At 48.9% G+C, this 72089-nt stretch overlaps 1 protein-coding gene across 1 annotated transcript; it reads right to left on the reverse strand.

The window, feature by feature from the left end:
- Positions 1–25991: 25991 nt before the first annotated feature.
- On the reverse strand, positions 25992–57692 carry ncbp3 (nuclear cap binding subunit 3). Its single transcript, XM_060848271.1, has 13 exons — positions 57420–57692; positions 52570–52635; positions 50849–50954; positions 45401–45526; positions 44323–44451; positions 38149–38276; positions 37371–37479; positions 36990–37089; positions 33065–33171; positions 32178–32442; positions 31092–31270; positions 29177–29329; positions 25992–26442 (listed from the first exon to the last, which is right to left on the reverse strand). Exons 1-13 carry the CDS (start codon positions 57624–57626, stop codon positions 26168–26170), a joined length of 1950 nt encoding a protein of 649 aa, XP_060704254.1. The 5' UTR covers positions 57627–57692; the 3' UTR covers positions 25992–26167.
- Positions 57693–72089: the final 14397 nt, after the last annotated feature.

Raw genomic sequence — 72089 nt, forward strand, 5'->3', positions numbered from 1 at the left:
AATAGCACTGTGCTATCCCAATGGGAAGTCTGCTAACCAAGGCATGAGGGGACAGAATTAAACCAGCAGGTGGTCAGTCTCTTGCAGTGTTTCCTGATCATGCTGGTTACTTACAGAGGCTTGATAGCTGGCTATTTCCATGATGATGTTGGTTAGCCCATTCTCCTTTGGTGCTGGTCGATGTTGTGACTTCAATTCCTGCAGTGCAGCCTTGAAAGGGAACAACATGGCAAGGAAACCATGAGAGTCTTTTCCAGTTATTACAGCATCTACCCCTTGGGTAGTGCCCAGCCAGTACATGAACAGGAGCTGAACTGTTTGTTCATAGTTGTAAACATTTTAGGGAGTTTTCAGAAGATTTATAGCTCAGTTTGAGGTTCTGAATGGAGATTTGCACGCTTAGCTGGAAGGTTCATTTCCAGATGTTTAGTCACCCTACTAGGTAATATCTTCAGTGAGCCTCCAGGCGAAGCACTGCTGATGATTCCTGCTTTCTGAAGATGTTACCGCGTAAGGTGACAAAACATCTGATAATGAACCTTCTGGCTCAGTGAGCAAACCTATATCCAGTTATAAATATTGTTCAGTTGAATACCATATTCCCATCTCCAGCAAAATCCATCGCCTATGACTCACCCTCCTTGGAGGTATACAGATGAAGAAGCAAATAACCAAGACACTGGGGCACAGTGCTAATGCCCCTACCTCGCAGCCAGGAGGCCTGGGGCCATAGAAGAAAAAACATTCCCAAACAGGGGGATAGGAAAATCAACTCCACCGACCCCAAACACATTGCAGCCCCCAATACTGACACAAACCCCACAACACTCTCACCTCCCCCACACTGACAGACCACCCCCACACTGACAACTCCCCACAATGACACACCCCTCACTGACACACTCCCCCACACTGACACACCCCTCACACTTACACACCACCCCCACACTGACACACACCCCCCACACTGACACACACCCCCCACACTGACACACACCCCACACTGACACACCCCCACACTGACACACACCCCACACTGACACACAATCCCACACTGACACACAACCGCCAGTGACACACACCCCCCCACACTGACACACTCCCCCACACTGACACAAACCCCCCACACTGACACAACCCCCACACTGACACCCACCCCACACTGACACCCCCCCACTGATACACACCCCTCACACAAACACCCCCCACACAGACACCACCACAGACACCACCCCACATAGACACCCCTCACACAGACACCCCCCACACTGACATCCCCACCCCACACTGACACCCTCCCACACTCTCACCCCCACACTGACACTCGTCCACACTGACACTCCCCCACACTGACACACACACCCCCACACTGACACACACCCCACACTGACACACACCCCACACTGACACACACACCCCCACACTGACACACGCCCCCCCACACTGACACACCCCCCCACACTGACACACACACCCCCACACTGACACACACACCCCCACACTGACACACCCCCCCACACTGACACACACCCCCACACTGACACACACACCCCCACACTGACACACGCCCCCCCACACTGACACACACCCCCCACACTGACACACACCCCCACACTGACACACACCCCACAGTGACACACACACACCCCCACACTGACACACGCCCCACAGTGACACCCCCACCCCAGACACCCCCCTCACACTGACACCCCCCACACTGACACACTCCCCCCACACTGACACCCCCCACACTGACACCCCCCACACTGACACACTCCCCCTACACTGACCCACACCCCACACTGACACCCCCCCACACTGACACCCCCCCACACTGACACCCCCCACACTGACACACTCACCCCCACACTGACACACACACACCCCACACTGACACCCCCCACACTGACACCCACCCCACACTGACATACGCCACAAAGTGACACACACCCCCCACACTGACACCCCCACCCCACACAAACACCCCCCACACAGACACCCCCCACACAGACACCCCCACCCCACACTGACACACAACCCCCACACTGACACACCCACCACACTGACACCCTCCACACTCACACCCCCACACTGACACTCCCCCACACTGACACCCCCACCCCACACAGACACCCCCCCACACTGACACCCTCCCACACTGACACACCCCCCACACTGACACACCCTCCCACACTGACACACCCCCCGCACTGACACACACCCCACACTGACACACACCCCACACTGACACACACCCCCCCCACACTGACACACACACCCCCCGCACTGACACACACCCCACACTGACATACACCCCACACTGACACACACACCCCCCACACTGACACACACTCCCCCCACACTGACACACCCCCACCCCCACACTGACACACCCCCACCCCCATACTGACACACCCCCACCCCCACACTGACACCCCCCCACCCCCATACTGACACCCCCCTACATTGATGCACCCCAATTGATCACTCCCCTCACTATTACAATGCTCAACGTTTTCACACAGAGGGTGGTGTGTGTATGGAATGAGCTGCCAGAGGATGTGGTGGAGGCCGGTACAATGACAGCATTTAAAAGGCACCTGGATGGGTATATGAATGGGGAGGGTTTGGAGGGATATGGGCCGGGTGCTGGTAAATGAAAGCTGTGCAGCCTGGTTGAGTGAGACGGTCTGTTTCTGTGCTGGATGACTATGACTCCTGGTGTTACCTTCCTGGGGGGTGTTAGTTGCACGGACTTTCGTTACTGGACACAACCTTGTTCCTAGTGATCATTGTCAACCCATAAATTGTGTGTCCTATCATCCTGCCCCACTGTCTGCCTGATGAAGGAACAGCGCTCCAAAAGCTTGTACTTCCTGTTGGACTATTCCCTGGTGCTGCGTGATGTTTACACTTTGTCAGTGAAGACCAATGATGGTGTTAAATCTGTACCTCTGGGTCATACAGGAGCAGGCTGTCACTGGGAGGCTTGACATCTGTTCTGGATTTTGATTTCCTCTTCATGGTCTTTGTTTTACCTTTCCCTGATTTCGGGGCTTCCTTCGCCTGGCTTTGAGGAAACACACGAGTCATTAATTACTCCAACATTTTTGGAGTTGTTGCCTGACATTGCTGGGTGGAAGATGCTGAGTTAAGGGATTAGGATTCAAAACTACTGATTCTGAATTATCTCCATCTAATGGTGGAAATTCTCATTTACATCTTTGTCACATTTAAAATTTACTGATCCAGTGACCAGTCTCCTACACTCCCCTAAAATGAGTTAATGTTTCAGGCCAATTAAATTATTTCCATGTCAGACTGCTGTTGCCTGTAACCTAACACCATGCACTCTGTCCTGTTTGCCTGGCTCTCCCTCCACAGATGCTTCCAGACCTACTGAGTTTTTCCAGCAATTTCTGTGTTTTTTGCAAGCTATTATTATTGTATATCTAGGTGTATACAAGTCTTGTACATATGTTTGTGCTTGACAAGAACTGACAAGCGGGAAGACAAGGTTTGACTGGATGTGTGTGTGTGTGTACTCCTTTTGGGTGGTATATTAAGTGGTAGAATGATATTGCAGGCTAATTAACCTATCAGGCCTGTGCTGGCTCTGTGAAAGTGTCCAATTTGTCCCACTCTCCTGCTCTTGTCCCACCGTCTTGAAAATATCCAATCCTTTGTATTTACATGTTTGCTCGAGCCCTGATCTTGGTACCAAGGTATAAATGACCACAAATGAATGTTTCTCATCCACCTGTGGTAAGGAAGCTGTCAACAAAATTAGTTAGAAATCCCTTCTTTGGTACATTTAACATGTCTCACCTCTTGCTTCCTGCTTGAGCTATCCATTTCTTGGCTGTTTTATGACCCATTGGAGTTCCTCTTTGTGAAGAGCCTGTCTCTGGTGGATCTCTCCTTCTTGACTGCCCCCTCTTTATGAGCTGCCTGTAGTCCGTACCCTCCCCCTGGGCAGTAACTGCCTGGTTGCTACGCACAGGGCTGTTACTGACTGTAAGAATAAACAGAGGGCAGGGAGTGGCTCTGGAGAACAGAAGGCAACAAGAACTTTAGCTTTTCCTCAAGAGACTCTCTTACCACTGACCTCAATGCTGCTACTTTAGCCACGGCTTCCACCAATTTCTCCTCACGGGAGATTGGAATTTATATGGAACTGTATATGTGTGCATATACTTTCATCTGTTTGTATGTATACACACGCGTGTGGATCCATGTATATCAATGCTGTGTGTGTGGTTGTTAGTGTGCACCTATGTCTCTGTATGTGACAGTTTGTATCTGTGTCCATGTATATATGACAGTATCTACCCGTGTGTGTGTGTGATAGTGTGAGAGAGATAGAGTATAAGACCATAAGATATAGGATCAGAATTAGGCTATTCAGTCTATCAAATGTGCTCTACCATTCACATGGTGATATGTTTCTCAATCCCATTCTCTCCTAACCCTTGATCCCCTTAACTAATCAAGCTCCTATCTATCTCTGTCTTAAGGACACTCAATGACTGAGCCTCTCCAGCCATCTATGCTTATGAGTTCCATAGATACAACACTATCTGAAGAAATTCCTCCTCATCTCACTTCACTCTGAGGCTGTGCCCTCAGGTCCTAGTCTCTCCTACTTGGGGAAACATCTTCATTATGTCTGCACTATCTAGACTTCTCAATATCCTTTAAAATTCAATCAGATTCTCCCCCTCACCTTTCTAACCTCTGAGTACACACTAACAGTTCTCAACCACTCTTCATATGACAAGCCCTTCATCTTGTAAGCCTCTTCTCAAGGCCAGCCCTTCAGCTCTGTTGGAGTCATCGACACTGGAGACGTTAGCTTGCTCTCCCCACGGACACTGTCTGACCCGGTGTGATCTCCAGCATTTGTCATTTTCAGTACAGGTTCCAGCATCTGCAGCACATCCTCCCTGAGATATGGAACCTAAAACTGCTCACAATGTCCCGAATGTGGTTTGACCAGAGCTTTATACAGCCTCAGCGGTACATCCCTGCTTTTGTAATAAAGTCCTTTCTAAATGAAAGCTAACATTGCATTTGCCTTCCCAAATGCCAACTAAACCTGCACATTAACCTTAAGAGAATCTTGAACCAGGACTCCTTTGTACACAAGATTTCTGAAGCCTTTCTCCATTTAGAGAATAATCTAAATGCATAACATCACACATTGCCACATTGTATTTCATTTGCCCATTCTCCTAGCATGTCCAATCCGTGTGCAACCTCCCTGCTTCCTCAACACTAGCCCGTCTCTCCCTCTATGTTTGTGTGATCTGCAACTTAGCAACAAAGCCCTCAGTTCCTTTATCTAGATTATTAATGTGTAACGTGTTGTAGTCACAACACACAGCCTTGTAGATTATCCATTAGTCACTGCTTAGTGAAAAAGAGCCGTTTATCCCCACTCTCTGCCTTCTGCCAGTCAGCTAATCCTCTCTCTATACCAGCACCTTCCCATAACATCATGGGCTCTTATCTTATTCCGCAGTCTCCTGTGGGGCACATCCACTTGGCTCTCCTTTGTCTAACTTGCTTGTTACCTCCTCAAAACAGTCAAACAGATTTGTCAGGCATGACCTCCCCTTAAGAAAGCTGTGTGTATTTCCAAGTACTCTGAAATCTCATCCTTAATAATCAATTCTAAAATCCACAGGCAGCAAGGATCTCAAACCCATTAGGCAAACTCAAGGGCTGAAACTCCTTCAGCACTACCTCCTGGATCCCTCTCCCTGCCTTGCTCACAGTCACTGTCCCTGACATGGAAGTGCCAGTGGGATGGACAAGGTCAGGAGTCACATGACACCAGGTTATAGCCCAACAGGATTATTTGAAATCACAAGGTTCCACAGCGGTTCCAAAATCGTGTGATTTCAAATACACCTGTTGGGCTATAACCCAGTGTCATGTGACTTCTGACTTTGCCCTCCTGTCCCTGACCACTGACCCAATCTGAGAGGTGTGACTGCCACCTGAAACAGCATCCAGGTCACTCAGCCCCTCCTTAATGTGTCGCAGTATTTGATGCTCAGATTCCAGCTCAGCAACTCCGAGCCAGAGTTCTTCCAGCAACCAATACTTGCTTCTGATGTGATCACTATGAACCACAATGAAGTCCCCCAGCTCCCACATCATACAGCAGCATAACAACTAAAAGCAGGAGTAGTCCGTCCGACTCTTCGAGCCTGCTCCACCACTTAATAAGATCATAAGAAATAGAAGTGGAAGTAAGGCCATTCGACCCATCAGGTCCACCCTGCCATTTAATCATGGCTGATGGGCATTTCAACTCCCCTTACCCGCGCTCTCCCCCATTTCCCTTAATTCCTTGTGAGATTAGGAATTTATTGGTCCCGGCCTTGAGGATGTCTAACCTCCCAGCCTCCACTGTGCTCCGTGGCAATGAGTTCCCCAGGCCCCCCACTCTCTGGCTGAAGAAATGTCTCCTCATTTCCATTCTGAATTGACCCCCTCTAATTCTCAGGCTGTGCCCACAGGTCTAGTCTCCCCACCTAACGGAAACAATTTCCCAGCATCCACCCTTTCTAACCCATGCATTATCTTGTAAGTTTCTATTAATATCCCCTCAATCTTCTAAACTCTAATGAATGCAATCCCAAGATCCTCAGCCATTCATCGTATGTTAGGCCTACCATTCCAGAGATCAACAGCTTTTTACAATATATATTAATGATATAGAAGATGGTATTAATAGTAACATTAGCAAATTTGCTGATGATACCAAGCTGGGTGGCAGGGTGAAATGTGAGGAGGATGTTAGGAGATTACATGGTGACCTGGACAAGTTAGGCGAGTGGACAGATGCAGTTTAATGTGGATAAATGTATGGTTATCCACTTTGGTAAGCATGCAGGTACAGCAGGTAGTGAAGAAGGCTAATAGCATGCTGGCCTTCATAACAAGAGGGATTGAGTAGAGAAGCAAAGAGGTTCTTCTGCAGCTGTACAGGGCCCTGGTGAAACCACACCTGGAGTGCTGTGTGCAGTCCTGGTCTCCAAATTTGGGGAAAGACATTCTGGCTATTGAGGGAGTGCAGCGTAGGTTCACGAGGTCAATTCCTGGATTGGAGGGATTACCTTACACTGAAAGACTGGAACGACCGGGCTTGTATACCCTTGAGTTTAGAAGACTAAGAGGGGCTCTGATTGAGACATATAAGATTATTAAAGGATTGGACACTCTGGCAGCAGGAAACATGTTTCCGCTGATGGGTGAGTGCAGAACCAGAGGACACAGCTTAAAAATACGGGGTAGACCATTTAGGACAGAGATGAGGAGAAACTTCTTCACCCAGAGAGTGGTGGCTGTGTGGAATGCTCTGCCCCAGAGGGCAGTGGAGGCCCAGTCTCTGGATTCATTTCAGAAAGAGTTGGATAGAGCTCTCAAGGATTGTGGAATCAAGGGTTATGGAGATAAGGCAGGAACAGGATACTGATTAAGGATGATCAGCCATGATCATGATGAATGGTGGTGCAGGCTCGAAGGGTTGAATGGCCTACTCCTGCACCTATTGTCTATTGTCTATTATCATCCGTGTGAATCTTTGCTGGACACGCTCCGGTGCCACTAAGTCCTTCCTGAGGTGTGGGGCCTAAACCTGGACATAGTGTTCAAAATGGGGCCCAACACGAGCTTTATAAAGACTCAGTAGCACATCGCTGCTTTTACAGTCCAACCCTCCTGAGCTAAATGACATCATTACATTCACTTTCTTAACCACGGACTCAACCTGCGAGTTAACCTTTAGAGAATCCTGGACTCGCACTCCCAGATCCTTTTGTACTTTGGCTTTATGAATTTTCTCACTGTTTAGAAAGTAGTCCATGCTGTATTCTTTTTTCCAAAGTGCAAGACCTCGCATTTACTCACATTGAATTCCATCAGCCCTTTCCTGATCCACTCTCCCAACCTGTCTAGATCCTTCTGTAGCCTCCCCACTTCCTCAGTACTACCTGCCTGTCCACCTAACTTCGTATCATTGGCGAACTTTGCCAGAATGCCCCCAGTCTCCTCATCCAGATCATTAATATATAATGTGAGCAGCTGCTGCCCTAACACTGAACCCTGCGGGATACCGCTTGTCACCAGCTGCCATTCCCAAAAATAATCTTTTATCCCAACTCTCTGCCTTCTGTCAGACAGCCAATCCTCAATCCATGCCAGTAGCTCACCTCGAACACCATGGGCCCTCACCTTACTCAGCAGCCTCTCATGAGGCATCTTGTCAAAGGTCTTTTGGAAGTCCAGATAGATAACATCCTCTGGGTTTCCCTGGTCTAATCTACTTGTTATCTCTTCAAAGAATTCGAACAGGTTTGTCAGGCATGACCTCCCCTTACTAAATCCATGATGGCTTGTTCTAATCTGACCCTGCACTTCCAAGAATTTAGAAATTTCATCCTTAACGATGGATTCTAGAATTTTACCAACAACTGAGGTTAGGCTAACCAACCTATAATTTTCCATCTTTTGTCTTGATCCTTTCTTGAACAAGGGGGTTACAACAGCGATTTTCCAATCATCCGGGACTGTCCCTGACTCCAGTGACCTTTGAAAGATTACTACCAATGCCTCCATTATTTCCTCAGCCACCTTCCTCAGAACTCTAGGATGTAGCCTATTGGGGCCAGGAGATTTATCAATTTTTAGACCTTTTAGCTTTTCTGGCACTTTCTCTTTGTAATGACTACCATATTCAACTCTGCCCCCTGACTCTCCTCAATTGTTGGGATATTACTCATGTCTTTCACTGTGAAGACTGACAGAAAGTATTTATTAAGTCCTGCAGCTATTTCCTTATCTCCCATTACTAGGCTTCCAGCATCAGTTTGAAGGGCGCAATGTCTACTTTTGCCTGTCATTTGTTTCTTATGTATTGAAAGAAACTTTTACTAACATTTCTAATATTACTGGCTAGCCTACCTCCATATTTGATCCTCTCCTTCTTTATTTGTCTCTTTGTTATCCTCTGTTTTTGTAGCCTTCCCAATCTTCTGATTTCCCACTGCTCTTGGCCACTTTATACGCTCTCTCATTTTCTGTGATACATTTCCTGACTTCCTTTGTCAGCCATGGCTGTCTAATCCACCCACCCTCCGGATAATCTTTCTTTTCTTTGGGATGAACCTCTGTTCTGTGTCCTCAATTACACCCAGAAACTCCTGCTGTTGTTGATCTACTGTCTTTCCCGCTAGGCTCTGCCTCCAGTCGATATTTGTCAGTTCCTCTCTCATGCCCTGTAATTACCTTTATTTAACTGTAACACCATTACATCCGATTTTGCCTTCTCTCTTTCAAACTGCAGACTGAACTCTACCATATTATGATCGCTGCTTCCTAAGTGCTCCCTTACTTTAAGATCTTTTATAAAGTCTGGCTCATTACATAGCACTAGGTCCAGAATAGCCTGCTCCCTTGTGGGCTCCAAGACAAGCTGTTCCAAAAAGCCATCCTGTAAGCATTCCTTGAATTCCCTTCCTTTGGATCCACTGGCAACATTATTTACCCAATCCACCTGCATATTGAAGTCTCCCATGATCACCGTGACCTTGCCTTTCTGACATGCCTTCTCAATTTCCCGGTACATGTTGCGTCCCTGGTCCTGACCACTGTTAGGAGGTCTGTACATAACTCCCATTATGGTTTTTTTGCCTTTGTGGTTCCTCAATCCCACCCACACAGACTCCACATCATCCGACGCTATGTCATTCAGTGCCATAGATTTAATTTTGTTCTTAACTAACAAGCCCCCCCCCCCGTCCACCTCCCTGTCTTTTCGATAAGTTGTAAATCCTTGGACGTTTAACTGCCAGCCCTGACCCCCCTGTAACCACATCTCCGTGATGTCTACCACATCATAATCATTCACGATGATCTGTACTGTTAATTCATCTACTTTGTTATGAATACTATGAGCATTCAGGTAAAGCACCTTAATGCTAATTTTCTTATCCTTATGATTTCCAATATCTCTAGTGAGAGGTCCTAAATTATCCTTCCTTTTTGCTTCATTCCTAGCCCGCCTTGAACTGAATCCCTGCACACAGGCTAACCTGCTGGTTCTCTTTCTACTTGATCCCATACACCCTGTCGCTTTCCCTTTCCCTTCCCCCCACCGACTCACAAATTTAAAGTCCTAGTGACCACCCTATTTATCCTTTTCGCGAGAACGCTGGTTCCAGATCAGTTCAGGCAGAGACCACCCCATCGATATAGATCCCCCTGGTTCCAAACCTGATGCCAATGTCCCTTAAATGGACTCCCTCTTTCCCACACCAATCCCCTAGCCGTATGTTTACTTCCCTATTTTTCTTATCCCTATGCCAGTTAACACATGGCTCGGGCAGTAATCCAGAGATTATGACCCTCGAGGATCTGTTCTTCAATTTCCTTCCTCATGCTTGATACTCCCCAAACAGGTCCTCCTCCCTGGCCTTGCCTACATTGTTAGTCCTAACGTGGACCACAACTGGATCCTCTCCCTCCCACCCCAATCTCCTTTCAAGCCAGTCAGAGATGTCCTGCACCCTGGCACTGGGCAGGCAACACACCACGCGGGACTCCCAATCCAGTTCGTTATCTGTCCCCCTAATTATAGAATCCCCTATAACAACGACTTGTCATTTTGATCCCCCCTCTAGAATGGCCTTCTGCTCCACGATGCCGTCGTCAGCTGGCTCATGGCTGGTCTTCTCATGGACTCAGCACCACTCACCCACCCTCTCACCATAACCATTCATTCCTTCACTGTTCAAATATCTATCTTTGCCTTAAAAACATTCGACAAGGTAGTGTCAGCTGCTTCACTGGGCAGAGAATTCCACAGAATCACAACCCTCTGGGTGAAGAGGTTCCTCCCCAGATTAGTCCGAAATCTGCTCCCCCCACCCCCCGCCTTATTGTGAGCATATCCTCCCTAGTTCTAGTTTCACTTGCCAGTGGAGACAATGTCCCTAAACAGCACATCGCCTGGTCCTGCATTTCTCTTTTAATGACTTAGTTCTTAACTTTAAGAATTTCTACTGGTGTTTTTTGTTTATAATAAATATTTCTCTTATTACCTTCAATCAAAGTAACGGCTGAGCGTTTCCAGCGTTCCCTGTTTTTGGTTTCAGATACCCAGTTCTTTGTTTGATTTATGTGTTTAATTCATTGCCATTTCTCTTCCAAGTTACAAATCACACAACACCAGGTTCTAGTCCAACAGGTTTAATTGGAAGCACTAGCTTTCGGAGTGACGCTCCTTCATCAGGTGATAGCGGAGGGCTCGATTGTAACACAGAATTTACAGTAAAAATTTGCAGTGTGATGTAACTGAAATGATACATTGAAAAATTCCTTGATTGTCTGTTACGCCTTTCATCTGTTCGAATACAGTGATAATTTCACTTCTTTCATGTGTAAATCACAAAACCCTTTTTTAAAAAAAGTTGCATTCTCAGGTTGGCTGTTAACAATTGTCTCGCTATCACCCATTGTTAACAGCTAACCCGAGAATGCAACTTTTAAAAATAAAAGGTTTTGTGATTTACACATGAAAGAAGTGAAATTATCACTGTATTCGAACAGATAATCAAGGTATTTTTCAGTGTATCATTTCAGTTACATCACACTGTAAATTTTTGCTATAAATTCTGTGTGTTAGGATTGAGCCCTCCACTATCACCTGATGAAGGAGCATCCTCCAAAAGCTAGTGTGCTTCCAATTAAACCTGTTGGACTATAACCTGGTGTTCCACCAACAGCCTCCGCCTCAGACTCACCCCCATGTGGATTCCAACTGAAGGTTCATCTTTTGTGTTTGGAATCCAACCAGGATCGCAGGTATCTCCACGGCGTACATCACTCCTCATGTCACCACTGTTGCTGCATTCTGAGATCCACACTTAGTGCCATGTGTCGCCATACCACACACCTAACCACTCTCCCCATCAATACCGCCTCACGCTGGCTCAGAGCTGCCAGTTCCACTTCATCCTCTGGCTCATGCAGCATTCTGACAAGAAACTTTTTCTATTCCTTTCAGGTATTGAGGAATGCAAGATGCAACAACTTATAGATACCTACACCCCTTCAGGGCCTTCACCCCAATCCCCTTCCCTCTGACTCCATCCCCTTTCACAACCCCCACTCCTGTCACATATTTATGATCCTTTCTGACCTTCCACTCTCTGATGCCTCATGTTCTGTATTCAGCAAAGGTCTCTGTTTTAACCACCCTCTGTCCCACTATAATGAATTTCAGGTACAATGTAATGTTGAACTTTTCACCTCCGCGCTCATTTCCCAGTCCCACACTCCCCTTTGCCCACCTCCAATACTCGTCCTTCATCTTGACCCCTCCATCTTGCCTTTTTCCTGAACTTGACCTTTACATTGAGGACTGTCAGAGGTCTGGAGCAAGGGAAAGGCCTTTCAGCCCATTGAATCTGCGCCAGTCAAAACCAACCACCTGACTATTCAAACCAACAGGACCCATTGGTCACCTTAATTTCAGCGACACCCCCTCTCTCTGCCTCACCCATTCGAGAACTCATCTCCCTCTGACTGATTGCATTCCAACCCAGACTTTATAATGAAGCCAACCAATGGGGTGGGGGTGGGGGTGGGGGTGGGAAAGGCTGGTTGCTGTTGTCTGACAGACTGACCTTTACAGTGTGGAGACTCACTGCCAACTCTCAGGCACATCCTCCCATTTCCCCCGGACCATGAACCCGCCACCAAACATCAAACTATTGTGTGTACAACTGTCACTAATTTCATCTCATCTGGAACTACCCCCACCCACAACCTTCCAGCTCATAATCCCCAAATTCCTCCAGTCCACTACTACCTTCTTCCCAAAATCCACACTCAGCAGGGCCCAGGCTGACCCTTGGTTCTAACTGTCCTTGCCCCATGGAACTTACTTCATCCAACATTGACCTGTTTTTTTATTTCTCCCCCATCCAGTCTGTTCCCAATTATATTCATGATTCTTATGATGCTTTCCATCGCTTTCAGAATTTCCAGTTCCCGAGCTCCAGCTGCCTCCTCTTCACCATGGATGTGCAGTCCCTTTACACCTCCATCCCCATCAGGATTGGCTCAGGGCTCTCTGCTTTCTCCTGGAGAAACATGGCTGATCCACCCCCACCCACCAGCGCCCTCCTCTGTCTGGCTGAGTTCATCCTCACGTTGAACAACTCCTTTCACTGCTCTCATTTTCTTCAGATTGAAAGAATGGCCATGAGTACCCGTGTGGGCCGCAGTTTCGCTGTCTCTCTGTGGGGCACATGGAACATCCCTTGTTTTAATCCTACTTGGGTCTCTCCCAAGAACTCTTTCTCCATTAAATCAATGATATCCTTAGTGCTGCTTCCATTTCTTGTCTGGAATTGGAAAATATTATCAATTTCGCTTCCAATTTCTACTCCACTCTCACCTCCTCCCTTCCCTTCCTTGACATCTCTGTTTCCATTCCTGGGGATAGGCTAGCCATTGAATCCCATTACAATCCCACTGACTCCCATAATTACCTGGACTATTCATCCTGCTTCCTGTATACACTCCATTCCATTCTCCCAGTTTCACCTTCTTTGTCACACCTGTTCTGATGATGCTACAATAGGCCTCAGAATGGCCTAAGAGTAACAAGAAGATGGGGTACTGGGCTAATGGTCGATACTTGGTAGTGTGGATGAGCAGAGGGATCTTGGTGTCCATGTACACAGATCTCTGAAAGTTGCCACCCAGGTAAATAGTGCTGTGAGGAAAGCATATGGTGTACTGGGCTTTATTGGTAGAGGAATTGAGTTCCGGAGTCCTGAGGTCAGGTTGCAGTTGTATAAGACTCTGGTGCGGCCGCATCTGGAGTATTGTGTGCAGTTTTGGTCGCCATACTATAGGAAGGATGTGGAGGCACTGGAACGGGTGCAGAGGTGGTTTACCAGGATGTTGCCTGGCATGGTAGGAAGATCGTATGAGGAAAGGCTGAGGCACTTGGGGCTGTTTTCATTGGAGAAAAGAAGGTTTAGGGGTGACTTGATAGAGGTGTACAAGATGATTAGGGGTTTAGATAGGGTTGACAATGAGAACCTTTTTCCACATATGGAGTCAGCTATTACGAGGGGACATAGCTTTAAATTAAGGGGTGGTAGGTATAGGACAGATGTTAGGGGTAGATTCTTTACTCAGCGAGTTGTGAGTTCATGGAATGCCCTGCCAGTAACAGTGGTGGACTCTCCCTCTTTATGGGCATTTAAACGGGCATTGGATAGGCATATGGAGGATAGTGGGCTGGTGTAGGTTAGGTGGGCTTGGATCGGTGCAACATCGAGGGTCGAAGGGCCTGTACTGCGCTGTATTTTTCTATGTTCTATGTTCTAATGTCAATCTTTTTCCTCAACCACGGATTCCCCTCTACTCTGGTTGTCAGAGTTCTCAGCCATGTCCCACCCATTTCCTGTACTTGTGCCTTCAGCCTTTCCCTTCCCTCCCACAACAACAATAGGGTCTCCCTTGTCCTCACTTCTCACCCCACGAGCATCCGCATCCAAGGGATCGTAAGCTTCCATTACCCCACCTTCAGCAGGAAATGACCACCCGACACAAGTCTCTCCTCTTCCTTGTCAGCATTCAGCAGGGACTGGTCCCTCCAGAACACCGCAGTCCACTCCCAGCACCTCCTCACACTCCCACGGGACCTTCCCAGCAGTTGCTGAAGCTACAACACCCGCCCATATCTCTCCTCTCTCCTCACTATCCCATGTCCCAGGCTCACTCCCCAGGTCCCAGGCTCACTCCCCAGGTCCCAGGCTCACTCCCCAGGTCCCGGGCTCACTCCCCAGGTCCCGGGCTCACTCCCCAGGTCCCGGGCTCACTCCCCAGGTCCTGGGCTCACTCCCCATGCCCCAGGCTCACTCCCCAAGTCCCGGGCTCACTCCCCAGGTCCCGGGCTCACTCCCCATGCCCCAGGCTCACTCCCCAAGTCCCAGGCTCACTCCCCAGGTCCCGGGCTCACTCCCCATGCCCCAGGCTCACTCCCCAAGTCCCAGGCTCACTCCCCAGGTCCCGGGCTCACTCCCCAGGTCCCAGGCTCACTCCCCATGCCCCAGGCTCACTCCCCAGGTCCCGGGCTCACTCCCCAGGTCCCGGGCTCACTCCCCATGCCCCAGGCTCACTCCCCAGGTCCCGGGCTCACTCCCCAGGTCCCGGGCTCACTCCCCAGGCCCCGGGCTCACTTCCCAGGTCCCGGGCTCACTCCCCAGATCCCAGGCTCACTCCCCAGGTCCCGGGCTCACTCCCCATGCCCCAGGCTCACTCCCCAGGTCCCGGGCTCACTCCCCATGCCCCAGGCTCACTCCCCAGGTCCCAGGCTCACTCCCCAGGTCCCGGGCTCACTCCCCAGGCCCCGGGCTCACTCACCAGATCCCGGGCTCACTCCCCAGGCCCCGGGCTCACTCCCCAGGTCCCGGGCTCACTCACCAGATCCCGGGCTCACTCCCCAGGCCCCGGGCTCACTCCCCAGGTCCCGGGCTCACTCCCCAGGTCCCGGGCTCACTCCCCAGGCCCCAGGCTCACTCCCCTGAAGAAGCAGCAATTGACCTGCATGACGACTGTATTCACTGCTCACGTTGTGGTCTTCTCTGCTGGGAAGACAAAATGTAGATTGAGTGATCGCTTTGCCAAAGATGAAAGCTCTATCGGTAATAATGACCCTGAGCTCCCAGCTACCTGCCACTTCGACACCCCACCATGTTGCCATGGCAATACTTGTGTCTCAGGCCTGCTACTGTGCCACCAGGATACATGAACACCAGCTAGCCACAAAAAGACATGACCGCCCCCCCCCTCCCTCGTTGCCCTACACACGGATGAAAAAAACACCATTTCGACTGGGACAACACATCTATCCTGGGACAGGATAAGCAAAGACATGCCAGAGAATTCCTAGAGGCCTGGCACTCCAACCACAACGCCATAAACAAAAACACAGACCTAGATACCATTTATCAACCCCTCAGAAAATGAACAGGAAATGACATCACCACAAACCCCAGGAACCCCATCCAGGACAACGATATAAATAGAAAGCAGGAGACACCAGCTTCGCTTCACTTGGAGGTCGCCACAGATGATGTTACCGAGCCAGGTAATGAAACGTCTGGATATCAAACCTACAGCTCAGCGAGCAAACCTACACCCTGCTACAGTGCTCCAGAGACCCTCAAGGAACAGCACCTCATCTTCCATGTCTGTACCGCAATGTGTTCATGACCCACCACTAAATTTAACAATTTCAGAGTGGGGCCACCTCCCTCTATGTTATCACCCACCCTCACACCATCAGGTTCTGTTCCCTCTAGGTCCCCATTTTCAACTGGTCACACCTGCTGTTGACACACTCCTGACCTTTCTCTCTCAGGGCTCATCATCAGCAATCTCTTGTTTGCTTATATCTCTTCACTATCTCTCTCTGTGTGGGATTGATCTCCAATCCCCAGCCCATCAACTGCATCAGTACCATCCTTCCCCAGCTGTTGTCAATTCTGACAAAGGGTAACCAGACTGTAATGTTAACTTTGTTTCTCTCTCCACAGATGCTGCCAGACCTGCTGAGTTTCTCCAACGTTCTCTATTTCAATCAGTCTAGTGGCGGACCGATACTACAGTTTGTCTGGGGGCAAATGCTTGGATGGTAGTCTGTCGACACTGATCCTCTCGCTGAAGGTTTGAGCTGCCCATCAGTTGAGGCAGACTTCCACAGACAGGGTGTTGTGGATATTTGAACCAACCAGTTCTGGGATGTTGAGTTACAACTGTGGAGCAGGTGAGGCTTGAACCTGGGCTCTGGCTCAGATACGTCTGCCTTCTGTAGCTCTTTGATGCAAATTTACACATGTGCATTTGGTTAAATGGACAATAAAGTCAATAATATTAACAGCCTCAAGAATCCTCTCCTCCATCTTCCCTGCCTCTGAGGATCCTGGGATTGTATTCATTAGAGTTTAGAAGGTTGAGGGGAGATCTAATAGAAACTTACAAGATAATGCATGGGTTAGAAAGGGTGGATGCTGGGAAGTTGTTTCCATTAGGTGGGGAGACTAGGACCCGTGGGCACAACCTTAGAATTAGAGGGGGTCAATTCAGAATCAATGAGGCAGAAAATTCGAAAAGGGATCATGCTGTAAGGTTGAGTGGAATAGGGGTTGATGGGAAGGGTGAGAGCAGTAACAAATTAAAAATACTGTATATGAACGCACGAAGCATTAGAAATAAGATGGATGAGCTTGAGGCTCTTTTGGAAATTGGCAGATACGATATTGTGGGGATAACTGAGACGTGGCTTCAAGTGGACAGGGCCTGGGAAATGAATATTCAAGGCTACACGTACTATCGTAAGGACAGACTGACGGGCAGAGGGGGTGAGGTGGCCTTGTTGGTAAGGGAGGATATTCAGTCCCTTGTGCGGGGGGGCCTAGAGTCAGGGGATGTAGAGTCAGTGTGGATAGAGTTGCAAAATACTAAGGGTAAAAAGACCCTCTTGGGAGTCATCTACAGGCCCCCAAACAGTAGTCTGGATGTCGGATGTAAGTTGAATCAGGAGCTGAAATTAGCCTGTGGTGAAGATATTACTACAGTTGTTATGGGGGATTTCAACATGCAGGTAGACTGGGAGAATCAGGATGGTATTGGACCTCAAGAAAGAGACTTTGTGGAGTGCCTCAGAGATGGATTCTTAGAGCAGCTGGTGCTGGAGCCGACCAGGGAGAAGGCAATTCTGGATCTGGTATTGTGTAATGAACCAGAATTGGTCAGAGACCTCGAAGTGAAGGAGCCATTGGGAAGAAGTGACCATAGTACAATAAGCTTCAATCTGCAATTTGAGAGGGAGAGGGTACAGTCGGAAGTGACAGTACTTCTGTTGAATAAAGGGAACTATGGAGCTATGAGGGAGGAGCTGGCCAAAGTTCAATGGTGCAATACCTTAGCAGGGATGACTGTGGAGGAACAAAGACAGGTATTTCTGGGTATAATGCAGAAGTTGCAGGATCAGTTCATTCCTAAAAGGAAGAAAGATCCCAGGAGGAAGCATGGGCAGCCGTGGCTGACGAGGGAAGTTAAGAAACATATAAAGTTCAAAGGGAAAAAGTATAACATAGCAAGGATAAGTGGGAAAACAGAGGACTGGGAAGCTTTTAAAGAACAACAGAGGATTACTAAGAAGGAAATACACAGAGGAAAAATGAGGTACGAAGGTAAACTGGCCAATAATATAAAGGAGGATAGTAAAAGCTTTTTTAAGTATGTGCAAGGCAAAAAAATGGTTAGGACTAAAATTGGGCCCTTGAAGACAGAAACAGGGGAAAATATTACAGGGAACAAAGAAATGGCAGAAGAATTAAATGGGTACTTCAGATCCGTGTTCACTGGGGAAGGCACAAGCAATCTCCCTGAGGTAACAGTGGCTGAAGGACCTGAACTTAAGGGAATCTATATTTGCCAGGAATTGGCGTTGGAGAGACTGTTAGGTCTGAAGGTTGATAAGTCCCCGGGGCCTGATGGTCTACATCCCAGGGTACTGAAGGAGGTGGCTCGGGAAATCGTGGATGTGTTGGTGATTATTTTCCAGAATTCGATAGATTCGGGATCGGTACCTGAGGATTGGAGGGTGGCTGATGTTATATCACTTTTTAAGAAAGGTGGGAGAGAGAAAGCAGGAAATTATAGACCAGTTAGTCTGACCCCAGTGGTGGGAAAGATGCTAGAGTCTACTATAAAGGATGAGATTATGGCACATCTGGATAGTAGTAACAGGATAGGACAGAGTCAGCATGGATTTATGAAGGGGAAATCGTGCTTGGCTAATCTTCTGGAGTTTTTGAGGATGTAACTCTGAAGATGGACAAGGGAGATCCAGTAGATGTAGTGTACCTGGACTTTCAGAAAGTTTTTGATAAAGTCCCACATAGGAGGTTATGAGTAAACTTAGTATGGTATTGGGGGCAATGTACTAACTTGGATTGAAAATTGGTTGGCTGATAGGAAACAAAGGGTAGTGATAAACGGCTCCATTTTGGAATGGCAGGCAGTGACCAGTGGGGTACCGCAGGGATCCGTGCTGGGACCGCAGCTTTTTACAGTATATGTTAATGATTTAGAAGATGGTATCAGTAATAACATTAGCAAATTTGCTGATGATACAAAGCTGGGTGGCAGGGTGAAATGTGAGGAGGATGTTAGGAGATTACAGGGTGACCTGGACAAGTTAGGTGAGTGGGCAGATGCATGGCAGATGCAGTTTAATGTGGATAAATGTATGGTTATCCACTTTGGTGGCAAGAACAGGAAGGCAGATTACTACCTCAATGGAATTAATTTAGGTAAAGGGGCAGTACAGAGAGATCTGGGTGTTCTTGTACACCAGTCAATGAAGGTAAACATGCAGGTACAGCAGGTAGTGAAGAAGGCTAATAGCATGCTGGCCTTCATAACAAGAGAGATTGAGTAGAGAAGCAAAGAGGTGCTTCTGCAGCTGTACAGGGCCCTGGTGAGACCACACCTGGAGTACTGTGTGCAGTTCTGGTCTCCAAATTTGAGGAAAGACATTCTGGCTATTGAGGGAGTGCAGCGTAGGTTCACGAGGTCAATTCCTGGAATGGTGGGATTACCTTACACTGAAAGACTGAAGTGACTGGGCTTGTATACCCTTGAGTTTAGAAGACTGAGAGGGGATCTGATTGAGACATATAAGATTATGAAAGGATTGGACACTCTGGCAGCTGGAAACATGTTTCCGCTGATGGGTGAGTGCAGAACCAGAGGACACAGCTTAAAAATACGGGGTAGACCATTTAGGACAGAGATGAGGAGAAACTTCTTCACCCAGAGAGTGGTAGCTGTGTGGAATGCTCTGCCCCAGAGGACAGTGGAGGCCCAGTCTCTGGATCCATTTAAGAAAGAGTTAGATAGAGCTCTCAAAGATAGTGGAATCAAGGGTTTTGGAGATAAGGCAGGAACAGGATACTGATTAGGAATGATCAGCCATGATCATATTGAATGGTGGTGCAGGCTCGAAGGGCTGAATGGCCTACTCCTGCACCAATTGTCTATTGTCTAGAATGGAAATGGGGAGACATTTCTTCAGCCAGAGAGTGGTGGGCCTGGGGAATTCATTTCCACGGAGCGCAGTGGAGGCTGGGACATTAAATGTCTTCAAGACAGAGACTGATAAATTCTTGATCTCGCAAGGAATTAAGGGCTACGGGGAGAGTGCGGGTAAGGGGAGTTGAAATGCCCATCAGCCATCATTGAATAGTGGAGTGGACTCAATGGGCTGAATGGTCTTCTTCTTCTGGTCCCTGCTTCAAGATGTTTCTGGGACCCTCAAAAGCACCTTTCCCTACCAATCTGTGGCTCAATACCGTATTACTTTTAATGATCAGGGTGTGGGACTAAACAGAGAAACAGACATTGAAAGTGGATGCAGCAGTAGGCCATTCTGCCCATTGAGCCTACTCCGCCAATCAATATGATCATGGCTCAAGTCATATGTCAAAAGCATTTCCACTTGCAGCTTCTCTAAAGCCTCTTTACAACGATTGAGTTACAAATCCCCCAACACCAGGTTAGACCAACAGGTTTAATTGGAAGCACTAACTTTCAGAGCGCCACTCCATCAGGTGGTTGTGGAGAATAAGATCATAGGACTCAGAGTTTATAGCACAAGTTTACAGTGTGATGTAACTGAAATTATACATTGAAAAGCACCTTGATTATTTGTTAAGTTTCTCATCTGTTAGAATGACCATGATAGTTTCACTTCTTTCAATTGTAAATCACAAAACTTTCTTTTAAACGTTACATTCTCAGGTTAACTTTAACAATTGGTGTTAGCCCCCTGCGTGCTGCTGTCTGTGCCATAACTTTTAGACCAATTGTCCAGTAATTCCCAGGAGCCGAAAAACTCATTATCAATGAGGATGAGCACCTCACCAAGACCTTGCCCACTTCTTAAAAATGTTTTGTGACTTACATATAAAAGAAGTGAAACTATCATGGTCATTCGATGAGAGACTTAACAAACAATCGAGGTATTTTTCAATGTATAATTTCAGTTACATCACACTGTAAACTTGTGCTATAAACTCTGAGTTCTATGATCTTATTCTCCACAACCACCTGATGAAGGAGCGTTGGACTATAACCTGGTGTTGTGCGATTTTTAACTTTGTCCACCCCAGTCCAACACCGGCATCTCCATATCAAAATTACAACTAGTGAAACTGTTCAGAAGTGCTGTCACTGTTTAAAGGTAGGAGACCGTGAGGAATTCACTATCAGAGGTGACATCTTTTGGACCTTCTCAGGTGGTTCAGAAAGATCCCAAGCAGCTAAGATTCAAAGATCAACGGAATTCTCTCCTCGTGTTCTGGGGAACACTCACCCAAGTATCATTCTAACAGGTGATCTGACCATTCTCAGCTTTCTATCTCGGTGACTGTCAGGTCTTCTATATTGCAACAGGCGAAAAACTACTGTAGGAATGAAAATCCTTCTGTAAACATTAAGACTAAGCTACAGAAAAGCAAGATTCATCACTGATCACAACACTGTTGCAGTTTATCAGGAAAAGGGATAACTCAGGCTTACTTATGACGAGTTCCACATTTGAGGAGCTTGTTACTGTGTGTGCAGAGTGCATTGATGTGAGCAGAGAGAGTTCTGAGCGGTGAGTTCATTAGAATTGAGGCTTCCTCCTGAATGCCCCCGATAGTTTAATGAAACATCGGAACCGAACACACTCCTCAAACGATACTTCAGGCACAGTATCAGAATACAGCTCCATATCAAGTATGATCAATTCCCAGTACACACACACAATGTTCAAGGGAAACAGGGATAATCCAGGAAAATATAGACCGGTGAGTCTCACATTGGTGGTTGGGAAGCTATCGGAGAGAATTCTTAGAAATAGGATTTAAACCCATTTGGAAAAGCATGGCCTAATTAGGGAGCGTCAGCATGGTATTGTGGCAGGGCAGGTCATGTCTTACTGACTTGATGGAATTTTTCAAGGAGGTGACGAAGATGATCAATGAGGGTCAAGTAGTGCAAGTTGTTTACATGGATTTTTGTAAGTATTTCGACAAGCTCCCTCATCATAGGCTCATCCAGAAGATTAAGATGTGTGGGATCAACAGTGACTTGGCTGCATGGATTCAGGATTGGCTTGCAGACGGCAATGGTGGAAGGGTGTTTTTCAGGTTAGAATTCCATGACAAGTGATGTTTCCCAGGGATCTGTACTGGGACCTCTGCTGTTAGTGATGTATATATGATTTAGATGAAAATGTAGATGGGTGGGTTAGTGAGTTTACAGATAATACAAAGATCAGTTTGAGTTGTGGATAGTGTAGAAGGTTGTCAAAGGACGCAATGGGATATACATCAGTTGTCCATACGGGCAGAGAAAATGGGCAGATGGAGTTTAATCAGGGTAAGTGTGAGGTAAGTGTGCACCTTAAGGAGTCATAAAGATGTACAGCACAGAAACTGACTTTTTGTTCCAAACAGTCCACGCCGACCAGATATCCCAACCTAATCTAGTCCCACCTGCCAGCACCCGGCCCATATCCCTCCAAACCCTTCCTATTCATATACCCATCCAGATACCTTTTAAATGTTGTAATTGTACCAGCCTCCACCATTTCCTCTGGCAGCTCATTCCATACACGCACCACCCTCTGTGTGAAAATGTTACCCCTTAGGTCCCTTTTAAATCTTTCCTCTCTCACCCTAAACCTATGCCCTCTAGTTCTGGACTCCCTCACGACAGGGAAAAGACCTGGTCTATTTACCCTATCCATGCTCCTAATGATTTTATAAACCTCTATAAGGTCACCCCTCAGCCTCTGACGCTCCAGGGAAAACAGCCCCAGCCTGTTCAGCCTCTCCCTGTAGCTCAAATCCTCCAACCCTGGTAACATCCTTGTAAATCTTTTCTGAACCCTTTCAGGTTTCACAACATCTTTCCGATAGGAAGGAGACCAGAATTGCACGCAATATTCCAACAGTGGCCTAACCAATGCCCTGTACAGCCGCAACATGACCTCCCAACTCCTGTACTCAATACTCTGACCAATAAAGGAAAGCATACCAAACACCTTCTTCACTATCCTATCTACCTGTGACTCCACTTTCAAGGAGCTATGAACCTGCACTCCAAGGTCTCTTTGTTCAGCAACACTCTCCAGGACCTTACCATTAAGTGTATAAGTCCTGCTAAGATTTGCTTTCCCAAAATGCAGCATCTCACATTTATCTGAATTAAACTCCATCTGCCACTCCTCAGCCCATTGGCCCATCTGGTCCAGATCCTGTTGTAATCTGAGGTAACCTTCTTCGCTGTCCACTACACCTCCAATTTTGCTGCCACCTGCAAACTTACTAACTGTACCTCCTATATTCACATCCAAATCATTTATATAAATGAAAAGTAGAGGGCCCAGCACCGATCCTTGTGGCACTCCACTGGTCACAGGACTCCAGTCTGAAAAACAACCTCCACCACCACCCTCTGTCTTCTACCTTTGAGCCAGTTCTGTATCCAAATGGCTAGTTCTCCCTATATTCCATGTGACCTAACCTTGCTAACCAGAAGTCCATAGAGGTCACATCCATCACTCTCATCAATCCTGTGTTTCTTGAAGTAACAATCAAGTTTGTGAGACATGATTTCCCACACACAAAGCCATGTTGACTATCCCTAATCAGTCCTTGCCTTTCCAAATACACGTACATCCTGTCCCTCAGGGTTCCCTCCAACAACTTGCCCACCACTGAAGTCAGGATCACCGGTCTACAGTTCCCTGACTTGTCCTTACCGCCCTTCTTAAACAGTGGCACCACGTTTGCCAACCTCCAGTCTTCCGGCACCTCACCTGTGACTATGGCTGATACAAATATCTCAGCAAGAGGCCCAGCAATCACTTCCCTAGTTCCCACAGAAATGTTAAGGAAAAGGGTACAGTTAATGGCAAGACTCTGAACAGCATTGATGTACAGAAGGATCTTGGGTTTCAAGTCCATAGCTCCCTGAAAATGGTCACACAGGTAGGCAGGGTGGTAAAGGTGGTGTATGGCCTGGAGTGGTTGGAGAAGTGATGACAAGAGTCAGGATGTCATGTTGCAGCTTTATAAGACTTTGGTTAGGCTACACTTAGATTATTGCGTTTAGTTCTGGTTGCCACATTACAGGAAGGATGCAGTGGCTTTGGAGAGGGAGCAGAAGAGGTTTGAGTCAAGAGTAGTGCTGGAAAAGCACAGCAGGTCAGACGGGATCTGAGGAGCAGGAGGGTCGACGTTTCAGGCAGAAGCCCTTCACCAAACATCGATTCTCCTGCCCCTCGGATGCTGCCTGACCTGCTGTGCTTTTCCAGCACCACACTCTCGCCTCTGATCTCCAGCATCTTCAGTCCTCCCTTTCACCCTGGAGAAGAGCTTTACCACTGCCTGGATTAGAGGGCATGAGCTATAAGAAAAACTCGGATTTTCTTTCCTGGAGCAGCAGAGACTGAGGGGAGAAGTTTATAAAATTGAGAAATGCAGAGGCAGGGTTGATGGTCAGAATTTTTTTTCCCCCCAGAGTTGAAATGTCTAATACCCAGGGGACATATATTTAAGGTGAGAGGGGGGCAGTTCAAGGGAGATATGCAGTAGGAGTCTGGAATGCACTGCTGGGAGTGGAGGAGGTAAATATGATTAGGGTTTTGAGACTTTTAGGTAAGCAGATGGAATATGCAAGGAATGGAGGAATATGGACCAAGGGCAGACAGAAGGCATTAGTTTCATTTGCATCATATTCTGTACAACTGTGCTGTACAGTTCTGTGTTCTATACCTGGGCCTGATTTTGAACAAGGGGCAGGGAGGGAGCTTGAACTCTATTTCCCAAAGCTGCTTCTACCCTGGACTGCTGTGACCTGGGACCATCTTATCCCCATCAGTGGATAATTTTATCCTGTGCTCAGTGACCTTCATGGGTTTCTGGTTAACTGACACCTCAATTTTAAAACTGCCCCTCATTGTTCCCAAATTCCACCAAAACCTCACCAAACTCCATCTCGGAAATCTCCGGCCCTCAGCAGCTCCGTGCTCTTTGAATTCGGGAAGTTGGCGTATCGCGGATTTGAATTGTTTCACCTCTCTGGGGCTGTTTGGAATTCTCTCCCTTAAACCTCTTTCATTCTCTCACCCTCTCACCACTTTTAACACGCTGCTTAAACCTGTCTGCACTGACTGAGCTAATGAGACTGACTCATGTTCCTTGGATGCTGCCTGACCTGCTGCGCTTTTCCAGCAACACATTTTCTGCTCTGATCTCCAGCATCTGTAGTCCTCACTTTCTCCCCTAATGAAGGTGCCACATAGATTCAACTTGCTCATCACATCAAATGCAGCAAACATCTGAAGAATGCAAGGGTCAGAAATATAGCACAGCACAGAATACCTCCAGGACAAAACACGGCAGCGCTCACCCATCTCTCAAAGTGTTAACTCTGTTCATCTCTCTCCTGCCCAGACCTGCTGACTTTCTCCAGCAATTTCGGATTTGAACTGTTGTACAAGAGCTTGGTCAGGCAGAATACTCAGGACACTGGACAGTATGATACAGTTTCACCAAGTGAAAAGCCAGAGTAATAAAGATAAAGCAGAGAACAAGGGCACCTTGTGCTCCACACTGTGGCTCTGTTCAGACATCAGGGAACACAAACCATGTTGGCACGGTGCAGGATCCTCTCCCATCGCCTGGCTGGGTTAGCAAACCCAAATACCCAACTGGATCCAAGCGAATGGTGGGGGAGGAGAGGCAGGGGGTGACACAGACAGGGGTCTGGGCCTGGATTCCAGTGCTGGCCAACTATGACTGTGAAATAAACTCAGCCTACAACTTGGCTTCAAGATTAAATTTAATTCAGCTTGGAAGGTAAACGGTAACATTTCAGGGTGAGTTTGTTCCAAATACAAGTGTCTGTTTCCAGCTCAGGTCCTGGCCAGTTGTGTACGTGTGCCCAGTGAGCAGCCATTTCTCTCTGTGATGGGGTCAGAGTTCATGGCCAGGGCATTGAGGGGTCAAGATTCACTGTCCGAGGTGGAACTCTCCCGGCTGATTTCGATCTGCAGCGACGGGAGGTTATCTAATCGACTCTTCTTGTGCGATCGCTCCTTTTCTCTGATCAAAGCGCCCCATGCACGCTGCAGCTCAGTGTCATCATCTTCATCCTTTTCCTCTTTCACCACCACTTCCTCCTCTTCCTCCTGCCCTGCGGCTGGCTCTTTCTCTGCACTTTTCTCCACAATCTTCTCACATTTTCCTGGGGTTTTGCCAAGCCGGCTCCATAGGCTCCCTGTCAGGAAGGCGACAACAGAATTAAAAACCACCTCCAGCCTTCTGATACACGCGATTTTTAGAAAACAATGTTTTCGGACAGCTTGGTGATTGCACTGCAGAAATGGCCGACATTCCTCATCCCACCGGCCTGGACGAAACAAACAATGTTTACATTTCTATAGCACCTTTCAGAAAGCAGCCTCTCAATGGCCATTGAAGTGTTATTTTAATGCAGTCACTGTAGTGATACAGCTGACAGGGAGTCCATTCTGCATAGCAAGATTCCTGAATACAGCTTTGTAATGACCAGATTAGTTTCTTAAAATTGTTTCAGTGGTAACAATTGACTAAAAAATAACAAAAGCAACATTAAAAACTCACTAGCAGTTCTGAATAATCATGGGATTTTAAAAAACATTCATTCAGAAGGTGAGAATGTCAACGTTACTGGTGCTGGAGAGGTCTACAGACCATGAGGCAGCCATTCGGCCTGGAATGGCCGTACTAGTCACCTACTGTCTAACAATAATCTCCATGGTGCATGGAGACTCTGGCAAATCTTGTGATGCTCCCAGATATGAAGGGATGGTCTTATGGACAAACGGTGATTGGGTTGGGACTGTACTCGCTGGAGTTTAGAGAATGAGACACGATCTCATTGAAACATATTGGATTCTTATGGGGCTTTCCAAAAAGACCACTCCCTCCGTGACTCCCTCGTCAGGTCCATACCCCCCACCAACCTAATCTCCACTCCCGGCACCTTCCCCTGCAACTGCAAGAAATGCAAAACTTGCGCCCACACCTCCTCCCTTACCTCCCTCCAAGGCCCCAAGGGATCCTTCCATATCTGCCACAAATTCACCTGCACCTCCACACACATCATTTACTGCATCCGCTGCACCCGATGTGGCCTCCTTTATATTGGGGAGACAGGCCGCCTACTTGCGGGACATTTCAGACTACACCTCTGGGACACCCGGACCAACCAACCCAACCACCCCGTGGCTCAACACTTTAACTCCCCCTCCCACTCCACCAAGGACATGCAGGTCCTTGGACTCCTCCATCACCAGACCATAGCAACACGACAGTTGGAGGAAGCGCGCCTCATCTTCCGCCTGGGAACCCTCCAACCACAAGGGATGAACTCAGATTTCTCCAGTTTCCTCATTTCCCCTCCCCCACCCTGTCTCAGTCAAATCCCTCGAACTCAGCACCGCCCTCCTAACCTGCAATCTTCTTCCTGACCTCTCAGCCTCCACCCCCACTCCGGCCTATCACCCTCACCTTAACCTCCTTCCACCTATCGTATTTCCAACGCCCCTCCACCCTACCTTTTATCTTAGTCTGCTGGACACACCCTCCTCATTCCTGAAGGAGGGCTCATGCCCGAAACGTCGATTCTCCTGCTCCTTGGATGCTGCCTGACCTGCTGCGCTTTTCCAGCAACACATTTTCAGCTCTGAGCTACACACAGGACTTATAGAGTCATAGAGACGTACAGCACGGAGCAGACCCTTCGGTCCAACCTGTCCATGCCGACCAGATATCCCAACCCAATCTAGTCCCACCTGCCAGCACCCGGCCCATATCCCTCCAAACCCTTCCTATTCACATACCCATCCAAATGCCTCTTAAATGTTGCAACTGTACCAGCCTCCACCACTTCCTCTGGTAGTTCATTCCATACATGCACCACCCTCTGTGTGAAGAAGTTCCCCCTTAGCTCTCTATTATATCTTTCCCCTCTCACCCTAAACCTATGCCCTCTAGTTCTGGACTCCCCCACCCCAGGGAAAAGACTTTGTCTATTTATCCTATCCTATTTGTGGGCGGCACAGTGGTTAGCACTGCTGCCTTACAGCGCCAGAGACCCGGGTTCAATTCCCGCCTCAGGCGAGTGACTGTGTGGAGTTTGCACGTTCTCCCCGTGTCTGCGTGGGTTTCCTCCGGGTGCTCTAGTTTCCTCCCACAGTCCAAAGATGTGCGGGTCAGGTGAATTGGCCATGCTAAATTGCCCGTAGTGTTAGGTAAGGGGTAAATGTAGGGGTATGGGTGGGTTGCGCTTCGACGGGTCGGTGTGGACTTGTTGGGCCGAAGGGCCTGTTTCCACACTAAGTAATCTAATCTAATCTAATTATTTTATACACCTCCAACATTACCTCCCTGATCTTGGGCTCTATGCTATGGCTAATAAAGTAAGCTGCTCACAGACCTTCTTAACCACCTTATCTACTTGCCTGGGTACCTTCAGGAATCTACACACCAAGGTCCCTCTGATTTCCAGGACTCCCCAGGGTCCGACCAATCCCAGAGTAAACCTGGTCTCGTCAACCCTCCCCCACTGCAGGAGCTCCTACATTTTTGGGTTAAATTCCAACAGCCACTGCTTTGCCCAGCTGACCAACCCACTGAGCTCCTCCTGCAGGTTATGACCAATTCTCACAAGCTGTTGCAGATTCAAGGATCTGTGACGCATGTGTGCTGTGTAAGTGGGAGTTAGTGTGCCAGCCCCTAGATCACACTGACTGACAGGCTTCACAACTTTGAGGAAACACTGTTAATTTCTATGCACCTCACTATTTACCACCGTTAGTGTCTCACCTGCAAATTCCTTGATCACAGCCCCTGGTATCCCCCACACAAAGCTGCCGGATTGAGGCTTTGCCCAGCGGTCTCATGGACTGGGCACTCTGTCGAGGTGAGGAAGGCACACCGAGAGAGGACAAAAATCCTCCATGACTTACCGCTCTTCTTGCTCTTGTCGGGTATGTAGCTCCTGTTCTCCTGCTTGGGGAAGCCCAGCCTGCTGTGAACATCTGTCTGGGGCTCCCTGCGGGTGACCCCGATGCTGCCAGGCTGAGGGGAATGGGGCCGCTTCCCCAGGCGCTGCCTTACACCTGAAACCAACACCAGAGTTACATCGTCACGCCCAGCAGCAGCAGTGAGCACCTTCAACAGACAAGACTGTGCAGGAGGCCATTTAGCCCATCAAGCCTGTGCAGTAATCCCACATCTGTCTTTTCTCCCCCAGCAATCCTGCTGAAGATTTCCTTGTCAAATATTTATCTAACCCCCTCCTGACAAATCTTGCCGAACTGAAGTGCCCTGACCTTTAATGCAGGGCATTCCTGATCAACTCTCCGTGTTCACATTTCACCGACTGAAACAGCTTCTCCTTTGAACTGTTTTCAAAACTCCGCATGATCGACAGCACCTCGAATTAAATCAGCCCTCTTCCCTTTCCAGAACAATCCAGCTCCTCCAGACCCTCCACATGAACAAGCCGAGAAAAAGGAGTTGGTCTTCCCTGAAAAGCAGCTGGTTTGTTGCACAGATTCAGTTTTACAATATCGTCAACATTCCAAACAAAACAAATTAATGTGGATAACGTAACAGACAACGCGATGTTGTCGTGCCCTTCTGAGTACTTCAGGTACAGCAGGTTACAGTGGGACAGAGATTGATACCCTCTCGGGGGGGGGTTCGGGTGGGACAGAGGGTGAGGATTGACGCCCTATAGAGGGGGTTCGGGTGGGACAGAGGGTGAGGATTAGATACCCTATAGAGGGGGTTTCAGTGGGACAGAGGGTGGGGATTGATACCCTCTCGGGGGGGTTACAGTGGGACAGAGGGTGGGGATTGATACCCTCTCGAGGGGGTTAGGGTGGGGCAGAGGGTGTGGATTGATACCCTCTCGAGGGGGTTAGGGTGGGGCAGAGGGTGTGGATTGATACCCTCGAGGGGGTTCGGGTGCACAGAGGGTGAGGATGGTTACCCTCTCGAGGGGGTTACAGTGGGACAGAGGGTGGGGATTGATACCCTCTCGGGGGGGGTTACAGTGGGACAGAGGGTGGGGATTGATACCCTCTCGGGGGGGTTACAGTGGGACAGAGGGTGGGGATTGATACCCTCTCGAGGGGGTTAGGGTGGGGCAGAGGGTGTGGATTGATACCCTCTCGAGGGGGTTAGGGTGGGGCAGAGGGTGTGGATTGATACCCTCGAGGGAGTTCGGGTGCACAGAGGGTGAGGATGGTTACCCTCTCGAGGGGGTTACAGTGGGACAGAGGGTGGGGATTGATACCCTCTCGGGGGGGGGTTACAGTGGGACAGAGGGTGGGGATTGATACCCTCTCGGGGGGGGTTACAGTGGGACAGAGGGTGGGGATTGATACCCTCTCGGGGGGGGTTACAGTGGGACAGAGGGTGGGGATTGATACCCTCTCGGGGGGGGTTACAGTGGGACAGAGGGTGGGGATTGATACCCTCTCGAGGGGGTTAGGGTGGGGCAGAGGGTGTGGATTGATACCCTCTCGAGGGGGTTAGGGTGGGGCAGAGGGTGTGGATTGATACCCTCGAGGGGGTTCGGGTGCACAGAGGGTGAGGATGGTTACCCTCTCGAGGGGGTTACAGTGGGACAGAGGGTGGGGATTGATACCCTCTCGGGGGGGGTTACAGTGGGACAGAGGGTGGGGATTGATACCCTCTCGGGGGGGGTTACAGTGGGACAGAGGGTGGGGATTGATACCCTCTCGGGGGGGGTTACAGTGGGACAGAGGGTGGGGATTGATACCCTCTCGGGGGGGTTTCAGTGGGACAGAGGGTGAGGATGGTTACCCTCTCGAGGGGGTGCCGGGTGGGGCAGAGGGTGAGGATGGTTACCGGTGCTGGTGACTGAGCTGCTGCCCGGTCCAGCAGGTTGCTGTCTCTCTGCGAGTTGCCGTTTCTCCTCCAGCAGTAACCGCACGTCCGCCACCTTCTCTGTTGCCAGCCTGGCTCCAAGCCGGTTCCTCAGGTGGCTGGACACAACCGTCACGTTCGCTTCGGGCTTTATCGAATTCCTGGAGATACACGGGGAGGGTGTTAGTAAACACACTAACACCTGTTAGAGAACACTCCACAACCATTTCACACCAACAATTTGCTGTGTTTTATTTCATCCCTTACATGTGAGTCCTGCTGTGGGGGCCAGATCACTTCACCGAAAACTTGTGATTTCAGATAAACTTGTTGGGTTATAACCTGGTGTCGTGTGACCTCTGACCCTGTCCACACCAGCCCCTCCACACCATGAATGCTGTCAGACCTGCCAAGTTTGTCTGGTATTTTCTGTTTCTATTTCACATTTCCCCAGCACGGTGGCACAGTGGTTAGCACTACTGCCTCCCAGCGCCAGTGACCCGGGTTCAATACCCACCCCAGGCAAATGTCTGTGTGGAGTTTGCACATTCTCCCTGTGTCTGTATGCATTTCCTCCCACAATCCAAAATGTGCAGCTCAGGTGAATTGCCCATAGTCTTAGGTGAAGAGGTAAATGTAGGGGAATGGGTCTGGGGTGGGTTGCTCTTCGGCGGGTCAGTGCGGACTTGTTGGGCTGAAGGGCCTGTTTCCACACTGTAATTAATCTAATCTAATCAAACAGCAGTTGGCTTTTATTTTACCATTGGATGCCCACATCTCACGAATGAATAAATAAAACAAGATTTTGCTTCTCTCCCCTATCCTTGTGCCAAAATACTGACTGACCATGGAGCAGCGGCCAGTGGTCAGTGCTGGACATTGGCCTAGAGGGGCCTGATCCACCTTACACTGACCACAGCCTGGGGACTCTCACCATCCCGACATATTGGGAAAATATTCAGGCAGCCAGCATAGACCTGTCACCTCAGGAGAGACTGGGCTTGGGAGGGTGGGGGGGGGTCGGGGGAGGAGGAGGAGAATCTGGGGGCATGTTTGGGGGACACTCACCGAATAGTCTTCAGCCGGGCCTCCACTTCATCCGCGTACATTGTCATCTTCAAACTCTTCTTGGGTGATGGCATCGAGATCATCTTCAGTTCCAGATCATAGTCCATCTCATCAGAATCCGAGCCCCGGGGACTCAAGTGTCCGCCTGGGTGGCTCTCATTACGATATTCCACCACCACCCGGTCATCTGCCTCCATATCCTGCTCCGTTTCATCCTCGTCCTCATCCTCTTCCTGAATCGGCTCCTCAGGAACATTCCCCAGGCCTGGCAACAACAAACAAACCAACCGGCCTTCGAGCTGAATGTAAAACAGAGCCCCAGCAGGAAACGGGACTTCCCACTCTTCGCTCAGCGTCCCCCCCCAGCACCAGCCAGTACTCACCACCCCTTCCCAACCTTCCCATGGAGAGGCAACAGCTGCCCGGCTACCACCCCCCTATCCAGACCTGCGTCATTCCCCTCTTTATAATTTCGGATTGAGTGTTCCCAGCCTCTTTCCCACACTGTGTGCCCAAATGCAGATTCTGTTCATAACTTTGTGGGAAACCTCCAGTCAGCAGCAAATCTGACCTGGCACATCCTCAAACCTGTCATTTTTAACCTTTACCATCCCTTGGCGCCCCGCTCTGACACCCTCCCATCAACTTGCTCCTTTCCCCTCCCTGCCCCTATCCCGTACCTGCCTCCCAGAGGCCCATTCTGCCATCTCCAACTGCCTCTCACTATCATTTCCAATTGCTCTTATATTCACTCCTCTCTATTCCATCTTCTCCTCCCCTTCCCCACATCATGAGGACCATCCAGTTGTAATAAAGACCAGGCATTGTCTCCTGTCAGCTATGCTGGCCACAGGTCTCTACCTAGGCCTTTTCACATGCTGACTGACCAGAGTGATGGTCTTTGTAACGTGATGTCAGCCCCACATCATCAGGCAGGAAGGATTTTCTCTTCAGAATGTCTCTCTGAATCCGCCGGGCATGATACCGTCGCTTCCTGGAGGCAGGAAATATAACAAACATCAAATCAGAAACAAACCAGGCCCACACAGCTATCAGCGAGGGTGTGGGTGTGGGGGCAATGGCCCAGCAAGATGCCCAGATCCATCAAAAGCACGACCAATAACCAAGTTAATATGGACAAGCAGGTGCTCATGGCTGATGGACACAGTGGGACGGACAGTCTGACCTGTACATAGAATCATTGACTCACACAGCACAGAAATAGACCCTTCAGTCCAACCCGTCTATGCCCACCAGATATCCTAACCTAATTTAATCCCATTTGCCAGCACTTAGCCCATATCCCTCTAAACCCTTCCTATTCATATACCCATCCAGATGCCTTTTAAATGTTACAATTGTACCAGCCTCCACCACTTCCTCTGGCAGGTCATTCCAAACACGTACCACCCTCTGCGTGAATAAGTTGTCCCTTAAGTGTCTTTTATATCTTTCCCCTCTCATCCTAAACCTACGCCCTCTAGTTCGGGACTCCCCAAACCCAGGGAAAAGTCTTTGTCTGTTTACCCTATCCATGCTCCTCATAATTTTGTAAACCTCTATAAGGTCACCCCTCAGCCTCCGACGCTCCAGGGAAAACAGTCCCAACCTGTTCAGCCTCTCCCTGTAGCTCAAATCCTCCAACCCTGGCAACATCCTTGTAAATCTTTTCTGAACTCTTTCAAATTTCACAACATCTTTCAGATAGTAAGGAGACCAAAATTGCACACAATATTCCAACAGTGGCCTAACCAATGTCCTTTACAGCCGCAACATGACCTCCCAACTCCTGTACTCAATACTCTGACCAATAAAGGAAAGCATACCAAACACCTTCTTCACTATCCTATCTACCTGTGACTCCACTTTCAAGGAGCTATGAACCTGCACTCCAAGGTCTCTTTGTTCAGCAACACTCCCCAGGACCTTACCATTAAGTGTATAAGTCCTGCTAAGATTTGTTCTTTCAAAATGCAGCACCTTGCATTTATTTGAATTAAACTCCATCTGCCACTTCTCAGCCCATTGGCCCATCTGGTCCAGATCCTGTTGTAATCTGAGGTAACCCTCTTCGCTGTCCACTACACCTCCAATTTTGGTGTCATCTGCAAATTTATTAACCCTACCTCCTATGTTTACATACAAATCATTTATATAAATGATGAAAAGTAGTAGACCCAGCAGTGATCCTTGTGGCACTCCACTAGTCACAGGTGTCCAGTCTGAAAATGTTTTAATGCAAGGAGTATGATGGGTAGGGAAGATGAGTTTTGAGCTTATAACTATGCTATAGTCCATGCTATAGATGTTATCTATGCTATAGATGTTGTGGCAATTACAGAGACTTGGTTGAAAGGGGGACAAGACTGGCCGCTTAATGTTGGGGATTTAGATGTTTCAGGTGAGATAGAGAGATGTACAAGAGGTGACAGAGTTGCGTCACTGAAAAGCGAGAATCTTGCAGCTGTACTGAGGGAGGACACCCTGGTCACATCCAGCAAGGCATTATGGTTAGAGCTCAGGAAAGGAAGGTGCAATTATTTTGGGGTTGTACTGCAGGCCTCCCAGCAGCCAGCGGGTGGGAGAGGAACAGATGTGTGGATAGATTATGGAAAAATTTACAACAACAGGATTGTTGTGGTGAGTGATTTTAACTTTTATTGACTGGGACCCGGTTAGTGCCAGAAGGTTGGATGAGGGTGAACTTAGGTGCGCCCAGGAGGGTTTTTGAAACAATATTTGAACAGTCCAACTAGGGAAGGGTCCATATTGACCTGGGATTGGGGAATGAGCCCGGCCAGGGAATCAAAGTTTCAGTGGGGGAGCATTTCAGGAACAGTGACCATCATTCTGTAAGTTTTAAGTTAATTAGGGATAAGAATAAGAGTGGTCCTTTGGTGTAAGTATGAGACTGTAGGGATGTTAACGACAATATCAGGCAGGAGCATGCGAATATAGATTGGGGGCAGCAATTTGAGGTAAATCTACATCTGGCATGGGGGGAGTCTTTTCAAGGCTTTTAAGGATGGCAAGGTATGGGAACCTTGGATGACAAGAGAAATTGAGGACTGTCAAAAAGAAAAGGAGGCCTATGCGAGGTTTAGGAAACCGATGACCGAGCCTTTGAGGACAGAATATAACAAAAGCAGCAAAAAATTCAAACCATTAGGAGGGCTAAAAGGGCCCATGAAATCTTGGGCAAACAGGATTAAGGGAAGTCCCAAATGTGTTATAGTGAAGGCGGCGTTTGGTATGCTTTCCTTTATTGGTCAGGGTATTGAGTACAGGAGTTGGGAGGTTATGTTGCAGTTGTACAGGACATTGGTTAGGCCACTGTTGGAATATTGTGTGCAATTCTGGTCTCCTTCCTATCGGAAAGATGTTGTGAAACTTGAAAGGGTTCAGAAAAGATTTACAAGGATGTTGCCAGGGTTGGAGGATTTGAGCTACAGGGAGAGGCTGAACAGGCTGGGGCTGTTTTCCCTGGAATGTCGGAGGCTGAGGGGTGACCTTATAGAGGTTTACAAAATTATGAGGAGCATGGATAGGATAAATAGGCAAATTCTTTTCCCTGGGGTCGGGGAGTCCAGAACTAGAGGGCATAGGTTTAGGATGAGAGGGGAAAGATATAAAAGAGACCTAAGGGGCAACTTTTTCAAGCAGAGGGTGGTACGTGTATGGAATGAGCTGCCAGAGAATGTGGTGGAGGCTGGTACAATTACAACATTTAAGAGGCATTTGGATGGGAATATGAATAGGAAGGGTTTGGAGGGATATGGGCCGGGTGCTGGCAGGTGGGACTAGATTGGGTTGGGATATCTGTTCAGCATGGACGGGTTGGACCGAAGGGTCTGTTTCCATGCTGTACATCTCTATCACTCTATCAGAGGTCCCAGTGGACTGGAGAATAGCCAATGTCATTCCTTTGTTTAAAAAGTGCAACAGGGAAAAGCCAGGAAATTATAGGCCAATAAGCCTTACATCAATGGCATGGAAATTGTTGGAGAAGATTCTCAGGGACAGGGATACTCACATTTGGACAAATATGAACTTATTAGCGGCCGACAGCATGGTTTGGTTTGGGGAGGTTCATGACTCACAAACTTGACTGGGATTTTTTGAGGAAGTGACAAAGATGATTGATGAGGACAGTGCGGCAGATGTTGGTGAGGTGGACTCTAGCAAGACCTTTGACAATCCCTCACGGCAGACTGATACAGAAGGTGAAGAGTCACATGGGACCCACAGTAAGCTGGTAAAGTGAATACAGAACTGGCTCAGTCCTATAAGTCAGAGTAGCAATGGGAGGGTGTTTTTCTAACTGGAGGTTTGCGAGTAATGATGTTCTGCAGGGATTTGGAGGAGAATGCAGGTGCCCTGAGTAGTAGGTTTGTGGACAACACAAAAGTTGGGGAGCTGTAGATAGTGAGGAGGATGGCCAGACAATACAAAAGGATATCGATAGCTGGAGGCTGGAGTTTAATTCAAACAAATGCAAGGTGATGTATTTTGAAAGATCTAATGCAGGAGGGAGCTATAAAGTAAGTGGCAGAATCCTTAGTAGCTTCAACAAACAGAGGGATCTAAGCATACAGGTCCACAGTTCCCCGAGAGTGGAAACACAAGTGGATTAGCTGGTCAAGAAGGTGGAAGGCAAGCTTGTCTTCATTGGTCAGGACATCATACATCAGCACAGTCAGGACGGGCCAAAGGGCCTGTTCCTGTGCTGTTGTGTTCCTTGTGGGAGCCTGTACTCCGCACCCAACCACCCAGCAGCAGTGCCCACTCCCCACCAGGCCACCTCTTACTCACCAGGAATTCGACAGAATCCCCTTCATCCCTCCGTAATTGGGATTTCCATACTTCATGTAATACTGACTCCGTCTCGCTGCTCCCAATTCCTTCCGATCATCTGCAAGTCAATGCAGCTGTCACTAACAACCTGGCAGCCCAAGAAAAAGTTCCAACAACTTCCAGAATAGCGGAACGCCCACCCTCATCCCAAGTACCCCTCACAAAGCTACATACACAAAGGTACCAGCTTCAATCCTGACATGTCATGCTTGTTGGGTTAGTCTTGGGGGACTAGGGCAGAGCAGAGTGAGCGGGGGGGGGGGGGGGGAAAGAGAGAGAGAGAGAGTGAGAGAGATAGAGAGTGAGCGAGATAGAGAGCGAGCGAGCTGGACCACTCACCTTTTGTGGCAAATCGGAGTTGCAGTTTGTTCCCCGGGGGTGCCCTTATCGCCTGTCGCAAATCATTTCGAAGGATCGAAGCTTGTTCGGCCTGCGATAATGTGTCCAACTAACGTTGAAAACAAACCAAACGACAGAGTTCATTTCGTGTTGCTCAGTGCTAGCACATGTTGTGGGTCAGGACCAAATGACCGAAAAGCCTCAAATTCTATTGGCCCTGAGCTTGAAACAGGAAACACACTGTGCCAATCATCACACCAGCTTCTGGCTGTTGTCAATGATGACCAGTGAACTGGGCGACTTTTTTCATTCACTCCTGGGATGTGGGTGTCACTGGCTGGGCCCCAGCGTTTATTGCCCTGTCCCTAGTTGCCCCTTGAAGTGATGGTGGCGAGCTTCCTTCTTGAGTGGTTGCAGCCAAGGACTGTAGGTTGACCCACAATGCCCTTGGGGAGGGAAGCCTCCGCCGGCCCTGGGCTGCACAAAGGGTGAAGGGAAATGACCAGCAGTGCTGAGGTAGGCTTGGACTTGAAGGGAGAGTGTTAGAAAAAGCAAGAGGCAGGGTATTTGACAATCCCTGGAGAATAATGGGAGAGAGAGTGTACGTTGGGGAGTGAAAGAGATTCTATGAAGAACAGAAGTAGGACCTGAAGGCCACTCAGCCCCTCTAACTCAAGCTTCATTGCTCTTTCTTGCTGTAACCAAATTCTTTGGCTCCCTTTGTGCCAAAAGAAACGAATTTTTCTGAGCTGAATAAACTCAACACTTGGTGACATACCTCACTATCTGTTGTAGTTGCCTTGCACTCCACCTCCTCAGAGTCTGTCGGCTCCTTCTCCAACTCCCCTTCTTCCTCCTCCTCTTCCTCATCAGCCCTCTCAGCTGTCTCCTGCTCACTGGGGCTATCTGCAGCAAAATTATTAAACAGAGAAACATTAAACCTGCAAAGAATTGATTGACAATGGTTGGTAATGTGATTAAATATGACAGTGGAATCAGAGTCATACAAGATGGAAACTGACCCTTTGGTCCAACCCAACCATGTTCCCAAACTAATCTCGTCCCACCTGCCTGCACATGGCTCATATCCCTCCAAACCCTTCCTATTCATGTACTTATCCAAGTATTTTTTAATGTTGGAATTATGCCCACATCTTCCACTTCCTCTGATGGTTCATTCCACACATGAACCACTCTGTGTTAATAAAACAGTCTGTCCCTCACGCCCTTTTTAAATCTTTCTCCTCTTACCTTAATAATATGCTCATTGATTTCGAACTGCCCCACTCTAGGGAAAAGATACTGGTCATTCGCCCGTGTCCCTCATGATTTTATAATTACAAATGATCACTAAGGTCACCCCTTAACCTCCTACACTCCAGTGGAAAAAGTCCCAGTCTTTCTAGTCTACTTTTTAAGTCTCAAATCCTCTATTCCAGGCAATGTCCTGGTAAATCTTTTCTGAACTCTCTCCAATTTATTAATATCCTTCCTGTCACAAAGCAACCAAAACGGGACACAGTACTCCAGAAGAGGCCTCACCAGAGTCCTGTACAACCTCAACACGACGTCCCAGCTCCTCGACTCAAAGTACTGAGCAATGAAGGCAAGACACCTTCATAACCACCCTGTCGACCCGTGACCCAAATGTGAAAGAATCATATCCCCGAAACCCTGGGTCTCTCTGTTCTACGACACTACCCGGGGCCCTAATATTGTGGAAAAGTTCTGTCCTTATTGTTTTACCAAAATGCAATACCTCGCATTTATCCAAATGACACTCCATCTGCCACTCCTCAGCCCATTGATCACAGTTTCTTTACAATCTGAGGTAATCTTCTTCACTATCCACTCTCCCACCAATTTTGGTGTCACTCACAAACTTACTAACCAAGCCTCCTACATTCTGATCCAAATTGTTTATATAAGTGACAAACAAAAAGCAGACCCAGCATCAATCCCTGTGGCACAGCTGGTCAAAGGTCTCCTGTCTCAGACAACCCTCCATCACCATTCTCTGCTTCCTACCATAAAGCCAACTGGTAAGTTCACCCTGAATCCCATGTGATCCAACTTTACTGATTAATCTACCATGTGGAACCTTGTCAAAACAACATCTACTGCTTTACCCTCATCAGTCTTTTTGGTTACTTCATTAAAAAACTTAATTAAGTTTGTGAGAAACTACTTCCTTCACACAGTAAGTACAGACGGAGTTAGATCTAACTGAGGTTGGGGGCCTGGCAAATTAAACCTGGTTTGCTCTATCGACCGGAAATAAGCCAAGTGGATTAAAACGAGGACATTCAACTTACAATGGAATATTCAGCATTGAATGATGTCACCATTGAAAGACAAGGAACGTAACATCAGAAGTGCAACAGGTAACAAAAGCACTGCCATAAAAATCGTACTAGTCTGCAGCATTAAACATACCGATGGAGTCACTGTAAGCCAGTCTTAATATAAACATTAAAGGTGCTGTGTGTGCAGCACTCTGTCTCTGGCTGTAACTCAATCACACTGATCAAGATGGTCAATGTTCTACTTCCTGCTGTGTGCTGCCTCTGTGTATTTCAGCTGAGGCAGTGTTTCAGGTTAAGACTACTGACATCAGCATCACCAGGAAGCGTCCCTGAGAGGACGGAGAGGGGGACGAGAAAAGGAACACATAATTGCCTAGGGTTTCTCCATTTTGATTCGCTACCCCAGCCCGGCTGGAGGGGGAGAAGAGGGTTCAGAAACGGATTGGGCTGTGGTACCTTTCAGGATGTTATTCTGCCGACAGTTAGTTTCTAGAAAAGACAACTCAGCGCAAAGTTTCTTCAGAGCCACCGATTCTCACAGCACTGAAGGAGGCCATTTAACCCATTGCGTCTGTGAAAGACATTTCCAATTAGCTGATCTCACTGCCCTTCCCCCATAGCTCTCGAACGCTTTCTGTTCTAAATGAACAAGCAGAAATGTTTCTGGATGGAAAGGTCAACTTATAGAGTCATAGAGATGTACAGCACGGAAACAGACCCTTCGGTCCAACCTGTCCATGCCGATTAGATATCCCAAACCAATCTAGTCCCACCAGCCAGCGCCTGGCCCATATCACTCCAAACCCTTCCTATTCATATACCCATCCAGATGCCTCTTAAATGCTGTAATTGTACCAGCCTCCACCACATCCTCTGGCAGCTCATTCCATACACGTACCACCCTCTGCGTGAAAACGTTGCCCCTTAGGTCTCTTTCCCCCCTAAACCTATGCCCTCTAGTTCTGGACTCCCCAGCCCCAGGAAAAACACCTTGCCTATTTATCCTATCCATGCTCATGATTTTGTAAACCTCTGTAAGGTCACCCCTCAGCCTCCAACGCTCCAGGGAAAACAGCCCCAGCCTGTTCAGCCTCTCCCTGGAGCTCAGATCCTCCAACCCTGGCAACATCCTTGTAAATCTTTTCTGAGCCCTTTCAAGTTTCACAACATCCTTCTGATAGGAAGGAGACCAGAATTGCACGCAATATTCCAACAGTAGCCTAATCAATGTCCTGTACAGCCGCAACATGACCTCCCAACTCCTGTACTCAATACTCTGACCAATAAAGGAAAGCATACCAAACACCTTCTTCACTATCCTATCTACCTGCGACTCCACTTTCAAGGACTTATCTGGAAAGGAAGTGGGGTTCTTTATTCTAGACAACAGCAAGTGACTTTAAGATGGCTGTAGGGATTTGACAATGTAGCCAACAAGAAAGCTCCATGAGGAAGCTCTCGTTCAGCATGAGCCCTGACACTGTGCTCTCGGCCTGTTACTACGCTGTAATTATTATACAATGCATGGCCAGCTGTGACACAGGTCAGAATGCTCACAGCAAACAACCCAAATTCAAGGAACCAAAACACAATCTAACTGTGAGTGAGATCTAAACCAGAGGGCACCTCTCACTGCACTAGCCTGTCCTCAGGTCCCTGGTAACTATCACTCATGTACTTCAATTGTTTCTTAAGTCAGGAGACCAAAACTGCGCACAGAATCCAGAAGTGATTGTGTTAATACTCTGTACGACTGCAGCAAAACAGCCTGACTTTTATATTCCAGTCCCCTTACAATAAACATCCCATTCGCCTTCCTCATCACTTGTTGCTACTGCAGAATGTGATAAATCTACCTGAACACCCAGATTCCTCTGTACCACAGAGTTCTACTACCTCTGTCCACTTACATCAGTTTACTTTTCGATTCTTCCTGACTAAACGGACAAATTCACATTTGTCATAGATAGGGGAATGTGACTTGAAGCGATGACAGTGGAAGGGCAATTGCAAACATTCAGAAAGTGCATTAGTGACCTGCAACAATTATTCATTCCAGTCTGGTGCAAGATGGAAAATGGGAAATGCAGCCAAACCATGGCTGACAGGGGAATTAAGGACAGCATTAGATCCAAGGAAGAGGCGTACTAATTGGCCTGACAAAAAAACAATGGACCTGGCAGGGGGAGGTGGTAGCAGCTTAGAACTCAGCAAAGGAGAACAAATGGATTATTTGTGAAAGAGAAAATAAAATAAAATAAGCTTGTGGGGAACATAAAGATTCTGTCGGTATGTGAGGAGCAACTAATGTGTACAGACAAATGTAGGTTCCCCCCCTTACAGTCAGAAACACAGGAAGTTTTAATAGGGAGCAAAGAAATGGCTGACCAACCAAATACATCCTTTAGTTTTATGTTCACAAAGGAGGACACCCATGAAATGTTGGGGAACACAGGGTTCAGTGAGAGGGAGGAACTGAAGGAAATCAGTATTAGTATAGAAATGGGGTAGGGGATAAATCCCAGGCCCAGATAATCTACATCCCAGAGGAGCTAAGGTAGTGGCCCTAGAAATAATGGATGCATTGATGGCCAACTTTCAGATTTTTTGCACCCTGGGACAATTCCTACAGATTGGAGGAAAGCGAGTCTTACCCTCTATTTACTGCAGGGGCATTAGGCAATGAAGGTGGCAAATGGTAAGTTGGCCTTCATAATGACACAATCAGAGATGGCGTGCTGAAATTATAGAGGGCCTTGGTGAGACTAAACCTGGAACAGCGTGTGCAGTTTTGGTTTCCTTCTCCGATGAAGGATCTGCTTGCTAAAGAGGAAATGCAGCGAAGGTTTCCCGGACTGTGGAATTCACCAGCACAGAAAACATTCAAGGCCAAAATATTGCGTGATTTCAAAGAGTTGTTGGATAAAGTACTTGCAGTTAGAGAGACTAAAGCAATGTTGGGGTGCAGGAACAGGCAATCGAGTTGGATGATCAGTCATGATCGTACTGAATGGTGGAACAGGCTCGAAGGGCTGAATGGCCTACTCCAGTCCCTATTTTCTATGTTTCTATGAGCATCAATAAATTAATTAAATATGCCTGCCCTTTTACAAAACCATATCGACTCTGCCTAACTGTGTTAAGATTTTCGAAATGTCCTGTTATTACCTCCTTAATAAAAGGTTTGAGCGTTTTCTCTCTGACAGATGCTAACTGGCCTGTGATTTCCTCATTTTCATCTTCCTTCTTTCTTGAAGAGAGAAGTCACATTCACTTTTTCTAATCTAATGGGACCTTCCCAGAACCTTGGGAAGTTCACAAAATTCAAACCAACCGATCTATAATCACAGTCAGCACTTACAGCCAAGGATGGCATCCATTAGGGCCGAAAGACTGGTCAGATTTCAGTTCAAATAATTTACAAAATACATCCAGGACCATTGCAGGGGAGAGGTTTGCCCTGGCTGGGGAGTCTGGGACTCAGGCCACCATTTAAAAATCAGGGAGATGTAGTTTATTGAGAAGAATTGTTTTACTCAGAGGGTTGAGAGACTTTGGAACTCTCCAGCTGAATGAACTGTAAAAGCTCAGGTTAAATTAAAGTGTGAGGAATGTTTGGTCACCGATGGTGTAAAGGTTATGGGGGCATGAGAGTAAAAGGTAATAAACTGTTTGATCAGATGTGATCGCATTCAATGGCAGAGCGGGTTCGAAAATGCTGGCAGACCTACTCCCGTTGCTAAACTGCCTTTCACCTTTGGATTGGTAGTGACTTCTGGGATGTTATGTATATCCTCCACAGTGAATACAGCAGCAAATTCCCTGTTCAGTTCATCTGCTAATTCCTTAGTTTGAACCCTTAGTTGCCCAGACTCATTCTGTACGGACCAATGCTCACTTTTACTTATTCTTCCTTTTTCAATACTTGGAGAAACTCCTGTTATCTGCTTTTATATTCCTAACTAGCTTTCTCTCAGACTCAAATTCCCCTCCTTATTCATATTTTAGTCTTTCATTGTGGTTCTTATATATTCTGTCCAAACAGTTGCTCATCTTAGTGGATTTGGGCATTTCTTTCCAGTTTGAGGAGATACTTAACTTGCTGAATTAGACACAGATTGTATGTCCTTCCTTTCTCACTGTAATGTACTTTTCTGGAATGTTCTGAAATATCTCCATTTCTAACTGTCTATTCAATAACCAGACCGTAGCCAATCCTGACTTCACATCCTCATAATTGCCCTTCTTTAAGTTACAAGCACGAGTGTTTGATCCACCCTTCTCTTCCTCAAACTAAATTTGAAATTCAATCAGATTATGCTCAATGCTGCCATGCAGCACGTTTAAACCACCAGGTCATTAACAGAAGCTAGCCCTATACACATGACTGGGTCTAGTCTTTGCTGTGGTTGACGATAGTCCATACTGCTCTCAGAACATAGGAACAGCAGGAGGCCATTCTGCCCCTCAAGCCTGTTGCAACATTCATTGAAGTCATGGCCTAATTTTTTTGCTAATTCATCTCAGATTTAAAACTAAGAAACTCCCAAAACCAGTCCATTAAGCCATCAACCAGGCAACCCAATCAGAGTCAATCCACCCATAAGTACATTAAAATTATTCATGAATCAATTGGCAGGCATTACCTTGCTTTATAGAGTTGAGTTTGCCTCTGACTGCAGCCTGAGAGTGGGCCCTGGTATTCACATTTAAACCAACACTCAGGTTTATCATGGCTCGGGCAGCTGTGACGTCATCCAGCCACACCACGTTACCTAGGAAACATTCAAGCAACAAAAACGTTCAGAAAGGAGACCTGAACAGCAAAAGCAACCACTTGAGTCTCCTTGTCCACTTGAGCTCATCTCCTAACACAACAGCTCAATCATCATCACTCTATTGGCATTAATTAGGGCGTGTCAATACAGTTATAGAGCGTTGCAGAAGTGCAGAGCAATGTGGCATGATAGTGTAGGAATGCGGGCAGCCAATTACACACACACAGCAATGTTCTGTTGGTTGATGGACCCAGGACACAGAGGACCAGGGTGCTCTTCTTCAGAATATTGGCCATGGGATCTTCTGCAACCAATAAAGGGTGAACGCAGCCCTTAGTTTATTGTCTCAAACACATATCCCTTGGCACTGGCCCTTTTACAGCGTGTTCTCCCTTGGCACTGGCCCTCTTACTGCGCGGTGCTCCCTCAGCACTGGCCCTCCTACAGCGCGATGCTCCCTCAGCACTGGCCCTCCTACAGCACGGTGCTCCCTCAGCACTGGCCCTCCCACCTCACGGTGCTCCCTCAGCACCGGCCCTCTGACAAAGCAGCGCTCCCTTGCCGCTGACCCTCTGACAGTGTGGTGCTCAATTAGAAATGCAGTAAGAATCAGTTTGGAATACAGGACAGAAAGGGATGCGAGAATGGGAGATTTCAGACCACACTGGATGTGGAGGGGCAGTGCATGTGGTTGTGCAGTTTAGTGGCTGGTGTTTAAATCTTGCCCATTATGTTGGTGAAGCACAAGCGCAGCCTCACACTGTCACAAACACCGGAGGCTGAGGCCTTGTGTACTGTGGAAAAGTGGTGACATGGGAATAGAAAAATGACCTGGAAGATAAGTGGAAAACAAACTAAAATTACATCAAGGGAGAAGTTATACAGCACATTTGCATAGACACCAGAGTTTCCAAAGACAAACTAAAAACAGCCAAAGCTCACTCACAGGAAGAGTCATCAATCCATTCGATGCTGGACGGTGGATACTCCTTAAAATACGCAAAGATCTCCTCAGTGCTCATCTCATCGACTCCAGTCACGTGAAGAGCCTCCAGGCGAACTTTGGGGATGGCTACAAACACAACGCAGCAAAAGACAAGTCAATTTTTAACAACAACCAACCTGCATTTATATTGCCCCTTTAATGTCAGAGGAGATCCCAAAGTGCAGCATAGTCAAGCTAAGGCTCGACATCAAACCATTACGGCAGATGGCATCAATATGAATATATGGATTCGCAGAAGTAGACCATTCAGCCCTTCAAGCCTGCGCTGCTACTCAATAACATCACAGCTGACATGCACTGAATTCCACATTGCCACCCATTCTTCATAACCTGTGACTCATGTCTAATAAGAACCTTCCTTTCTCCACGATAAAAACGTTCAGTCACCTGTCTCTTCTGAGGCAGAGTCCTCAAGTCTCACAACCCTCAGGGAAAATAAATCCCACCCTTTTCCATCTTAAAAAGGGGTCCGCTAATTCTAAGTGTGCCCTACTTCTGGAGTGACCACATTTCCATGTCCCCCTCATCAATATCATGCAACAATGAGTCTTGGAAAATCAGAAATCTGAAAGAACATGGAGATCACAGAGGGTGCCAGGGGCTGTTTAAAATCACAGCGACAGAAAGGGACAACGCCACGGAGGGATATGGACAGCATAGTTGGGACTAAATTAACTTCACAAAGACCAAGCTCAGCACAGTGATGACGATGGGAAAGCAGAAGCTTTATGATCAAATAGCCAGAGGACCTCCTGTAAATGATGAAGCAATCGAACTCTGAATGAACCGCAGCCACAGCTTAAAGAAAGACCATCTGAAATGGGACACATCTAAAGGAGTCATACAGCAAGTACATGAATGGGAATTTTTATTCCTCTGATCTATATGCACAATTCAGTTAAATCTGTTCTGTAAAAATACCCTTTACTTCTGTATAATTCTTATTCTCTCTCATTTTCAAATTTTAGGGAAACAAAACCAGATGTATTTGGGCTAATAGAAATTATTTGCCTTGAAAATAGCCCATACAGCTGCAATGGATGTGGTCCTGAACTATAGCAGCAGGACTGGGGAACTGGCTGAACCAAGGGCAGAGAACTGTAAGTTAATACAATGGAAGTGAGAGCTAGGAGAGAAATCCGGGCTCGGGCAGGACTGGAGAGCTTCAACAATGAAGCTTGGCAATGCTCAACCACGGCATTCCTGGGTTTATACACTTCTCAGAGAGTCCTGTTCTCTGATTGATTCTTAAATGCATAATACTTGCTGTCCATTTCCCCAACATTAGTCTCTCAGATATCAATTTCAATGCTCGCATTTTCTAATTCACAAAATAATTAGGACTGCTAATCTGTGATTTTAAAATGTAACTAATTTGATCTTAATCTTGGGAACAGAAAACAAATCAAATTAGATGGAAGATAGATAATTTTGCTTTCTCTTCCCTTCAAATGATCATAGAGCCATTCAGTACAGGAGAGACTTTTTGCCTATCTGTTCCACTATAAGTGTTCTAACACCTCATCTCACCATGCCACATTAGCCTTGGGTGTTACGACACTTCAGGTGCTCACCCAAGCACTTTTTAAAGATTGAGGTTTCCTGGCTCAACTACCCTCCCAGGCACAGCATTCCAGATTCCCAATACCCCTACCTTTCAATTTAAAACGTCTCCCTAATAAATCATTTCTCACATAATAAAATGAAGAGATTTTATTTGAAAGTCTGCTTGAAAGTTCAATCCTATTTAACATCCAGTTTGTATTCAAATTATTTTCAAATATGAGCACATTGGAATTTTGAGAGAGATACTTGACTTTGAAAGCAGAAATAAATTAGAACCTTTTTAACTGAAACATGAACAAAATGTACAAATGTACAATAGGAATGTGGATTAGTACCTCCCACACAGTCAGCCACATTATAAAATAAAAACTTAGTAGAAGCTTATGTTAAAATTCGTCTTACAAAAAAAACGCTGCTTCAAAGAGTTTTGAAAACAATTCAATCATGTTTCACTAGGATTGGAACAGCGATATAGAACAGTCCGTTTGACAGCACATTACAGGTTCATATGAGGAAACAGTTCATTTTCACACAGGCACTGAGTCACAGGTGCAGACAAAAACATCATATCGCAGCCCAGTTTCTGCAGCAAAGTCTAAATTAAATGACTGAGTGAGAATGCGTAGGGTGAATTTAACACATTATTATTAAATATACATCATTAATTTATGTCTTTTAACATCTTATTTTAGACATTAGAAATGTCAGTTACTGTGGAATGTTTTTCTCAATTCCCTATGATTCTTAGGAAATGAAATAGTTCGGTGGTAATTTCACTAGACCATCAATCTAAAGATACAGGCTAATGCTCTGGGCTCGGACTGTGAAATATTAATTAATAAACCTGGAATTTAAAGCTAGTCTAATGATAAAAGCACTGGTCAACTGTTGGAAACATTCATCCAGTTTACTAATGTCCCTGACAGAAGGAAATCTGCCATCCTTCCTTGGTCTGGTGTAGACATGATTCAGGAGTCAATTACATTGTTGAGGTTGTTGGTGGAGTAGTGGACAGTGTGGATGAATGTTGCAGGGGGATTTAGATAAACTGCAGAATTCGGCTGAGAGGTGGCAAATAGAATTCAATGCAGATAAATGTGAGGTGATTCACTTTGGGAAGAATAATAGGAAGGCAGAATACTGAGTCAATGGAAAGATTCTTGGAAGTGTGGTTGTGCAGAGGGATCTTGGAGTCCATGTACATAGATCCCTGAAAGTTGCCACCCAGGTTGATAGTGCAGGACAATCAACTCACCAGGACAAAGGACCCGATACCCAGCATGAGCAAAACCAACGTAGTGTACAAAATTCCATGCAAGGACTGCACAAAACACTACATAGGACAAACAGGAAGACAGCTAACAACCCGCATCCATGAACACCAACTAGCCACGAAACGACACGACCAGCTATCCCTAGTAGCCATACACTCAGATGACAAACAACATGAATTCGATTGGGACAACACCACTATTATAGGGCAAGCCAAACAGAGAACAGCCAGGGAATTCCTAGAGGCATGGCACTCATCCACAAATTCTATCAACAGACCTAGACCCTATATACCGGCCACTGCAGCGGACAGCAACTGACAACCGGAAGCGGCAGATTCAAACCACTATAAATGCCGGAGGAATCAGCACAGAAGCGCTTCACAGGAGGCTCCCAAGCACTGAAGATGTCACCTAGAAAGGGGACGAAACGTTTGCAAAGAAAACTCCCAGCTCGGCGAACAGAACCACAACAACGAGCACCCGAGCTACAAATCTTCTCACAAACTTTGAGCTGTTAAGAAGGCTTAAGGTGTGTTAGGTTTTATCAGTGAGGCATTGAGTTCCGGAGCCGTGGTGTCATGCTGCAACTATACAAAACACCACACTTGGAATATTGTGTACAGTTCTGGTCGCCCCATTACAGGAAGGATGTGGAAACATTGGGAAAGGTGCAGAGGAGATTTACCAGGATGTTGCCTGGTCTGGAGGGAAGGTCTTATGAGGAAAGGCTGAGAGACTTGGGTCTGTTCTCATTGGAAAGAAGGTTAAGAGGGGATTGATAGACATACAGAATGATCAGAGGATTAGATCATTGTAGACACTGTAGACAGTGAAAGATATTTTCCTAGGATGATGACATCAGCTTGTACGAGGGGACATAGCTACAAATTGAGGGGTGATAGATTGAAGTCAGAGGCAAGTAAGGGTGTGGAATGACCCTACCTGCCAATATAGTTAACTCAGCCACGTTAGGGAGATTTAAACAATCCTTGGATAAGCACATGGATGATGATGGGATAGTGCAGGGGGATGGGCTTAGATTAGTTCACAGGTTGGTGTAACACCGAGGGCCGGAGGGCCTGCTCTGCGCTGGATTGTTCCATGTTCTGCAGTGCCTTCTGAAATAGCCCAGTGGGGTCAAACTGCTGTGAAGCCAAAAAAGAGAGGGAAGAAACTGGAAGGAAAATCTGGAACTGGAAACAATGGCAAACTAGCCCTGTCCACCTTTTAAACACCTGAGGGTTTCTGTCAAAATTGGGAGAGCTATCTGATAGACTGACACCATGATCTCAGCTGGCATCTATACCGGACAAGTCAGGATCCAGAGTGAAATCTTGCCCGCTGTCTCCGAACAGGGCTAACTGATGTCACATCCAACAGGTGAGGTTAGAGCTCTGCCGTCTTGCCAGATTCAGCTGTGAATGGTGATGGACAGTTAAACAACTAACAGGTGGTGGAATGTCCACAAATAATCATTTGCAAGGACAGAAGAGCCAAGCACATCAGTGCAAAAGATAAGGTTGAAGACCATTCATGACTTGTCAGATACTGAAGTGGTCTCTGTTCACATGTAGAAAGTCTTGGGCTTGTGCTGATGAGTGGCAAGTAATATTGACACCACACAAGTGCCAGGTAATGACCATCGCCAACAAGAGAGAACGTAAACATCACCCTTTCGATGTTCAATGGCACTGAATCCCTAACTATCAACACTCTGGGGTTTATCATTGCAATCACTCACCAAATCTCCTTCAATGAGACGTACAAAACCTATGACCATCGAGAAGGACAAGAGCAGCAGGTACATGGGAACACCACTTGCTGCAAGTTCCCCTCCAAGCCACTCACCATCCCGACTTGGAAATATCTCACTGTTCCTTCAGTGTCGCTGGGTCAAAATCCTGGAATTCCCTCCCTAAGGGCATTGTGGGCCTACCCACAACACACAGACTGCAGCGGGTCAGGAAGGCAGCTCACCCCCACCTTCCCATCCAGAGTGGGTGATAAATACTGCCCTGTCTGCACCCACATTCCTTGAACAAATAAAAAAAAGTTAGATTTTGCGGTCTTGTTCTTGGAAACTGGCTACCTTTGCTTTCTCATTGCATCAGCTTGTTACTGCTGTAAGGCCTTTGGTGACTCTCATTGGGCCTTCTCTAAGCTTTTCGTTTATTTATTTATACATTTCCAAACTTCAGCTGTAATTTGCTGAAGTTTACTTTCATCAGATCAACAAAGCATCTCAGTGAGAAATCACAGTAAAATAACTGACAAAAAGCTAACTGTATTAAAGAAATCTTTAATAAATAACAAACAGTGTAACAGATGATGGAGCATTCTTGGCATTGCTACCTCTGTCAACTTGGTAACTCATTGACTAGTAAAAGTTAATTAGACTGAGTAACTAGTTAGATGTTGGATGAAGGTTAAACACTGTTTCCAGGGCCCAGCAAGCAACTGGGAAACTGATTTCATGAAGCCTTCAAAGCTACAGTTTCTTCATTCAGTCTACTGAAATGTTCCAAGCCAAAAAAAATTAAATGGTCACCTTCCTTCAAGATCTCCTTGTCCAGCACCACCTTCCGTTGTGTGACGTTCACCTCTGCCCGGAAATGGAATCTCCTTGCTCGCTGCTCCTTCCTTTCCACTGCTTCCTGGGGAATTAAAATGAGCAAATAAAGTTAGGATGGAGGGGGCCCGGGGAGAAACAGGACGCGTAGGGAGCAGGATACAGCAGGCCAGGCCTGGAATAAATACCTGCCTTCCCAATTCGGCAATGATCTCAGAGAATCAGAACCAACTCACTCAGGCCAGTGTAAGCAATGTAATAGCTTGCTGGGCTTTTGCACTGTAAAGGATGACATGCAGGATTTCATTTGAATGCTTAGTTTTTCACAGAAACAAGACTTTCTGCTTACGTTTGTGGTCCTTCAGAGTCTTCTCCCATCTCACCCCAAAAGCATTTCTCCCTCAGGCCCTTATCCAGCTTTCCCTTGAATTAACACGATTTAGGGTAAATGTTCCCTGATGGAGCAATATTCACATTCACCCCACTCTCTGGTTGGGTAAAGATGTCTCTTTGGAATCCAATTTGGGCACAAGTTGAAAGATCTTTAAACTGGCCCTCTCAAAACCTTTCATACTCAACTGCACAGGTCAGGTGATCTATCAGCCTTGTCCTTACTAAAGAAAAGCAGCTCAGGCCTGTTGAGGCATTCCTGTTAGTTATAACTTACCAGACCTGGCATCACCCTCCTGAATCCTTCTCATACCTTCTCCAGTGCCTTGATATCCTTTTAATAATATGGAGACCACAATTGTCCACAGTACTCTATATGTGGTTGAACCAATATGTCTCCTTTCCAATTCTGTTGTTCTAGAAATTATCAGGTTTGTTTGCATTTTCCAAATAGTCTAACAAGTTGAATTGTTGTTTTAATTAGTGGGAATCTGTAACTCAGATCCTATAGTTACTCTACCCCATCTGACTCCTACCATAATATACCTGTGTCAAAGACAAATTTCCTTTAAGACAAAAATTCATGGGTAATGTTTTGCAGAGCTTCTAAAATTACTGGATCACACGCCCAGCTAGTTACTCCACAGAGATAAGCTATTGGACTGGGGCACACTGTGCAGTTTGTTCCAACCTTATGCTGTCATTTCAATGAAAAATTAAACTTTTCCTAAAAGTTCAGCTACGGTTCAGTGAACAATTTGCATTCTGTGATTTAATGCAGAAAGTTCAGAAATGTCCTGGAGATCCTACTCCCTGAAGAGGAACAGTGAGCTAAGTCAAATCAGAATGTCCTTGAAAGACCTTTACACAATTAACAATCTGGAATATTCTACAAGAAGTAACTTTCCCAACTGATTCCTGCCTCCAAAATGCACCATCTCATACTTTTTCAAGTTTATTTGTCAACACACTCATTCCCCAATTTAATGAAAGCATTTCTGTTTTTGCTTTGAAAGCAGTGGGATGGAGGATCAGTTACATTCAGTGGACAGAACGAGGGCAGGGCAGGCTGCCACAGCAGTTTGATCAGAGCGAGCCAGACCAGTGCGACTTGCCCCAACCACACAACATCTCCTCGAAGATCATCTCCTGGGACCGAGAGGATCCCATGCACTGAACCAGTACTTTAAGAACTCGCCATCACCCTAGCACCAACTCCTCCTTTCACTCACAAGGATAAACTCCCCTTACCCTCCAGGTGATTATTAACCCACATCCCAAATTTGGACAGAGATGCAAATGATTCATACCTTGGAGGTAACATCAATGCCAGTAATGAACGTTCCAGCCTTGTTCTCATAACGTCGGCTTGTGTCCTGGATCAAAGGGATCAACGGACAAAATGATTAAATCTCCTACAGTCACAACCAACACCAACATAAAACCTGTACTGTCAAATCACACCGGCTCAGTGTCACAGATTCACCAGGACACAGCTCCTGAAGGAACTGTCTCTCACTGGGATACAGTTCCTGAAGGGGCAGTCTCTCACTGGAATACAGTTCCTGAAGGGGCTGTCTCTCACTGGGATACAGTTCCTGAAGGGGCTGTCTCTCACTAGGAGTTTCAGCACACTCTGTATCTTGCCCATCATGTTTTTTAGAACAGGATGTGAACATGCAGCGCTTTGAGGGGTGACAGTGGGAAGTGGTGTATTCACTGGAGTAGAAAACCAAAGGTGCAGGCTAAAATGCGCTGAGGATACAGGCCAAACCTGACTACAGCAATTGGTGGAATTTAAATCCAATTAATGTACACAATTTTGAGGGGACTTGACAGGATAGATGCAAATGGTAGCTTTATGGGCCATGATCCTCCAGAACGGCAGGGATGAATGGCTTTCTTCTGCTCCTATAACTTCTAGAAATGAAACTGCAGCATGACGTCTGTCCTAGTGATTGTGGTCATGAGATTATCACCACGTGTTGGTAAAACCCGTCTGGTTCACGCATGTCCTTTTGGTACTGTCTACAGCTGGATGTAAATTTTCCTGTGACAAATTTATTGCTTGTTATGTGACAAGAGCATGTTTGCATTAGAACACAGGGTGGAAACCACCCTGGGAAAGCCGGAGGTGTAGACATAAACATCTTTCACTTTTACATAAACACAAGTCATTTCGCTTTTCCACTTCTTTGCCTCAGGATTGCGCTGTGGGGGCTGAGGTCCAGGGACCATCACTTTCAACACCAAGTCAACCTGAACAACAACTCGCATTGAAAAAGTAATCCCAAAGTATTCACAGGAAAGTGTCCTTTCAAATTCTTAGACACTAAGCCACAATGAGATATTAGGACAGGCCTTAGTTGGGCCTACAGTGATGTCACACAAAGCCAGCTCTACCCACTTTAGAGTGTTGAGTAATACCCCAGGAAATGGACCCCAGAGCTGAGGTTGGGACAGGCTGCTCAATACTGCCCGAACCACTAAGCAGTACTGGACTCCAACCGTGGGTGGCACGGTGGCACAGTGGTTAGCATTGCTGTCTCACAGCGCCTGAGATCCGGGATCAATTCCCGACTCAGGCGACTGACTGTGTGGAGTTTGCACGTTCTCCCCGTGTCTGTGTGGGTTTCCTCCGGGTGCTCCGGTTTCCTCCCACAGTCCAAAGATGTGCGGGTCAGGTGAATTGGCCATGCTAAATTGCCCGTAGTATTAGGTAAGGGGTAAATGTAGGGGTACGGGTGGGTTGCGCTTCGGCGGGTCGGTGTGGACTTGTTGGGCCGAAGGGCCTGTTTCCACACTGTACGTAATCTAATCTAATCTAATTGGATAGCAGACCACATATACACTGCACAGAGACAACCTCCTCTTTGGGAATCCAGAATAAGAGTTCAAATGTAAAGTTGTTTTGACTTGAAACATCATCACTGTTTCTCCTTCTGTAAATGCTACATATCATTCAGTCCACCATGGGGGTCACAGCCTCCGAATACAGCCGCCCCTCACATTTAGCATATCTCCTCATGGGAGAAAATGCTCCAAATTCTCTGACTCGACCCAGTTACATGAAGCTTCCGGCATCTCTTGTGTCTGTTTCTCGGCAGAACCTGGAGGATTAAGTCAGACTCCGCAGGCAAGAAGCAGCGGTCACCTGGCACGGAAACAGACCCTCCAGTCCAACAATGCTGACCATAATCCCCAATTAAACTAGTCCCACCTGCCTGCGCCTGGCCCATACCCCTCCAAACATTTTTTACTCATGAACTTATCCAGAAGTCTTTAAAACATTGTACCTGTACCTGCACCCATCACTTCCTCTGGAAGTTCATTCCACACACAAACCACTCGGTGTAAAAAATGCTGCTCACGGCCCTTTTAAATCTTTCTCCTCTCACTTTACAAACCGGCCCCCTAGTTTTGAAACCTCCGACTCTAGGGAAAAGACACATGCTATTCACCTTATCCATACCCCTCATGATTTTATAAACCTCTATAATGTCACTCCTCAACCTCCAGTGAAAAGGAAATCCCAGCCCATCCAGCCTTTCATTACGTCTCAACCTCTCCATTCCCAGCAACATTCTTTTCGGAATCCTGTCGAGCTTAAAATATCCTTCCTATACCAGGGTGACCAGGAGCCCACACAGTATTCCAGAAGAGGCCCTATATAACCTCAACATGACTTCCCAACTCTTGAAGGGGTTGTCTCTCACTGGGATACAGTTCCCGAAGGGACTGTCTCTCACTGGGATACAGTTCCTGATGGGGCTGTCTCTCACTGGGATACAGTTCCTGAAGGGGCTGTCTCTCACTGGGATACAGTTCCTGAAGGGGCTCCTATACTCATCAAGATTAGATTAGATTCCTCTACAGTGTGGAAACAGGCCCTTCGGCACAATCAGTCCATATCAACCCACCCAGATCCCTACATTTCCCCTGACTAATGCACCTAACACTGTGGGCAATTTCCCATGGCCAATCTACCCTAACCTGCACATCTTTGGACTGTGGGAGGAAACCCACGCAGACACGGGGAGAATGTGCAAACTCCACACAGACAGTCACCTGAGGCGGGAACTGAACCCAAGCACCTGGCGCTGTGAGGCAGCAGTGCTAACCACTGAGCCACCGTGCCACCAGTGCCCCATGGGGGCAGAAGGGCGGCTCAGTTCTGCACTGCTGCCTCACAGTAGCAGGGTCCCAAGTGTGATTCGCAGCCTTGGGTGACTATCTGTGTGTGGAGTTTGCACATTCTCCCCGTGTCTGCGTGGGATTCCTCCGGGTGCTCCGGTTTCCTCCCACAGTCCAAAGATGTGCAGGTCAGGTGAATTGGCCATGCTAAATTGTCCTTAGTGTTAGGTGCATTAGTCAGGGGGAAATGGGTCTGGGTGGGTTATTCTTCGGAGGGTCGGTGTGGACTGGTTGGGCCAACAGGCCTGTTTCCACACTGTAGGGGAATCTAGCCTGAATCTACTCAAGGTTCTGAGCAATGAAGGCAAGGGCGCTAAACGACTTCAAAACCACCATGTCTACAAAAAGAACAGGAAGGAGTGTTAGCAGACATACAAACACAAAGGTGCATATTATACAGGCTCAGCTTCCACTTCTTTATACATCTGTTAGTGAACGATTAGGACTATGGAAGAAAGCTGGAATTTTGGAGTCAGGGTCTAGATACACATGACTAGGCAATGGGTGTAAAAAGGATTAATCCACAAGCTGCTGGATGTAATAAGGCCAAGAGGTCCTGCAGCTTGGCAGATGAGTGTAGGACTTTAATTCATTCCCAGCAACAACATGTATTTATGTTCAGTTATTGGACCAAAAATGTTACAAGGAGTTGCACATTATAAAGCATTATAAAGTACAGGAGTGACATTGAGCCACAAGGAGATATCAGGTCAAAACTTCGGTCAACAAAGTTAGTTTTAAGAAGCGTCTTAAAAGGAAGAATATAACACGCTGAGGGATTTAAGGACAGAGTTCCAGAGCTCAGGGTGGGGGGAATTGAGGGCATGGCAAGCAGCGATTGAGTGAGTAAACTCAGGATGTTCACCGAAGCAGGAGGAGCAGAGATCTGGGAGCTGTGTGGTGCTGAGGGAATTACAGAGAACGTGAGGGACAAAGTCATGGATGGGTTAGAAAAGGATGAAAAGTTTTAAATGAAGCAGCTGTTTGAGCAGGGACCGATGAGGGTGAGAGGGTGCGGGGTGCCCCTGGGACTGGTGCTCGGTGTCGGTTAATCAGACTCTCCCCCCCGGGCTGGCAGCAGGTCGCGGCATGGAGTGACCCTGATGGAGTGACCCTGATGGAGTGACCCTGATGGAGTGTCCCTGATGGAGTGACCCTGATGGAGTGACCCTGATGGAGTGACCCTGATGGAGTGTCCCTGATGGAGTGACCGGTCAATGTAGGAACCAGCGGTTCCCAGTCACCGAACACAGACAGACACACTGCTGCAGGAACACCGTCCACAATCACAGCACCGACAGAGCGGCACCCCCCCAGCACTGACCCCCCGACAGAGCGGCACCCCCCCAGCACTGACCCCCCGACAGAGCGGCACCCCCCCAGCACTGACCCCCCGACAGAGCGGCACCCCCCCAGCACTGACCCCCCGACAGAGCGGCACCCCCCCAGCACTGACCCCCCGACAGTGCGGCACCCCCCCCCAGCACTGACCCTCCGACAGTGCGGCACCCCCCCCCAGCACTGACCCCCCGACAGTGCGGCACCCCCTCAGCACTGACCCCCCGACAGTGCGGCACCCCCCCTCAGCACTGACCCCCCGACAGTGCGGCACCCCCCCAGCACTGACCCCCCGACAGTGCGGCACCCCCCCCCAGCACTGACCCCCCGACAGTGCGGCACCCCCTCAGCACTGACCCTCCGACAGTGCGGCACCCCCCCAGCACTGACCCCCCGACAGTGCGGCACCCCCCCCCAGCACTGACCCCCCGACAGTGCGGCACCCCCCCCCAGCACTGACCCCCCGACAGTGCGGCACCCCCCCAGCACTGACCCTCAGGGTCGTACCCAGCCCCTCGCTGTTACAGTGTGTGTGTTGCCCGCCTCCCCCCGCAGGGCCTGGGGCCTGGGGAGTGATCTCCCGCCCGGAGCGGGCCCCGGGCCTCGGGCCTGTCCGCCGCCTCCTCACCGGGATCAGGTCCTTCAGGGAGCGCCGCACCGAGATGGTGTCCAGCCGCTCGGCCTCGGCCTCGGGCTCCGGCTCGATCTCTCCCTCCTCCACCTCCATCGGCTCGTCGTCCCGCTCAGAGGCGGCGCCCTCGGCCTCGGCCCCGGCCCCGACCCCGACCCCGGGCCCAGGCTCCAAACAGACCCGCAGGCCCCGCACCGCCGCCATCACAAACAAAGAGGAGCCGAGGGTAAGGCAAGAGGTTCCCCCTGACGCCGCCGCCGCCGCGGCCGGAGTACCATCCAAGGCTGAAGAGTGTAACGGGCGGCAAGAGGGAACCCTGCGGACAGAGGCAGCCGGAGACAGGGCTGCAGCACCACCCGGCGGCCCAGAGAGTAACTACCGCCTGGTGTTGGACAGTCAAGACCCCACCCTCTGCCCTCATGAGTTGGCAAGGAGGTTCCATCAGTATTGTGTTTCCATCCAACACCCTCCAAACTGTCCATAAATATTATCCAAAACTTCACGTTAGAGCTCATCGAAATCCTCTGTTTCCTGTTTTTTAAAATTTGGGATATGGGCATCACTGGCTGGGTGACCGCCATTTATTGACCATCCCTCGTTGACCCTTGAGAAGGTTGGGGTGAGCTGCCTTCTTGAACCGCTGCAGTCCATTGATCCGCAATGCCCTTAGGGAGGGAATTCCAACATTTTGACCCAGCGACGGTGAAAGAACAGCAATATATTTCCAGGTCTGAGATGCTGCCTGGCCTGCTGTGCTTTGACCAGCAACACATTTGCAGCTGTGATCTCCAGCATCTGCAGACCTCATTTTTTACTACAGGACGCGGAAGTGGTCATGTTCCCATGTATCTGCTGCCCTTGTCCTTCTAGATGGTCATAGGTTTGGAAAGTGCTGTCTGAGAATCTATAAATAATGATGGAAAAGGATCTGCGTGGGTTTCTCTTCGGAGGGTCGGTGTGGAGTTGTTGGGTCAAAGGGCCTAATTCCACACTGTAGGTAATCTAATGAGTTTATTCTTAAGACTTATAAATGTTTGCAATTGTAGGAAGATGTGGAATTGCACTGGTCCTGGGAAAGAAGGAAATGGTTTCTGCTTGAGGATAGTGGAAATGAATTGATAATAAGGCTGGCCAGAGGTCAAGGCGGCATCTGATAGAGATGTAGAGGATTGAAGGGCGTGAACAGGATGAATAGAAAGCAGCTGTTTGCCTTAGTTGAAAGGTCAACAACATGGGGTCATAATTACACAGTTGTTTTGAAGATATTTGAGGAAAACCTTTTCACCCAGAGGATGGTGTGGGTTTGGAATACACTGTTTGGCGGGGTAGTTGAGGTGGGGCAATTCAAATCTTTTAAAAACTAGTTGGATGAGCACATGTATGATCACATTCAAGGTTATGGGCCCTAGTGTAGATAGTAGAATATATTTGATGGTACAGTCTTGATGGGCTGAAAGGCCTCTTGTGGACGAAATGATTCTATGAAATAAAAGCAAAGTCCAACAGAATAGTAGGCATCCTGTGAGGCGTATTTTCTGACAGCTTTGACCTCTCCTTCCTATAACCTGAAGTTCACAAATACCATCATCGTCCCAGTGCCAAAGAAAACCCACGTGGTGTGCCTCAATGCCTACCACCTGGCAACTGACATCCGTCATTACGAAGTACTGAGAGAGGTTGGTCATGACTCACATTAACCCCAGTCTCTCAGATTGTCTTGATCCTTTGTAATGTGCCCATGCAACAGGTCCAGTATAGATGCCATCTCCCTGGCCCCACACTCATCCCCAGAGCATCTGGACAACAAGGATACCCACATCAGCCTCCTACTTATACTCTGCAGCTCTGATTCAACACCATAATTCCAAACAAACTCATCTCTAAACACTGGGACTTTGATCTCTGCTCCTCCCTCCATAACTAGATTCCCAATTTCCTGACCCACAGATCACAATCAGGAAGGAAATGCAGCAACTCCTCTTCCACAATAATCCACACCATGGTTCCCCACGAGGCTGTGTACTCCCTACTGTACTCCTTACACATTCACAACTGCGTGGCCGAATTCCACACCAACTTCAGCTATCATCTTCAAATTGTAAAAGAATTCTCATGGCTTCCCTTATCTTTAGCTTGTTACATTCTATCACTGTGTCGCCTCTCCCCTCCCTCCACCCCAGTGAGACTGTTCCAGTCTGGCAGTTAGACAGACCTGTCATTCTCACATTCCAATCACTTAATCTGAATTATCAACATCTTTCTCCCCCAGCACCCTACACCCACTACTCCCTTAAACTACAGCAGAAAGGCTGTCCTGTCCCTTCCACTCTTCACCCCAGCTCTGATGAAGAGCCATCTGGACTGGAAACAATAGCTCTCTCTCTCTCTCTCTCTCTCTCGCTCTCTCTCTCCATGAATGCTGTGTGACTCGCTGTGATCCCCAGTCGTTGTTGTCCTCACCTTCAATTATAGGTTTGCTCACGACACCATTGTACGTTGGATTTCAAACAACGATCAGACAGAATACAGAAAAGAGATTGAGTGCTTAACAATCTTCTCATCAACGTCAGCAAAACGAAGGAGCTGGTCATTGACTTCAGGAGATGGAGGAGAGGACATGCTGCTGCCTGTATCAGTGGGGCTGAGGTGGAGATGGTCATCAGTGTCAAGTTAAAAAATGAGGTCTGCAGATGCTGGAGATCACAGCTGCAAATGTGTTGCTGGTCAAAGCTCAGCAGGCCAGGCAGCATCTCAGGAATAGAGAATTCGACGTTTCGAGCATAAGCCCTTCATCAGGAATAAGAGAGAGAGAGAGAGCCAAGCAGGCTAAGATAAAGGGTAGGGGGGAGGGACTAGGGGGAGGGGCGATGGAGGTGGGATAGGTGGAAGGAGGTCAAGGTGAGGGTGATAGGCCGGAGTGGGGTGGGGGCGGAGAGGTCAGGAAGAGGATTGCAGGTTAGGAGGGCGGTGCTGAGTTGAGGGAACCGACTGAGACAAGGTGGGGGGAGGGGAAATGAGGAAACTGGAGAAATCTGAGTTCATCCCTTGTGGTTGGAGGGTTCCCAGGCGGAAGATGAGGCGCTCCTCCTCCAGCCGTCATGTAGTTGTGTTCTGCCGATGGAGGAGTCCAAGGACCTGCATGTCCTCGGTGGAGTGGGAGGGGGAGTTAAAGTGTTGAGCCACGGGGTGATTGGGTTGGTTGGTTCGGGCGGCCCGGAGGTGTTCTCTGAAGCGTTCCGCAAGTAAGCGGCCTGTTTCACCAATATAGAGGAGTTCTCTGAAGCGTTCCGCTTCAACACGACGGCTGGAGGAAGAGCGCCTCATCTTCCGCCTGGGAACCCTCCAACCACAAGGTATGAATTCAGATTTCTCCAGTTTCCTCATTTCCCCTCCCCCCACCTTGTCTCAGTCGGTTCCCTCAACTCAGCACCGCCCTCCTAACCTGCAATCCTCTTCCTGACCTCTCCGCCCCCACCCCACTCCGGCCTATCACCCTCACCTTGACCTCCTTCCACCTATCCCACCTCCATCGCCCCTCCCCCTAGTCCCTCCCCCCTACCCTTTATCTTAGCCTGCTTGGCTACTCTCTCTCATTCCTGATGAAGGGCTTATGCTCGAAACGTCGAATTCTCTATTCCTGAGATGCTGCCTGGCCTGCTGTGCTTTAACCAGCAACACATTTGCGTCAGTGTCAAGTTGCTGGGAGTGACGATCACCAACAGTCAGTCCCAATCCAGCCACATCAACACCACGGTCAAGAAAACACAACAATGTCCGTACTTCCTCAGAAGGCTCACAAGACTCTTACCAATCTGTATCGAAGCACTGTAGTAAGTATCCGATCTGAATGGATCACAGTGTGGTTTGGTCACTGCTCTGTCCAGGACTGCAGGAAATTACAGAGAGGTGTGAACACAGCCCGGTCCATCAGACAGGCCAGCCTTCCAGCCACTGAGTCTGTCTCCACTTCCCACTGCCTTGGGGAAGCAGCCAACATCATCATCGACCCCTCCCGCCCCGTCAAGCAGAAAATACAAAAGTTTGAACATCTACAAACAGCTTTTAAGAAAAGTTTCTTCCCCCACCTGTTATCAGACTTTTGAACAGACCTCTCAAATACTAATTCTGATCTCTCTCTCTGCGCCTCCTCGACAGCTCTAATACTGCATTCTGCACTCTGTACTGTTACCCTGATGCATTTTGTATGGTTTGATCTAACTGTAGAGCACACAAAACAACACTTTTCACTGTAACTCGGTACGTGTATGACAACAATAAATCAAATCAAATACTGTCTGATGATCTTTGGTGAATATCTGCAGCACATCTTGTAGAAGGTACACACTGCTGTTACTGAGAGTCAGTGGGGGAGGGAGGGGAAGGTACACACTGCTGTTACTGAGAGTCAGTGGGGGGGGGAGGGGATGTTTGTGGATGTGGTGCCAATCAAGCGGCTGCTTTGTCCTGGATGGTGTTGAGCTTCCTGAGTGTTGTTGGAGCTGCCCCCATCCAGGGCAAGTGGGGAATATTCCATCACACTCCTGCCTTTGATCATGTCCTCCACCTTCACATTTAGCACAGACACAAAGCCTGGAGGTCTCTCATGGTTCTCAGCCACATGCAGTGGGACCTCCTTCAGCTGGGAGGGTCCTGGCCCAGTAAGGACATGGACACCTTCTGATGGCAGTTCAGGGGCTGGGTGCTGGTTGGTCATCGACTTGGAGTGGTCAGAGTCAGGGCACGGTCCTCATCCAGGGTGAAGAGCCGAACAGAAGGCAGTCCAGCACCCTCCCTGTCTGGCTCCAGCACCCTCCCTGTCTGGCTCCAGCACCCTCCCTGACTGGGTCCAGCACCCTCCCTGTCTGGCTCCAGCACCCTCCCTGACTGGGTCCAGCACCCTCCCTGTCTGGCTCCAGCACCCTCCCTGACTGGCTCCAGCACCCTCCCTGTCTGGGTCCAGCACCCTCCCTGACTGGGTCCAGCACCCTCCCTGTCTGGCTCCAGCACCCTCCCTGTCTGGCTCCAGCACCCTCGCTGACTGACTCCAGCACCCTCCCTGACTGGGTCCAGCACCCTCCCTGACTGGGTCCAGCACCCTCGCTGACTGGGTCCAGCACCCTCCCTGACTGGGTCCAGCACCCTCGCTGAATGGGTCCAGCACCCTCCCTGACTGGGTCCAGCACCCTCGCTGACTGGGTCCAGCACCCTCCCTGACTGGGTCCAGCACCCTCCCTGACTGGGTCCAGCACCTTCCCTGTCTGGGTCCAGCACCCTCCCTGAATGACTCCAGCACCCTCCCTGACTGACTCCAGCACCCTCCCTGACTGGGTCCAGCACCCTCCCTGACTGGGTCCAGCACCCTCCCTGTCTGGGTCCAGCACCCTCCCTGACTGGGTCCAGCACCCTCCCTGACTGACTCCAGCACCCTCCCTGTCTGGGTCCAGCACCCTCCCTGACTGGGTCCAGCACCCTCCCTGACTGGGTCTGGTTGTGAGTGCCTGGATGGGGGATGGGCAGCGATAAAGAGACTGCAGGGTGGCACGGCTGTTACTGCTGGTGCAGTGAGGGGGTGAGTGAGCAGCACGGTGGGCGTACAGGGTGAGTGTTGCCGGGACTGGCCTGTGAGTGAGTGTGAGGTGTCAGAGAGAAGGTAGAGGCAGTGAGAAGGACGTTGACCTTTTGACAGCATGGGCCTTAACCCACCGCACTGAGACCGCACTGAGACCGCACTGAGCTGAGTGAGGGGGCCTCTTGCCTCGGGGTTTTGTTGGGGTATGTTTGGGGGTTTTCCGGGTAGTGGAGTGTCTCATCGGGGTGTGTTCACAGGGTGATGTGAGGAGGCACGTTGAGGCAGCCTGACTAACCCAGGCAGCAAGAGAGGACACCGCAGGGAAGGGTCATCTTTCCTGGACTTCGGGGGAGGAGGGCAGGAACTGGAAACCTGCCAGGAGGGAGGGGGCATCTCAACAGCTTCACCTCAATTGATAGCAGCAGCAGAAAGCAGTTGCCCTTTGTGAGTAGGCAGCTGTCTATGCAGGCTCCTCCCTGGGCCTGTCACACTGGGGACAGCCTGACCCCTCACCATTAACACACAGGGCAAGCACCTCCCGCACTCGTGCCCAACCCAGACAACTCCGACAAAAACATGCTGATTTCCTGGCACACTGTGTGTTTGGGCCCTGCTGCTGAAACTCCCTGACACTATAAAGGTTAAAATAAACTGAGAAACTCTGAGTCTAAACATAGATCACTGACAGGGAGCGTTTCTGACAGTTCACAACTCAGAACCTCATAAACCTAGTGCACTCAATACCAGGCCGGGCCCTGAGCCACGGCCTAACAGGAAAAAACTATCGCACCAAACTTTTGATGATCTCTTTGATCCTGAAGCGAGGCCGTTCCATTTCCAAAGGTGCTGACTCCCACCGGGATACCATTCCTAAAGGAAGAATCATTGCTGAGGGAGCGCCACACTGTCAGAGGGTCAGTGCTGAGGGAGTGACGCACTGTCGGAGGGTCTGTGCTGAGGGAGTGACGCACTGTCGGAGGGTCAGTGCTGAGGGAGTGGGCATGGTCGGAGGGTCAGTGCTGAGGGAGTGCCACACTGTCAGAGGGTCTGTGCTGAGGGAGAGCCGCACTGTCGGAGGGTCAGTGCTGAGGGAGTGGGCATGGTCGGAGGGTCAGTGCTGAGGGAGCGCCGCACTGTCGGAGGGTCAGTGCTGAGGGAGTGCCGCACTGTCGGAGGGTCAGTGCTGAGGGAGTGCTGCACTGTCGGAGGGTCAGTGCTGAGGGAGAGCCGCACTGTCGGAGGGTCAGTGTTGAGGGAGTGGACACTGTCAGAGAGTCAGTGCTGAGGGAGTGGGCACTGTCGGAGGGTCAGTGCTGAGGGAGTGCCGCACTGTCGGAGGGTCAGTGCTGAGGGAGTGCCGCACTGTCAGAGGGTCAGTGCTGAGGGAGTGCCGCACTGTCAGAGGGTCAGTGCTGAGGAAGTGTCACACTATCAGAGGGTCAGTGCTGAGGGAGCGCCGCACTGTCAGAGAGTCAGTGCTGAGGGAGCGCCGCACTGTCTGAGGGTCAGTGCTGAGGGAGCGCCACACTGTCAGAGGGTCAGTACTGAGGGAGTGGGCACAGTTGGAGGGTCAGTGCTGAGGGAGTGGGCACTGTCGGAGGGTCAGTGCTGAGGGAGTGCCGCACTGTCGGAGGGTCAGTGCTGAGAGAGTGGGCACTGTCGGAGGGTCAGTGCTGAGGGAGTGCCACACTGTCAGAGGGTCAGTGCTGAGGGAGTGCCGCACTGTCAGAGGGTCAGTGCTGAGGGAACGCCACACTGTCAGATAGTAAGTGTTGAGGGAGTGCCGCACTATCGGAGGTTCATTGTTGATGGAGTGGACACTGTCAGAGAGTCAGTGCTGAGGGAGTGGGCACTGTCGGAGGGTCAGTGCTGAGGGAGTGTCACACTATCAGAGGGTCAGTGCTGACGGTGTGCCGCACTGTTGGAGGGTCAGTGCTGAGGGAGTGGGCACTGTCGGAGGGTCAGTGCTGAGGGAGTGGGCACTGTCGGAGGGTCAGTGCTGAGGGAGTGTCACACTATCAGAGGGTCAGTGCTGACGGTGTGCCGCACTGTCGGAGGGTCAGTGCTGAGGGAGTGGGCACTGTCGGAGGGTCAGTGCTGAGGGAGTGCTGCACTGTCAGAGAGTCAGTGCTGAGGGAGTGCCGCACTGTCGGAGGGTCAGTGTTGAGGGAGCGCCGCACTGTCGGAGGGTCAGTGCTGAGGGAGTGGGCACAGTCGGAGGGTCAGTGCTGAGGGAGTGGGCACTGTCAGAGGGTCAGTGCTGAGGGTGTGCCGTACTGTCGGACGGTCAGTGCTGAGGGAGTGCCGCACTGTCGGACGGTCAGTGCTGAGCGAGTGCTGCACTGCATGTTGTGAGTGAGATAACATGACAATAACGCTGACAGCAACCAGCAGAGTGCTCCCTTGTATCCTGGAGTCAAGATAAATCCCTGAACAGATGTCCTGATAAGAGTGACACTGCCTCATTGCCATGTGACTGTTCGGGATCACGCTGAGTGCCATTGTTCAATTACAACAAAAACTACAGTTTGGAAATTGCTGACCTTACTGTGTAAAGGGCTCAGGCTATTCTGAGCTTGTAAAGGCTGCTATCTAAATGCACCTCTTTTCTCCTGCCTGCTGTTTGGTTTTGGTACTGCAGTGTTGTTGATGGTGTTTGTAACAGTGTGGGATGAGGATTTGGTCTCTCTCTGTCTGAGGAGGACATTGATTGAAGATAGTGATGATAATTCAGGCTCCACTGATGTCATGGCCTTATCTTTGAGGACTGAAATTCTCTCTGTTTCTCACAGGAGCTACTGATAACAATGTGCAGCCACACTCTCCTGGCCGTTATATTGATATCAACGACAGCCAGGAATCACAAACACTTCCCCAGCTCACACACACACCATTATCATCACTCGATTTTCCATTTACAGCCGAGATCTGTCCCATTCCCACATCCCCCCAACTCCCTCCCTCACTGTCAAAACAAAACTGATCTGTGTGTAAAAGACTATCACAATCATTTGTATAGTCACAGTAAAATATGGCCACGTTCTTTCGGTGTGTGTAGTTGAGCCGTGTCAGAAGCTATTAGGATGGGCAACCCCGAGGTGTGGGCTAGCAAGGGGTTATAATGGAGGGGAGGGTGAGTGAGGGGGTTATAATGGAGGGGAGGGTGAGTGAGGGGAGGGTGAATGAGGGGTTATAATGGAGGGGAGGGTGGAGGAGGGGTTATAATGGAGGGGAGGGTGAATGAGGGGTTATAATGGAGGGGAGGGTGGAGGAGGGGTTATAATGGAGGGGAGGGTGGGGGAGGGGTTATAATGGAGGGGAGGGTGAGTGAGGGGTTATAATGGAGGGGAGGGCTAGTGAGGGATGGTGAGTGAGGGGGTTATAATGGAGGGGAGGGTGGGGGAGGGGTTATAATGGAGGGGAGGGTGAGGGAGGGGGTTATAATGGAGGGGAGGGTGAGTGAGGGGTTATAATGGAGGGGAGGGTGGAGGAGGGGTTATAATGGAGGGGAGGGTGAGTGAGGGGTTATAATGGAGGGGAGGATGAGTGAGGGGTTAAAATGGAGGGGTGGGTGGGGGAGGGGTTATAATGGAGGGGAGGGTGAGTGAGGGGTTATAATGGAGGAGAGGGTGAGTGAGGGGTTATAATGGAGGGGAGGGTGAGTGAGGGGTTATAATGGAGGGGAGGGTGGGGGAGGGGTTATAATGGAGGGGAGGGAGAGTGAGGGGTTATAATGGAGGAGAGGGTGAGTGAGGGGTTATAATGGAGGGGAGGGTGAGTGAGGGGTTATAATGGAGGGGAGGGTGAGGGAGGGGTTATAATGGAGGGGAGGGTTCGTGAGGGGTTATAATGGAGGGGAGGGTGGGGGAGGGGTTATAATGGAGGGGAGGGTGAGTGAGGGGTTATAATGGAGGGGAGGGTGAGTGAGGGGTTAAAATGGAGGGGAGGATGAGTGAGGGGTTAAAATGGAGGGGAGGATGAGTGGGGAGTTATAATGGAGGGGAGGGTGGGGGACGGGTTATAATGGAGGGGAGGGTGAGTGAGGGGTTAAAATGGAGGGGAGGGTGGGGGAGGGGTTATAATGGAGGGGAGGGTGAGTGAGGGGTTATAATGGAGGGGAGGGTGGGGGAGGGGTTATAATGGAGGGGAGGGTGAGTGAGGGGTTATAATGGAGGGGAGGGTGGGGGAGGGGTTATAATGGAGGGGAGGGTGAGTGAGGGGTTATAATGGAGGGGAGGGTGAGTGAGGGGTTATAATGGAGGGGAGGGTGGGGGAGGGGTTATAATGGAGGGGAGGGTTAGTGAATGTTCGTGTGGAAGGTATTGGGAATGGAGGAGTTACACAGATAGGGAGGAGAGGGTGAGGATGAGGGGGATGTGCGGACCGAGGGGGGAGAGATTGAAAAACACTACTGAGAAATGTGGAGAGGGAGTCTGCTCAGGCCGGTGTGTCAGTGAGTACAGTGGGTGATGGGTGGACAAGACTCAGCGTGAGTTCAGAGTTTGGAATGTGCTGAAGGAATGTATTAGGAACTGATTAAAACGATTCAATCATTGAGTCTGAAGTTAAGAATAAGGTTTTTCTCCTCCCCTCACTGTCCCTTTCCGTCTTCCACTCCTTCAGTCTCTAACTCTCCAGTACTCACTCTTCCAGTCTCTCTCTCTCTCTCCTTCAGTCTCCCTCTCCTCCATTTTCCTCTCCCTCTCATACCTGACCCATGGTACCCAACTTACACGTTAATTCTGAGGTCCCTGTACAGAGTGTTTGGTCACTGGGATACAAAGGCAAACTGAATCAGCCATTGTCACTGAATTCACAACACACTCAAATTAACAAATTCAATGACCCTCAAAATTTGCCCAATTGTTCCCAGTCGGGGTTTATCATTAGCAGATCAAACACTTGAACAAAAATGAACAATTCATTATTAATACTGAAACCTTAGCAGTACAAAGCTAAGCAACAAGATAATCAAATGAATGTTTATGATAAGCCCAATCTTCTTTCATCATAAAACCCCACACTTACACAGACAGACAGACTGGCAGACAGACAGACACACAGACAGACAGACTGGCAGACACACAGACTGGCAGACACACAGACAGACAGACTGGCAGACACACAGATGGACAGACTGGCAGACACACAGACAGACAGACTGGCAGACACACAGACACACAGACAGACAGACTGGCAGACACACAGACAGACAGACTGGCAGACAGACAGACTGGCAGACACACAGACAGACAGATTGGCAGACACAGCTAAGGGCTAAATTAGGAAGAAAAATATAAATATTGTAATTTGAGAGTGTGGCGCTCCCTCAGCACCAACATTCTGCGGTTACAGGGGAAGGTGCCATGGGACGTGGAGGGTCAGTTTCCAACAATAAATGCCAAGCCTCATGAGGCAGAAGGCCTAACCCCTGTCCCTTCCCCCCCTCTGTGCTCACCATCCAAGGGCTGAATTGGTCTTTCCCAGGTGGAGTAGGGTTTCACTTGGCCCCCATCCAATTCCCGATGAAGGGCTTATGCCTGAAACATCGATTCTCCTGCTCCTCGGACACTGCCTGACCTGCTGTGCTTTTTCAGCACCACACTCTCGACTCTGACCTCAGTATCTGCAGTCCTCACTGTCTCCTCCTCCAACCTTGTGTACTGTATTCTCTGCACCCACTGTGGTTTACTCTACATTGGAGACACCAAACACAGACTGGGTGACTCCGGTCTGTGAGTGAGTATGATCCTGACCTTCCTGTAGCTGCTCATTGTAACCCAGCATCCTGCTCGCACTCCCATGTGTCTGTCCTCAGCATACCGCAGTGTTCCAGTGAATCCCAGCGCAAACTGCAGGAACATCTCATCTTCAGACTCGGCACGTTACTGCCTTCTGGACTTAACATTGAGTTCAACACCGTCAGATTGTGAGCCCACTGTCATTCCTCCCCTTTCTTTCAGCTGTATCTGTTATTCTCTGTCTCCATGTCCTCTCTCCCCTTCCCCCAGATTGTAGAATCAGAGTCAATGAGATGTACAGCATAGAAACAGATCCTTTCGTCCAACTCATCCATGCCACCCAGGTATTCCAAACTAACCTAGTCGCATTTCCCAGCAGCCGGCCCATATCCCTCCAAACCCTTCCTATTCATATACCCAGTAAAAAATGAGGTCTGCAGATGCTGGAGATCACAGCTGCAAATGTGTTGCTGGTCAAAGCACAGCAGGCCAGGCAGCATCTCAGGAATAGAGAATTCGACGTTTCGAGCATAAGCCCTTCATATTCCCATCCAGACGCCTTTTAAATGCTGTAATTGTACCAGCCTCCACCACTTCCTCTGGCAGCTCATTCCATACACGTACCACCCTCTGTGTGAAAAAATTGCCCCTTCGGCCTTTTATATCTTTCCCCTCTCACCCTAAACCGATGCCCCTCTAGTTCTGGACTCCCCCACCCCAGGGGAAATGATTCCCCCTCCTCCCCCACTATGGCATAAATGGTGCTCCCTCCACATTTCCCATCTGCTCTGACAAAGAGGCATCTAGACTCAAAACATCAGCCGGCTCTCTCTACATGGAGGGTGTCTGACCCACCGTGATCGCCAGCATTTTAAAATTTTCAGTCATAGTAACCGACCCCCCCTCCCTCCCTAGCCATGGAGGACACCTCTGTACAATCTGAGAACACTTGCTCCAGCCCGGGGGGGGAGGGGAAACAAGCATTATCCCCAAACTGTCACTCTTTTAGAAAACACTGAGGGACATAGAGTGTGAAACACTGAGGGACAGGGAGGGTGAGACACTGAGGGACACGGAGTGTGTGACACTGAGGGACAGGGAGTGTGTGACACTGAGGGACAGGGAGTGTGTGACACTGAGGGACAGGGAGGGTGAGACACTGAGGGACACAGAGTGTGTGACACTGAGGGACAGGGAGTGTGTGACACTGAGGGACAGGGAGTGTGTGACACTGAGGGACAGGGAGGGTGAGACACTGAGGGACAGGGAGTGCGTGACACTGAGGGACACGGAGTGTGTGACACTGAGGGACAGGGAGTGTGTGACACTGAGGGACAGGGAGGGTGAGACACTGAGGGACACGGAGTGTGTGACACAGAGGGAGAGGGAGTGTGTGACACTGAGGGACACGGAGTGTGAAACACTGAGGGACAGGGAGTGCGTGACACTGAGGGACAGGGAGTGTGTGACACTGAGGGACACAGAGTGTGAAACACTGAGGGACAGGGAGTGCGTGACACTGAGGGACAGGGAGTGCGTGACACTGAGGGACAGGGAGTGTGTGACACTGAGGGACAGGGAGGGTGAGACACTGAGGGACACAGAGTGTGAAACACTGAGGGACAGGGAGTGCGTGACACTGAGGGACAGGGAGTGTGTGACACTGAGGGACAGGGAGTGCGTGACACTGAGGGACAGGGAGTGTGTGACACTGAGGGACAGGGAGGGTGAGACACTGAGGGACACAGAGTGTGAAACACTGAGGGACAGGGAGTGCGTGACACTGAGGGACAGGGAGTGTGTGACACAGAGGGAGAGGGAGTGTGTGACACTGAGGGACACGGAGTGTGTGACACTGAGGGACACGGAGTGTGTGACACTGAGGGACAGGGAGTGTGTCTAATTCTGGGGAATATGTTGCCATTGCCTGATGGTGACCCCAACTGAACTCCCCGTTTTTCCTGAGGTGAATGGTGTTCTCTGCTCAGCGGGAAAGATGATGGAATTACTGTGGAATGTGGTATTTCTTGTGGAGTGATGTCAGAGCTGGTCACATGCTCCTGGATGCAATCAGACCCCAGGGTAATCTGTCAGTCACCATCTGCTGGCTCACTTAGCAAGATCTGATCCCACGTTCCAATTGTTCACTGTCACTGAGGCTCTGAAATACACCTCAGAACAGAAGCTACCAATCACAGTTCACTGGATATCCCTCTCTCTCATCACTGAGACACCACGGCCAGGTCACACTCCACATATTCCACAGCATAATCCACCACAGTGCTGAGGGAGTGCCGCACTGTCGGAGGGTCAGTGCTGAGGGAGTGCCGCACTGTCGGAGGGTCAGTGCTGAGGGAGTGCCGCACTGTCGGAGGGTCAGTGCTGAGGGAGTGCCGCACTGTCAGAGGGTCAGTGCAGAGGGAGTGTTACACTGTCAGAGGGTCAGTGCTGAGGGAGCGCCGCACTGTCAGAGGGTCAGTGCTGAGGGAGCGCCGCACTGTTGGAGGGTCAGTGCTGAGGGAGTGGGCACTGCCAGAGGGTCAATGCTGAGGGAGTGCTACACTGTCAAAGGGTCAGTGCTGAGGGAGCGCCGCACTGTCGGAGGGTCAGTGCTGAGGGAGTGGGCACTGTCAGAGGGTCAGTGCAGAGGGAGTGGGCACTGTCAGGGGGTCAGTGCTGAAAGAGTGTTACACTGTCAGAGGGTCAGTGCTGAGGGAGCGCCGCACTGTCGGAGGGTGAGTGCTGAGGGAGTGGGCACTGTCAGAGGGTCAGTGCAGAGGGAGTGGGCACTGTCAGGGGGTCAGTGCTGAAAGAGTGTTACACTGTCAGAGGGTCAGTGCTGAGGGAGCGCTGCACTGTCAGAGGGTCAGTGCTGAGGGAACGCTGCACTGTCGGAGGGTCAGTGCTGAGGGAGTGGGCACTGCCAGAGGGTCAATGCTGAGGGAGTGCTACACTGTCAAAGGGTCAGTGCTGAGGGAGCGCCGCACTGTCGGAGGGTCAGTGCTGAGGGAGTGGGCACTGTCAGAGGGTCAGTGCAGAGGGAGTGGGCACTGTCAGGGGGTCAGTGCTGAAAGAGTGTTACACTGTCAGAGGGTCAGTGCTGAGGGAGCGCCGCACTGTCGGAGGGTGAGTGCTGAGGGAGTGGGCACTGTCAGAGGGTCAGTGCAGAGGGAGTGGGCACTGTCAGGGGGTCAGTGCTGAAAGAGTGTTACACTGTCAGAGGGTCAGTGCTGAGGGAGCGCTGCACTGTCAGAGGGTCAGTGCTGAGGGAACGCTGCACTGTCGGAGGGTCAGTGCTGAGGAAGCGCCGCACTGTCGGAGGGTCAGTGCTGAGGCAGCGCCGCACTGTCAGAGGGT

The sequence above is a fragment of the Hemiscyllium ocellatum genome, chromosome 31 (assembly GCF_020745735.1).
Source record: "Hemiscyllium ocellatum isolate sHemOce1 chromosome 31, sHemOce1.pat.X.cur, whole genome shotgun sequence".
NCBI lineage: Eukaryota > Metazoa > Chordata > Chondrichthyes > Orectolobiformes > Hemiscylliidae > Hemiscyllium > Hemiscyllium ocellatum.

Bases quoted from the DNA above. Each gene is read 5' to 3' on its own strand.
- ncbp3 (XM_060848271.1), bottom strand. From the start codon at position 57,626: ATGGCGGCGGTGCGGGGCCTGCGGGTCTGTTTGGAGCCTGGGCCCGGG. The intron at 45,527-50,848 runs GTGACCATTTAA...TTGTGTTTGTAG, and splicing joins CAAGGAGATCTTGAAGGAAG to CCATCCCCAAAGTTCGCCTG. The intron at 33,172-36,989 runs GTGAGTAAGAGG...TCCTGCCTCCAG, and splicing joins GGGATTCTGTCGAATTCCTG to GAAGCGACGGTATCATGCCC.